Source organism: Prunus persica, chromosome G1 (genome assembly GCF_000346465.2).
Source record: "Prunus persica cultivar Lovell chromosome G1, Prunus_persica_NCBIv2, whole genome shotgun sequence".
Taxonomy (NCBI): Eukaryota; Viridiplantae; Streptophyta; class Magnoliopsida; order Rosales; family Rosaceae; genus Prunus; species Prunus persica.
In genome coordinates, this window is record NC_034009.1 from 22463319 (window position 1) to 22532374 (window position 69056).

The 69056-nt window shown below is 40.3% G+C and overlaps 10 protein-coding genes across 10 annotated transcripts; 3 read left to right on the top strand and 7 right to left on the bottom strand.

The window, feature by feature from the left end:
* Positions 7028-8237, top strand: LOC18792350. The gene has a single exon (XM_007222127.2). It carries the CDS (start codon positions 7252-7254, stop codon positions 8050-8052), a length of 801 nt encoding a protein of 266 aa, XP_007222189.1. The 5' UTR covers positions 7028-7251; the 3' UTR covers positions 8053-8237.
* LOC18788699 (pentatricopeptide repeat-containing protein DOT4, chloroplastic) lies at positions 11068-13337 on the top strand. Its single transcript, XM_007227115.2, has one exon. It carries the CDS (start codon positions 11293-11295, stop codon positions 13255-13257), a length of 1965 nt encoding a protein of 654 aa, XP_007227177.1. The 5' UTR covers positions 11068-11292; the 3' UTR covers positions 13258-13337.
* Positions 13369-16242, bottom strand: LOC18793519 (calnexin homolog). The gene is made up of 6 exons (XM_007222176.2): positions 15952-16242; positions 15764-15833; positions 14329-15458; positions 14158-14229; positions 13871-13987; positions 13369-13758 (listed from the first exon to the last, which is right to left on the bottom strand). The coding sequence occupies exons 1-6, from the start codon at positions 16060-16062 to the stop codon at positions 13618-13620; spliced, it is 1641 nt and encodes a 546-aa protein (XP_007222238.1). The 5' UTR covers positions 16063-16242; the 3' UTR covers positions 13369-13617.
* LOC18788747 (DNA replication licensing factor MCM2) lies at positions 17262-23132 on the bottom strand. Its single transcript, XM_007225281.2, has 17 exons — positions 22657-23132; positions 22360-22538; positions 21687-21856; positions 21399-21582; positions 21022-21241; positions 20721-20928; positions 20288-20422; positions 19998-20189; positions 19744-19916; positions 19470-19658; positions 19238-19354; positions 19011-19095; positions 18782-18928; positions 18549-18674; positions 18281-18463; positions 17685-17846; positions 17262-17581 (listed from the first exon to the last, which is right to left on the bottom strand). The coding sequence occupies exons 1-17, from the start codon at positions 22881-22883 to the stop codon at positions 17465-17467; spliced, it is 2814 nt and encodes a 937-aa protein (XP_007225343.1). The 5' UTR covers positions 22884-23132; the 3' UTR covers positions 17262-17464.
* Positions 23938-25108, bottom strand: LOC18791736. Its single transcript, XM_007226591.2, has one exon. It carries the CDS (start codon positions 24803-24805, stop codon positions 24215-24217), a length of 591 nt encoding a protein of 196 aa, XP_007226653.1. The 5' UTR covers positions 24806-25108; the 3' UTR covers positions 23938-24214.
* Positions 29796-31577, bottom strand: LOC18793000. The gene has a single exon (XM_007227080.2). The coding sequence runs from the start codon at positions 31071-31073 to the stop codon at positions 30078-30080; it is 996 nt and encodes a 331-aa protein (XP_007227142.2). The 5' UTR covers positions 31074-31577; the 3' UTR covers positions 29796-30077.
* Positions 31694-33608, bottom strand: LOC18793484 (probable 3-beta-hydroxysteroid-Delta(8),Delta(7)-isomerase). The gene is made up of 4 exons (XM_007223861.2): positions 33355-33608; positions 32524-32670; positions 32311-32419; positions 31694-32150 (listed from the first exon to the last, which is right to left on the bottom strand). Exons 1-4 carry the CDS (start codon positions 33512-33514, stop codon positions 31886-31888), a joined length of 681 nt encoding a protein of 226 aa, XP_007223923.1. The 5' UTR covers positions 33515-33608; the 3' UTR covers positions 31694-31885.
* Positions 33898-35195, bottom strand: LOC109946534. Its single transcript, XM_020554738.1, has 4 exons — positions 34982-35195; positions 34810-34885; positions 34616-34708; positions 33898-34351 (listed from the first exon to the last, which is right to left on the bottom strand). Exons 1-4 carry the CDS (start codon positions 35098-35100, stop codon positions 34085-34087), a joined length of 555 nt encoding a protein of 184 aa, XP_020410327.1. The 5' UTR covers positions 35101-35195; the 3' UTR covers positions 33898-34084.
* Positions 39629-43542, top strand: LOC18790333 (probable protein S-acyltransferase 6). Its single transcript, XM_020554843.1, has 6 exons — positions 39629-40365; positions 40471-40777; positions 41010-41192; positions 41624-41932; positions 42346-42579; positions 42663-43542. Exons 2-6 carry the CDS (start codon positions 40637-40639, stop codon positions 43113-43115), a joined length of 1320 nt encoding a protein of 439 aa, XP_020410432.1. The 5' UTR covers positions 39629-40365; positions 40471-40636; the 3' UTR covers positions 43116-43542.
* LOC18794036 (potassium transporter 5) lies at positions 50967-55255 on the bottom strand. The gene is made up of 9 exons (XM_020559701.1): positions 55084-55255; positions 54662-54884; positions 54211-54459; positions 53528-53566; positions 53101-53361; positions 52953-53005; positions 52746-52860; positions 52396-52650; positions 50967-52310 (listed from the first exon to the last, which is right to left on the bottom strand). The coding sequence occupies exons 1-9, from the start codon at positions 55237-55239 to the stop codon at positions 51283-51285; spliced, it is 2379 nt and encodes a 792-aa protein (XP_020415290.1). The 5' UTR covers positions 55240-55255; the 3' UTR covers positions 50967-51282.

Below are 69056 nucleotides of genomic sequence, written 5' to 3' on the forward strand. Positions count from 1 at the left end.
CACAATTTACGTTATTTTTTTCCTTCACGTACTTATTGTCCTTATTAAATTTGTACGTAAAGTAAACTTAACCAACCTAATTTTGAAATTATGAGACCATGAATCACATGAAAACACTGTTTGGGCAAATTGGAACCGACAGATGTGGACTTAACCAATCGCCCACCTCCTTACCAGTCATTTTCATTTCAATACCTGAACACGTGCGTTTCTGTCCACGATCTTGGTCAAAGATGGAATGATCAAAATTGATATTTCAACACATGCTTGGTTTTGTTGTACTACGTACGTTCTACTGTTTTCTTTTCCAAATTTTTATTTCTTCCTAAAAAAAAATTAAAGAAAAAGAAACTAAGAACACCCCCAGTCAGTTTCTCGTCTCTTATCATTTCTAATGCTTTGTTTTTGTTGGATACTCATTGTTTGACCAAAACTTGGTGGATATAATTTCTATAAGAAATGGAACAAAAATGTTTCTTCTGTAGGGTCTGAGGCACTAAGGCTTTGCTGTATGATAATGTATCTGTTGTTGGCGTGACTTGTGGATATTGACTTACTTTCCTTACACACCAAGAATTCCTATTATAATGGTAATTGATTTACTTTAATTCCTGATTTCCTACTGTAAATAGATTTATGAATTTATTATTTACTTGCCCATTCAGGTTTCGTTGTATTATAAATATGACCTCCTACAAGGAGAAGAATACACAGAAAATTCCCACAAACAAATATTCTCTCATAATTTTCATATTTTAGCATGGTATCAGAGCGGCGATCTTGGAATTGCTGACTCTAGTTTCAAAACCCCGCCGCCGCTATGAGGGTTGATGATTTTTTCAACCTTCATGGAGGTAGCACCACCGACTCCTTCTCTCATTCTCAACCAACCATCGTTGAGTTGAGTGCCCAGATGGCTCTGCCCCTACAGATGCAGACTTTGACCCCGAACCCCATCCAGAATCAGGATCCTCTTTTGACGACCCCGACCCCGACCCCGACTATGACGACGACGACCCCGACTCCGAAGACGACCTCGACCCGCACTCCGATGATGACCCCAACCCCGAATTTGTCTATGATTCAGACCCCGATCCAGAATCAGGATCCTCTTTTGACGACCTCGACCCCGACCCCGACTATGACGACGACGACCCTGACCCCGATTCCGAAGACGACCCCGACCCCCACTCCGATGATGACCTCAACCTCGAATTTGTCTATGATTCAGACCCCGATCCCGATTTCGACTCCGACTTCGGCCCCGACTCAGGCTCAGATTCCGATCCAAATTCCTACTCAACCTGTATCCTATGCTTCTTCCGCTGCACAGATTGTGACTTCTAGACTAACGACCCCGACACATGTACCAAATTGCGCATATTGTGGTGATCCGAGACACACTTGTGAGACTTGTTTTAAATCGCATGGCTACCCCGATTGGTGGGCTACTCTTACAGATCGAGGACAATGCAATATGACCAGTAATGGTACTGGTTATGGATTCCATACTTCCGATAAGATTGATTCCAAGAGCTGGATAATTGATTCTGGTGCAACTGATCATATGACGTTTGATCCTGATGATTTTCTGAATACTACACAACCTCGACGAACCTGTATTGCAAATGCCAATGGTGTTACTTATCCTGTGACAGGGGCTGGCACTGTTGCACTCTCATCCTCTCTCACACTGTTTAATACTTTACTTGTTCCATCTTTATCCACTAAATTGTTGTCAGTTAGTCAGCTTACTGAACAATTGAATTGTTGTGTACTCATTTACCCGAGTTTTTGTTTGCTTCAGGATATTCACACTAAGGAGATTCTTGGTCGTGGTACTAAGAGAGGGGGGCTATATTATGTTGATAACTTCAGTCCCGGCGTGGCTAACAGTGTGACACATCCCTTTGATAGCAAACAAAAGCAAATCTGGTTGTGGCATCGTCGATTGGGACATCCGTCTTTTAGTTATATGAAGCATCTTATACCAGATTTATTCTCAGGTTTTAAAGACTCCGACTTCACATGTGATACTTGTATTTTGGCCAAGAGTCACCGTGTGCCCTACCCGTTGAGTACGAACAAGTGTACTACTCCATTTACATTAATTCACTCTGATGTCTGGGGACCTTCGCCTATCACTGCTCCTTCTGGTGTTCGATGGTTTGTCACATTCATCGATGATTGTACACGGATGACATGGCTTTATTTGCTGAAGAATAAAAACGAAGTGTTTTCCCGTTTTCAGTCCTTCCACAAACAGATGAAAACTCAGTTTAATGCTCAAATCCAGATTCTTCGCTCAGACAATGGTGGAGAATTTGTCAATCATGACTTTCAGACATACTTCCAACAACATGGAATTATCCATGAGACGACTTGTCCTCAGACACCGCAACAAAATGGTGTTGCTGAACGAAAGAATCGACATCTTCTTGAAACCGCCCGAGCACTTCTGATTGGCGCTCATGTTCCTCGCCATCACTGGGATGATGCTATTGTCACTGCAGTTCACCTGATCAACCGCATGCCTTCTGGTGTCTTGACCTTTAAAACTCCTTTACAGGTGCTTGCGCAACACAGACCTCTGCCCTCTGTTTTGGTACTCACACCCCGAATCTTTGGATGTGTGGCTTTCGTTCATCTCCACAAAAATCAACGTAGCAAACTTGATCCCTGTGCGCTTCGTTGTGTTTTTGTGGGTTATGCCACTCATCAGAATGGTTACCGCTGTTATCACCCTCCTACCCAACGAACCTATGTCACTTTGGATGTGACTTTTCTGGAATCTGAGCTGTTCTTCCATGACCCATCATCCAATTCTGCGCTTCAGGGGGAGATACGAAGTGAAGAACAGAATTGGAGCAACTTGGAAAACAAAGAAATTCTCCTATGTACAGAAATGATTGATCATCCCGAGTCTGGAGCACGAGATTACTCTCTGTTGAAAAGTGACCAATCGCCCATTCATAGCGATCAATTGCCTGACCCACCTGATCCATGCGAAGATATTTCTGATCCGAGTCCCACACCTACAGACAATACAGAACAACAAGATGAAGACCCCCCTTCTAACTCAACAGTACCAACAGACCAATCTCCTGAGAATATCCTTGAGGTAACTACTCCTACTAGACTTGTGCATTTAAATGATAAAACTATTGGATATCAATTACCTTTCAGGCAAAATCGTGGGAAGCCACCAAACCGTTATTCACCGGATATTGGCAAGACATCCAAGTATCCAATTGCAAATCATGTATCCACTGAGAAGCTGTCTGAACCACTCAAGGCTTTTGTGCATCAGTTGTCTGCTATCCATATTCCAACCAAGGTCTCTGAAGCATTGAAAGATCCTAAGTGGGTCCAAGCTATAAAAGAGGAGATGAAAGCTCTTGAGAAAAATCAGACTTGGACATTGGAGACTATACCACGAGGAAAAAAGACTATCGGATGTAGATGGGTGTTTACTATAAAACACAATGCAGATGGATCTATTGAGCGATACAAGGCAAGACTTGTGGCAAAAGGGTACACACAGACCTATGGTATAGACTATGAAGAAACTTTTGCACCAGTTGCAAAGTTAAACACCGTCAGAGTTTTATTGTCCCTTGCAGCTAATTTGGATTGGCCATTACACCAGTTTGATGTAAAGAATGCTTTTCTACATGGCGAACTCACGGAGGAGGTGTACATGGACATTCCTCCTGGATATAATACTACTCAGACTGGAACAGTTTGCAGGTTACGAAAAGCATTGTATGGATTGAAACAGTCACCACGTGCATGGTTTGGACGGTTCACCATGGCAATGAAGAACAATGGTTTCAAACAGTGCAACTCAGATCATACTCTGTTCTTGAAACATCAAAAAGGGAAGGTAACAGCATTAATAATCTATGTTGATGATATGATTATTACTGGGAATGATAAACAGGAAATATCACAGCTACAAGACTATCTGGCTACGGAGTTTGAGATGAAGGATCTAGGTGGACTCAAGTATTTCTTGGGAATTGAGGTGGCTCGATCGCAGCAAGGCATATTTCTCTCTCAAAGGAAATATGTCTTAGACTTGTTGACAGACACAGGAATGCTAGATTGTAAACCTGCGGACACTCCTATTGTTCAGAATCATCATCTTGGAGAATATCCGGATCAAGTTCCAACTAACAAAGAAAGATACCAAAGGTTAGTGGGAAGATTGATCTATTTTGTCACATACTCGACCAGACATTGCTTATGCGGTGAGCGTTGTCAGTCAATTTATGCACTCTCCAAGTGAAGACCACATGAATGCAGTTCTTCGGATACTTAGATATTTGAAGTCTGCACCTGGAAAAGGACTTATGTTCTCAAAGCATGGTCATCTAAATATTGATGGTTATTCAGATGCAGATTGGGCAGGTAATGTAACAGATAGAAAATCCACATCGGGTTACTTCACATTCGTGGGAGGTAATTTGGTGACATGGAGGAGCAAGAAACAGAATGTAGTAGCTTTATCCAGTGCAGAAGCCGAGTTCAGAGGCATGACTAAAGGGATTTGTGAACTTCTTTGGTTGAGAAAGTTGCTTATTGAACTCGGGTATAAACCTACATCCACAATGAATCTCTTTTGTGACAACAAGGCTGCTATAGCCATTGCACAGAATCCGGTTCAACATGATCGTACTAAACATGTTGAGGTGGATCGACACTTCATCAAACAGAAGCTTGAGGCTAAAGTGTTTCAGTTTCCTTTTGTGAAATCCGAGGATCAATTGGCGGATATTTTGACAAAGGCGATTTCCAGTAAAGCATTCCACAATTCACTGGATCAGTTGGGCATTGGCGACATCTATGCACCAACGTGAGGGGGAGTGTTGGCGTGACTTGTGGATATTGACTTACTTTCCTTACACACCAAGAATTCCTATTATAATGGTAATTGATTTACTTTAATTCCTGATTTCCTACTGTAAATAGATTTAGGAATTTATTATTTACTTACCCATTCAGGTTTCGTTGTATTATAAATATGACCTCCTACAAGGAGAAGAATACACAGAAAATTCCCACAAACAAATATTCTCTCATAATTTTCATATTTTAGCATCTGTATCTGTATCTGTATGGGGCATATTCTAGAAATGCAGATGGGCACTTAGGCTTTGCCAACTTTTCTTTGACTTACAAGTTTTTGGAGGTAATGCTGGGTCCAGGAGGCACCATCACAAATGAAAGGTGATCAAAATGACCTAAAAGATATTCAAAATCCACATTCTGATTGATGATCAGATGTGACAGATAACCCACCAAAAGAAAAGAATCACTAAAAATTGTCCATGGCTTAATTCCACTGGAACTCAAACACTAGCAGTCAAACTCTCTCTATCTCTGCAAGTGCTTTCAGTTTGGAAATTAGTCAGCTATAGCCTAGGGTTGGAGGAAAATAATTACAGACTAACTTGGACGGGTTAGAAGATTCAATACCACTAGAAGAAAAAAAGTCTTTTAACGATGCGCAATGTGCGTTGTTAAAGGGTTTCGAACATGTTTGTTTGTATTATATATGGAAAAACAAATTTTCAGCAGTTGATTGATGAGATAACTTTTTGTCTTTGGACTAGAAATATGCACGACGGGATCAAATTAAACAGAAAAGATTATTTTTATCTTCAAGCTTTCAGAGCTAAGTGCATGCCAAGTCCCAACAAAGAGACACAAATCCTTGTCGTACGCAATCTTAATTCTGAATTCTGATTTGTATATGAAGGGCAGCTGAAACCGAAGGAATCAATGTGTTGGTTAAAGTGAAGCTTACTGGGAAACTAGTTTGAATACCAAGTTACACAAACACAGCCGTGCACATATTGGTACTACCATTTGCTTTTTAATTACTACTGCGGGTACTTTTTTCGATTCATTGTCAGCTTCAGATTTTGTTTCTCATAAATCTGCTAAGAATTAAAAAAAAATTACTAAAATAATATGCTAGCTAGCTGACTTATATCGAAAATAACACCGTAACGTTATTTCAAGCCATGACACATATAATCTCGTTACATGAAAGTTTTGTTTATGCACGATGCTTAGCATTGCGATCATATTTAAAATTATGTAGTTTTAAAGTAGTTTATTGAAGTTGGGAATGGTGTGTGCGTCACGTATGGGTAGTGTTACTGTTACGCATATTGGGAAACGTAATATGTTGTCACCCTTTCCTTTCCTTAGACCATGCAACACATAAAGGACCAAACGCACACAAAAAAGAGATATTCTTTTGTTTCTTTTCTACGCAACCAAATGAATCCCCCTTCAATTAATTACCCTTAATTATATACTCATTTTGTATTTGTATTTGCATCTAGATAAGATCATAGGATGGATAAAGCCTGGACTCGGGACTCTGAACTCTGGACTCTGGACTCTGGACTGGATATGCATATTTGATGCTCTCTCTCTCTCTCCCCATTATAATTTATGGTCTTTCTTCTGACCCTTCTGTCTGACTGCAAATAAACTCGCTGTTCCCTCATGCATATCGTGTCAAATATATGCATAAAAGAAAAAGAAAAAGAAAAAGAAAGAGAAATAGTATAAAGCACATCCACAATTTGTGCATCTATCTCCAGCCAATTTACTATTACACCAATCTTTTTCTTTGTTTTGTTTTTCAAAGGGCATTTATGGGTTTTCCACAGGGAGTTTAAAAAGGGTTTTGGACCACACATCATAATTCATGAATGAAAGGCGGGATCTGAGATTTAAAATTCCAGCCTAGCTTTGGCCTCAATTGGCGTTCCAGAAGAAATTGCAGTCAAACCAACCCCAAACTGTCAAACTTTCAAAATTAATAAACAAAAAGTGGATGCAAACTACTATGTATGTGATGTGCCACAAAAGAAAGCAAAGCTTTACCCGGGTCTCTCGCCCCTCTCTCTCTCTCTCTCTCTCTTCAGTCTTCAGTCTTCTACTCCTAAAAAATATATATTATTCCTTTGCATTCGCCAAATGAGATATATATATATATATATATATATATATATAAACCCTAAGAAACCCACCTCAAATCTTGTTAGCTTGTAATCAATTATCTCAACCCCACACCACCTGCACAAAAGACACAGCCCTTTTTGCTCTCCCCTCCCTCTCTCTCAATAATTTAATCAAACACCTTATCATCAATTATCTTTCTGCCCTTCATATATATGCGGAAAGTTCACAGTCGATTATACCTCTCTTAATCTCACACATTGACAAATGAGGTTGCGATTTTTCACTCTCCAGATGATCCCATGGTGTTTCCAGTTGATGGGCAACCACCATCTCTCTCGCGTGCAGCTTCGTCACACCGATCAACAGCGCCAGGTTGTGGGTACCATCAAGCTCGTCAAATCCGACGGCCTGGTTTTGATCTACCACAGCCCAATCTACGTCTCCGAGCTCATGATGGAGTTTCCGAAACACCTTGTGTGCCGGTCCGATTCGTTCTATATCGGACAGAAGATCCCGGCTCTCTCTGAAGACGACCAGCTTCAGCTCGGCCACAAGTACTTTCTGCTACCTCAACACTTGTTCCAGTCGGTGCTTTCTTTCGTGACCATTGCTTCGTTCAATACCAAAGACTCGTCAAAAACCGCGTTTCTAAGGAAGGCTGCGAATTGCGAGCCGTTTGATATTCAGAAAACGCCATCTGGGTGCTTGAGGATACGCGTTTCCGACGAGTTTATATCCCAGATGTTGGAGGAAGGGAAGCTCAACGAGGAAGCGGCGAATAACAATGATGAGGCAAATGATTTTGCCAAAGCCAAGAGCAGGGTTTGCACGACGGCACAGTTGCAGAAAGACTACACGCAGCTTGTTGGGTCGCGGCAATGGAAGCCGAGGCTTGAGCCCATCAGAGAGACGAGGGAGAAGAGCAGAAGGCTGTCTTCGTTTGGGATGAGAAGATCTTCCAAGAAGAAATCTCAACCCAACTCATTAAAGGCGTCCCAGAACCAAAAGAGTTCTAGTACTGCTACTTCCAAAGCCAAGATCAAGATCAAACCATCAAGGAAATGATCCGTGCCGTGGATTGTTAATTAGTTAGGAGTTAAGTAGGAGGGTCCTCTCTTTAGATTTTGATTGATATGAAGTGAATATATGTTCTGCAGTTCATACTGATTTCTCACATCACACAGCTATGTAAATACATGACTCTGTTTTCATGCTCTTTTTCAATACAAATTACTCTCTTTCTCATTGCACTTTTTGCCTAATGATCACCATTGCTAAAGCTATCAATATTATATTCTTGGGTTCTTCTGCCATGTTAATTAATTAATTCCCATTATCTATAATCATCCAGATTCCAAGTGCTTGATGCGAATCTGATTGTGTGCATGTAAAAAATCAACCTAACTAACAAGAGATTCGTAACTTAGATGATTAAGAGCAGTGATTTTGTACCGCATGTTTTGTGTGTATGTCGGAGAAATATAGCTGGTTTTCTGCAAATGTCCAGAGTGGAATGTGGTGGTGTTATTGGTAGGTAGGGTAGAGAAGCCAGGTGGGTTTGGCATAGTTGGACTGTCTGGCCTAGATAGATGACGAACTGGCAGTGCCACTCATAACTTGCTGTGGATTGAGATTTGAGAGACGATGGGGGGAAATGGACAAAATAACAGTCAAAAGGGTCAGCTAGCTTTCAATCTACACATTTCTGCAAACTCCCATTATCTACAATTGCGTTACGTGAATGAGAATGAATTAATTTGCACACCAATCCTTGACTTGCACGTGTACTCTCATTCTCAGCTGACCCCACGAGTAGGCACCAGCAACAGTAGTTACCAGCTCAGCCGTGCCAATACCCATCGTCCAATTCCAAGTATTAACAGAGCATGAAATTTTGGTCAAAGTTGGGCTGGTTCTTTCCTTAGATCCATTTCCTGTTGCTTTAGTGGACCCTACAGTCCCTTTTGGCCTTTTTCTATATACTCTTCTCATTCAAAATTTTTGACTGGTGGTGAATTTTTGTGCGTCTTTCTTTTCTTTGTTTTTCTAGAGCCCCGTGGGATTCCTGCGGCTATAAATTTAATGCCGGTTTACTTGGAAGACTGTATTGACGTTCAATGTTTTGAAACATGGTATTATATGCAGAGTACCTTGGTTAAAAGATTGTATAGGGTGGTATTGGGTTTTGCTAATTCAACATTTGAATCATGTTTTTAAATTCCATTTCATCTTCTAGTATGCTTGAACATGGAATCATGTGTAGCTAAGAAAATTTTCTCACGTTAGCGGCTAACATACATGCTTCTAGGCGTTTAATCTACGGTATGAGCAAGTCTTGAGTGTGGCTACCTTATGCGACAACACAATCACACGAAAGTAAGACTCTCTAAATTGAGGTTCACTTAGATCCGACCGTGTGTGAGCATTATGCAGCCACATCCAAGACAAGACTCTTCCAGAAACGATGTTCGAATTTAATCAATCTATTGCAATTAAGACAAAAAGCATTAGAAAAATTGGTTGTTGTTGGATTGGATTCAACGAAAGAAAGCATTCACAATTTTTTTCCTTATTGTTAGGCCAAAAGTCATTTTTGATCCCTGTAATTTGGCAGTTCAACCACTTTTGTCCTTGTAGTTTCAATTGCGTCACTTTTGACCATGTGGTTTCATATTTGGAACAATTCAAGGACAATATAAATTTTTTGTCAATTTCTTTAACATAGCAACCATGTGCCCTCATATGGATGGGCAATATTGTCAAACCAAAACCCCACGCTAAAAGCTAGGGCTGACAATAGATCGTGTCGTGTCGGCTTTAGTTGCTATTGCCTGGTAGTTCTATTTTGTATTTATACAGGATCGTTTATTCATGTCTTGCTTCCTCCTTTGGCCTTTCCGGAGCTTTTCTAATGAAGTATCTTTATATAAAATAAAAATAATAAAAAAACCAAGAATTTAGGATCTTTCTATTATGATTGTTAAATCTAATTGTTGTTTCACAATGAACATTTGAGTGTATTTTTTAGTCAAATCTGATTGCATTATACCCAAAACAAAGGTCTTGCATTTGCAGCAAAAAAGGCATGTCTGATAACAAAAAATGAATTCAAGGTCCGTTACAGTTATAGCAAAAGAAGAAAGTTCACAAAAGCATTCTGAGTGGTGGTGGGTGTGAGGTGGAGAATGGTGGAGGGAGTTGAGAAAGGAGGAAGAGAAATTGATTATTTGGAAGATTGAATCTGTAGGGAGAGAGAAGGGATGGTGGAGGTAGAGATTGGTTAGGTAGGTGCTAGGAATCTGGGATAGTGAAGGAGGGAGGATTTTGAGATTTTGATTGCCCATTTGGTGCCCTGGGAAAGAGGTAGAGACCAAGCTTTTAGTGTGGGGTTTTGGTATGACAATATTGCCTTTTAATGTGAGAGGCACGTGGTTGCTTTGTTAAAAAAATTAACATAAATTTAATTACTTCAAATATGAAACTACAAGGTCAAAGGTGAAGAAATTGAAACTACATGATCAAAAGTGGTTGAAGTGCCAAACTACAAGGACCAAAAGTGACTTTTGACTTTATTATTACTAGCCTCTTTGCACGCGCCTGCAAGAGGCTTTTTTTTAAAAAAAAATTAAAATTTATTTTAAAATTAAAAAAGATATTGGATAGTTATGTTCCACAAAAATAGGATCAATTATCTAATTTTTTTTTTAATTTTAATTTTTTTAAATATAAAAAAGTGTAAATTTATCATATTATTCTTATTTAATTAATAATTTTAATTCTTAATATTTATATTAATTTTTTAGTATTTCGAATGTTTCACTCTGCCTTTTGTTTTATGTATATAGATAGATAGTCCCGATCTCTTGTACCACAGGAGTCCAAGAGATTGTGGTCACTCACCGTTGGATATTAATCCAATGATTCAAAAAAGTTTTCTAAAAGGAGTGCAAGAGTGAGTGTACCGTTGAATTTATATCCAACAGTGAGTGATCACAAATCTCTTGGACCCTTGTAATCCAAGAGATCATGACTATATAAATGGATTATTACTTTTGGGTCAAAACTTTTTTTCGTTAATAGGTGAGCGCTTCTACCAAAGGTGTCGTTATTCCATTGGGAGAAGAATCCTGATAACGAGCACGACATGTCGTTCTTCAACTAAACTTCAACTGCGCATCTCCCGAAAAAGAAACTTGTCCCTCGATAACATCGTAGTAATCAGTGTATATTCCCACCAACAACAACACCAGGGCTCTCCAAGTTCCCAACAGGCAATGCGGAATTGGGTTTGATTCAATCATCGCCATGGAAGTCCTTGCATCAGCTCAAATTCAGCGTTTGATCGTCACCGAGAAACCAATCGACACTGCCCAGTACAAGCATCCTCGAAATTCCAAGACCAGCACGAGGGTGGCTGTGACCCGCAAGCTGCTCGAAAAAATGCCCCACTCAGACACCTTTGCATGGAACAAGCTTATCCAAACCCATATCGCCAATGCCCATTTCGACAACGCCCTCTCCACATACCACCAAATGCTGCTCCGCGGTGTTCGTCCAGATAGACACACTCTCCCCCGGATCTTATCCGCCTCCCGCCTTTCCGTTGATCTTCCTCTCGGCAAACAGCTCCATGGCCACGCTCTCAAGCTGGGCTGCTCCGATGACCGTTACGTGGTTGCTGCTCTCATCGAACTGTACGGCCGTCTCCACAGCGTTGACGCCGCAAAAGGGCTCTTCGACAAGTCCCCTGTCAAGGACTCTGTTTCTTGGACTATGCTGGCTAGGTTGTACATCATGGAAGGTAAGCCCGGCATGGCGCTTCACGTGTTTGATGGAATGGTTGAATCTGGAGCTCAGATAGATCCTGTGGCTCTGGCAACAGCTGCTGGTGCCTGTGGCATGTTAAAATCGGTGATTGATGGGAAAAAGGTCCACCGGGTTGCCAAGGAACGTGGATTGGAGTTTGATGTGTTGGTGAGCAATACCCTCTTGAAAATGTACATGGATTGTGGCTGTGTTGATGATGCTTGGTCAGTTTTCGATCAAATGCCTTCGAAAGATGTCATTTCCTGGACAGGAATGATTCATGCCAATGTGAAGAGAGGAGGCTTCAATGAGGGTCTTAAATTGTTTAGGCAGATGATTGCGGATGGAGCGAAGCCGGATTCTCTCTCAGTATCTAGCGTTCTCCCAGCATGTGCAAGAATGTCTGCAAGTAAACAAGGAAAAGAAATTCACGGATACTTGATTCGAAATGGTATCCGTATGAATCTCACTGTCTTGAATGCTCTAATGGACATGTATGTCAAGTCAGGATTTATCGAATCTGCTTCGAAAATTTTTGCCGGGTTGAAGGACAAAGATGTTGTTTCATGGACCGTGATGATATTGGGCTACAGCTTACATGGACAAGGGCAGCTCGGAGTCAATTTATTCCGCCAAATGGAGGACTCAAGTATACAGATAGATGAATTCACGTATGCTGCTGTCCTTCGTGCTTGTGTTGCTGCGCTCATGGTTGAGGAAGGGAAGTTTTACTTCAACTGCATCAAGACGCCTGCAGTTGCACACTCTGTTTTGTTGGTAACTCTTCTATCTCGTTATGGGTTGTTTGACGACGCAAAGAACTTCATTGCTGACAAAAAGATTGAAGGAGATGCCGAGGTGCTGAGAGCACTGCTAGATGGCTGTAGGATTCACCAGCAATCGAAATTGGGCAAGCGGGTCATTGAGCAGCTCTGTGATTTGGAGCCTCTTAATGCTGATAATTATGTTTTACTCTCCAACTGGTATGCTCACTATGCAAAATGGGACATGGTGGAGGGACTAAGAGGAACGATTATAGATATGGGTTTGAAAACTAAAAAAGCTTATACTTGGATGGAATTGAGAAACAAAGTTCATGTGTTTGGGACGGGGGATGTTTCTCACCCAAGATCACAGGGAATATACTGGGAGTTGCAGGGTTTGATGCAGAAAATGGAAGATGAAGGACATAGACGTGATTCGGATTTTAGCTTCCATGATGTGGATGAAGAGCGTGAGTGCATTCCAATTGGGCACAGTGAAATGTTGGCCATTTCTTTTGGTCTCATCAGCACACAAGCCGGATCGACGATACGCGTAACAAAGAATCTGCGGGTGTGCCGCAACTGCCATGATTCTGCAAAAATTATATCCCAGATGGTAGGACGAGAAATCATACTTAAGGACCCAAATTGTTTCCACCATTTTAAGGATGGCTATTGTTCATGTGGTGATTTTTGGTGATTTAGTTATCAATATGTTGCTGTTATCACATGGGCTCTTAAAGGCTATATGGTCCCAAAACACGAATTTCATAATGACAAGTTGACAACCTATAGCAGAAATGAGACATCAGAAACACAAAGCATTCCATAACTTATAACGAAGAATAAAACTGTCATATAGTGGAACAACATCTACCTCCAACAGAACACATTAGAAAAAGTAAAATAACGATCAGCACATGCGAGTATAGCGAATCCATACTCATGCAAGTGTTCTGATAAGAAGTAGAAAAGAAAATTCTCTGGAAACGTACTAGTAACAGATCCAGCCATTTAGGTTCTATCTCAAAATTTTGCAAACATAACAAGCACATGCTACTTAAGTTTCCCTTCTGGTAGACCGCCTGCGGGGAGGAGCAGCAGCATCTTCCTTCTCACTCTCATCTTCCTTCTCCTCACTGCTTCCTTGAGTGTTGGAAGCCTCTGCAGCTGCAGGCCTATCTGTTTCAGGAACAGTGACCTGCAAAGTCCGGGACAAAAGAGTTTACAAGTGCAATCATGTAATTACTGCAATATCAGAAGTCACAACCATTACAGAAAAATGCAAACATATGCAGGGTGTAATAGCATACCTTGGGTTTTTTGCCACCAAAAAGGATTTTAAAGACAACTGTCAAAAGAACAACCACGATGGATACAATGATACCAATTGTAATATTCGGCTGTTTTTCTCCCTTCTCAATTAGGTCCTGCATGAACATCGCATAAACATGCTCAATTAAGCATAATCTACAAGCTCAATTGTAATAGCATACAATGTTAACATCATTTACAACCTCACTAGCAGAGAAATGACAAAGGCTGTTAGATGCTGCAATAGCTCTCAATTAAAAAAAACAATGACAAGGCAAAGACTTACAATGATCTTGGGTTTGTACACATCCAAGAAAGGAACGTCTGCTATTTTATTGAGAACGTCGAATATTTTTTTCTGCAAGTATTATTTTATAAAGTTTGTTAGTTAGATTACGAAGTACCAAAAGTCAATAGAAATGAAGGAAACTCAAATATAAAGTTAAAAGTTGATTACCTGGAAGCCTGAGAGTCCGTCTGAAAGACCAGCAGCTTCTTCCTCAGCCTTCTGCTTCTCTTTCTCATTTTCAAACTTCGGCTTCCATGTTGTTAGCCGATAAGATTCAGCAACCTTCTCATCATCAGCTATGAGAATATTGTCAAACAATATGCCATCCTGCATTGTCCAGATCTCAATGCCAATAGCAGTGATGGCCTCAAAGTCAGGCTTCTCAGTCTCAAAGTAGCTAGGGTTTGGAATTTCTTGAGGTTTCCAAATACCCTTGTAACTGGGGTTGTCAATAAGAGGAGGGCTCCATTTTCCTTTATAAGCAGGATTTATCTTCATTGGCTTCTTCCATTCTCCACAACCTGGTGCCAACGAACACTTGGGGTTATCCATTTTTGTTGGTTCCCATACACCATCCTCTTCATCGTCCCAATCTTCTGGCTTTGTAGCTTCAGGGTCATCAATCTCTTCAGGCTCATCATCCAACCACCCTTCAGGTTTTACAGCATCCTCATCTTCGATTTCCATTGGTGCATCCTCATCCCAATCATCTGGCTTCACAGCATGTGGATCTGGAATCTTTGCCCGCTCATCCCAGTCCTCTGGCTTCTTATCATCTGGGTCAGGAATTGTCTTGGCCGGAATTAAGGCAGGCTCGAAATCATTAGCTGAAAGGAAATTTGCCTTCTTCTTCTCCTCCCCATCTATTATAATTCTAACTTCATTGTTAGGTTTCAGTATTGCAGTGTAGACATGAGAGAGTTTGTCAGAGGGCACAGATGGAGGGTCCTTGAGATGGTGCTCAACATACTCTCCACTCTTGGGGTTCTTGTGCTTAAAGATGAAATGAACCTTGTTTGTGGAGCCACATTTGTCAGGTCCAAACATAATGGAGTAGGGAGAATCGTTGTCAAATTCCTTTGGTTTCCATCCAGCCTCCTGGGGCCGGAGGTATTTCAAGTAAGCACCGCCACATTCAAGCCCATTCTGGAACCTAACCTCAAACTGCAGGACAATGGTTCCATACTTAAGGCTCACAGCCTTACCCAGGTCTTTCACTACAGCATACTTCCTCGCCTTCTCACTGACCAAAAGACCATAATCATCATGTCCCTCACTCTTGGACAGTTTCCAGACACCTAAATTATATAAACATATCAGTACACAAAATTCACTGCCAAAGCAACACATTCAGAGAGAGCTCAAGTGTGGCCTACATGCATGAGGAAGTTGCCGAAAATATACAGCAATTAATCACAGTAGCATCAATTGATATGAGTTCAAAATGACTTGAATTACCAAATGAACAAGTTTCTTGTTCACATCACAGAAAACCATTTAAACCATAAGAACAAGTTTCGACTATTTATTTCTTCAACAACGTAAGATTGTTACATAATAAACAAAGCAAAACAAAAAGACAGTAAATGGTGAAAGGGAATACCTTTGTACTCATCCTTGGAAGAAACGATCCAGCGACCTTCAAATGACTCAGAAAATGGCTCGTAGAAGATCTGTCAATCATCAACTGTTTGTCAAAAGTCTTTAAGGATAAAGAAAAGGAGGCAGTGGATTTTGATAATTTTGAGAAATTATGAATAATAATAATAATAAGGAAAGAGAATATGGTACCGCATCGGGTTCGTTTTCAGAAGAAGCTTGGATCTGAGAAGCAGAGCAACCAATCAGCAGCAGCAGCAGCATAAGCTCAGTGATCTTACGCCTCCCTTCCATCAGGACCATCGGCTTAACCCTAAACCCGCCTTCGATTTTGCATAAACCACTACAAATGCAACAGTCGATTTGAAAGGGGCTTGTTTTTCTATGAAACAGACAAAAGAATAATATATACTAGAAGTGGAAGATAGGAGAGAGATGGATAGGTGGCTGCACGGTCTCACCGTTAAATCAAAGGTCGCCGGTGTATTGTAGTGTTGGGGTCATTTTAGACATTTTAAAGGTTATAGTTTAGCTGATGGGAGCTTCTTTATACACCCATTAAATTACTAAACAAACCCAGCTTCCAAACTTTTAAGAACAAAGCCCCTCATTTCTTTTTGTTTTCACCTTTCCCTCTCCCTCCTCTGACCATGGTTGACGAGAAGAGGAGGAGGAGGAGGAGGAGGAGGAGGAGGAGTAGGTGGGGTGGGGTGGGGAAGGGACTAAACTTGAATTTTATAGTTGTAATGTTTAGCAAATTCGAAGAGTAAAATGCGCATTATAAGAATTTCATAAAAAGATATTTAGTTATATACTCATTCTTAGCACTAAAACTATAAATAAACCTTATACCATTTAATTTATATAAACAAACCAAAAAAATACCCAAAAAATAACAGCTGGTCCTATTGAATTTAATTTTGATAACTAAATTACTTTGATACCCTATAAAGTGTTTTGGGATTTTTTATGAGATTTTGGGATTGAGTTTGTTTTAAGAAATCGATGACAGTTTTGTAATTTAAAAGAAGTTAAATACATTTTTGTTAAATTGTAAATGAGTTTGAGTGTGTTTCTAAAATCAATTTCATATAAATTTTTTTAAAAAATAATTTGGACTCCTATATTGAGTATAATAGTGAATCTTCTTTTTATAAAATTGTTTTGAGCAAAAGAGATTAAAAAAAAATGAAAAAGATTATTTGGGAACAAGAAAAAATAGTTGGGACTTAGAAGGGCTGAGTAATTGTTTGATTATAAATAAGTCATCCATGAATTCTATTTAAGAGGGGTTATTTTAAAAAGGCTTTTTATTTAAATTATGTTGAAAAAAAGGCTGCTTCAAATGGTTACTCACACTTTCGAACAGTGTCTTTTATATGCGTATATTAATCAATGCCATAAGTTGTATGACATGAAGCAATATATGAAGATTCACCATAAGCTAGGTTATATGCGAGCAAAGTTCTGACAGACGAATTCTACCAAGCAAAGCACGTGCATATTGGGTAGACAGGAATGCAGTACTAGGCAGAATGTTTGTAAAGAACATGAGACTAGGTAGCAGCATTCAAAACAAATGGAAATTGTGAGATTTGTCCATAATCTATCTCTAATTGCTAAATTATGTGGTTCATAGTTACTAATAGTCTCCGTCTAACATGAAAAACTCTTTCAACCAATTCAAAATCGATACTTTGTTGCATTATCTTGGAAGGTGATGCCTAATCAATCCCTGCTGTTCATCCAACACAAAGCCGGCTGATGAAAAAAGGGCACTCGTAAAGAAGGGTTTTAGATCAAAGATCTCATGCTCCTGTGCCTGCACAAGATAAATCCAATGCAAAAAGCTCGATGGTTAACTGCCTATTTTGTTTATGCAAGTAAAGTAAATTTCCAATATCAGCCGTTCATGATTGCATTACCATTCTCTGCAAATCTCCAACTCTGACATCAATATGGGTGAGCGCTGAACTAGAGCCAGAAACAATTTCTTCAAAGTGAATTGCGTCCTTCACAAGCTGACGGAGTAAATGGAGGAGCACATTGTTGTAATCCTTCTTGAAAGTCATGTACTTTCTGAAGCTCTGCAAATACAAAACAAATTCTTCAGGAATCGACCACTAAAGAGCTTCAAAGATTTTACCAACTAATCTTCTACACATTCTAATTCAAGCATGCATAAGAAAATTATCAGATTATAATGTTAGACTAGGAACAAGATCAGGTATAGTTTAGTGATGCTTGATCATGAAAACGCACACACATAGTTCTAGTCTTCAAAAATTAAGGGCGTCCATATTCGGCCAAGACCTACAGCTACAGATGATTCTCATGAGAACTTATTTTCTTTAACTATAATGTAGAGTTCTATTGCTATGAGAAATAATAGCAAAAATCAGAACCATTCAATGTGGAAACTAGACTTGCCATTTTGTCAACAATATTAGAAGCTTTGGAAGAATATCAGAACACCATAAGTACGGGGGAAAAGTTAAGGGAAGATGGCACTCTTTGATACCTTTTGAAGAGCTTTCTGCACTCCAAATTTTTGGGTAGAGATAAACGAATCTAGTAACACACGAATTGCCATATCCACATCTTCTTGTATTACATGCTGTCTAAGGTGCATTCTTGCATGTGCTTCAGACATTCGAATCATTGATTCTATGTGCCTTACAGCTATGGGTACTCCTTGTCCATGCTAAACAAAAAATGAAAGAGTAAGTTTCCTATAAGACAACCCAAAACACAAACCTTCACGTAAAAAGACAAGAAGAGAAACTAACTGAAGATTCTCTCCGCAATTCAGCATAAACAAGTGTGAGCTTTTCCAGATCAGCGTCATGCAACCTTGGGAATACATTTAACTTGGCATAAGTTAAGTATTTCTTTAGCATATCTTGAGAAAGTATCTGAAAGTTCAGGCAAAAAACTCTATGAGATTCAAAAAGAAAGGAACTCAATTCCAGACAAACCAGGAAGGTACAAGTGGATAAACTGGGTAGATATGAAGTATAACCTCTGGATCCACTGGGCTGTCGGAGGTATCTTCTTCGGAATTGCTTAAGGGCATATTATCCATGTTAGCTCCCTTAGCTTGCGACTTGAAATGGCTATCAACAACAAACTTTGCAAGCATTTCATCAGTGACGGGGTCAACCACATCCTGCATGTCATCAATTTCCTTCCCTGTGAGAATGAACGGAAACAAAATTGTGGAGAAGAAGACGAGTTTGTAGGATTCTAACCTTAACAACACAGAGGATGTCAAAACGAGAGACGATGGGATCTGTTAACTCGACATTTTGTGAAAATGTCTTAGAGGAATCATATCTGGAATACAGACATGCAGGTTAGATTTGTTCCTAGAAATACAAGTGAATGGCTCAATGGAGAATAGAAGATAGTGCCAGCTTTACAAATGCAACAAAGTATGTCCAGTTGGCTACTCTTCATCATTTATCCTCTATCATACCTTCCACCAACAGGGTTTGCAGCTGCAATGACCGAGCAGCGTGCTTGGAGAGAAGTGACAATCCCAGCTTTTGATATGCTAATACTCTGTTGCTCCATTGCTTCATGAATACTCACCCTAATTGAGATGAAAATGTAAATGCTCAAATACTCAAAATAAGCTGGAAAGGGACGAGGGTGGGTGTCAGTTTTACATAATTGGAAGATTTACATATATACTAGCATTGTCATACCTATCCTGATCATTCATTTTGTCAAATTCATCAATAAGGCATATTCCCTTGTCAGCAAGAACAAGAGCTCCTCCTTCAAGGGTCCACTCCCTTGTAACAGGATCCTTGTGCACAGCAGCTGTGAGTCCCACAGCAGATGCTCCTTTACCAGTAGTATACACAGCTCTCTGCCCAGTCTTTTCAACATACCTTGTGGGACAGAAATTGATAAATTAATTAGATCTTTAGAGCCAAGAAATTGATTCACTTTTAAACTGATGGTAGTAGCTCTTACTTAAGAAACTGTGATTTTGCCGTGCCAGGATCACCTAGGAGAAGTACATTTATATCCCCTCGGAGTCGATGTTTTCCCTCAACATTTTTCTCTTGGCCTCCAAACATGGCAAGAGCTATTGCAGTCTTTATGTCCTCGTGGCCATAGATTGATGGTGCAATGGACTTGACAATCTGTGTTCATAGAACATATAGTTATTTCATGATAATACAAGAGATACTTAGTTGAGAAAGATACAAGGGTTTGGTAGCAACCCTTTCTCCTATTCTTGGGTCTTTAGACAACTTTTCGATCTCATCTTTATCTTCCTGGGTAAGTTTGTAAGCAGAAAAGAGGTCTTGCTTCTTTGTGATATAATTTGCTTCAACCACAGTGGCAAATACAGGAAACCCGTTCTTTGTATTCAAAGATAAGTCAAAATTATTTGAATAAATGCCAGTGACCTCCTGAAATAAATCAAACAGAACGGAAAACAGAATATTAGTAAGAATTCACTAAAACAAGTAACAAGAAAAAATGAGGAAGACCAGGATGAGGATCCTACAATCTCTTCCCCTGGACGAGCACAATCAATTAGATCATTCAACAGTATCACTTCCTTGTATCTTGGAAGCCGACCTGCAGGCACAATTCCTGGGCTCTCTTGGAGTGTAAGCTTTTGATAGTTCCTGTATATGGTCTGAAGCAAGAAATAGATGGACATGTATGAGGTTCAATTTGTGTTTAACTTATATACTTGTCTGAGAAAATGCATGGAAACCCAAAACAAAAAAAAGTAACTAATTTTACAGAGATACTGGACCCGAAACAAAAAACCTAACCTCTTACAGCTGTTTAGCATAATTGAGGTGCAATATTAATTATACGTTCCCATAACAGCCTCCACAACATTCAATGTTAATTCCCTTTCTTCTCTTCAGATTTTTCCAGCCAAAAAGAAAACTTAAGGCAAATGTATGTAAATTTGGAAAACTCACCTGCTCAATATTGACACTGAACGGCCCTTTTGATTGGCATTCAGGGCAAGAACCAACTTTAACTTCTGAATAAGAGTTCTGAAAGAATGGCCCCAAGATTGCCCCACATTTATTGCAATCGTACTTTACTTGTTGCAATTGGGGAAAGACCCCAGAGCGTCGGGTCACAACGCCTCCAATACGAATCATGGTATTCAAATGGATCTGCCTGCACACCATAAGAGCAGGATGACATTTACACCTCAAAGGAAAAAGGTAGCAAAGATGTAGCAAAAAAAGAAAAAAAAAATCTCCACAATACCGAATGTTGCGAATCTGATCGTAAACAGGTAAGTTGGTTATCCTAACGTAGATCTTTTGATGGATACGTTTGTAATTGGGATGTAAACTAAACACCACATTCTTGGCAACATCTTCCATGACTTCCAGGACAGACTGGGGAGCATCAGCCAACCAAATGGCAATATTGGGATGAGTACCAATGAATTGCTTGTAATCAATCTCCAGACTACACTTATTGGCTACAAAATGCAACAGTGAGTTGATTCAAAATTCAAATTAAAGATCCAAGGCATTATGTAGCTTGCTGCTTGCACAACACATTGAGAAAAAAAGTACAAATGGCCAATGTACAGTTAACAGAGCATAAGAGCCGGTTAAACAAAGCTAAGCCCTCACCTAATACCATCTCATTAATGAGGCGCACATATTCAATGTCAGAAGAACCCTTCTTCACAAAGGTGAGCAGAAATTCTTTGAACTTCTTGGCTATAAATCTTCGCACTTCATCTCTAGTAACCCACTCCCTGAGTGTTCCCTGAACACGATACATCTCAAACTCGGCTTCTTGGTCATCATCATCCTGCACATGAAATTCATTTAAAATGAGAAAAGCTTGAAGAAATTTACTCAAGAAATTCATGTAAAAGGTCATCCAAGTCAGAAGCATGATTTGTATAACTAAACCTCATAGCCATCATCATCAGTCTGGTCAGTCATTGGGACATCCTCTCTGGAGTTTCCGCACTGTGATCTTCCTGGTGAACTCTGCATTCCATCATTATCGTCGTAGCTTCTTGGAGGCCTGAAATCAGCCCTCGCCCTCTTTGAAGGCCTGTAGCTGTCATCATCAGTATCTGCAACCAAAATGCCAACAGAATCAACATTAAACTAACATAATCAACATCATCATCATACAATCTAATACAGCTATCTTTGGTTCCCAATTGTACGGAGACATTAAAGGCCCGTTCGGTAACATTTTAAGGGGTTGTTTTCATTTTCAGAGAACAAAAATGAGGCAGAAGCATTCGGTGGCCCAAAAACAGAAAACACTTAGAATGTTTTCATAAAATGTTTATGAAAACAAGTTCATGTGTACTTGTAGAAAACAGAAAAAAGTTGTTTTCATTCTCATGGGAAACGTTTTCATAAACACATATTATTATTTCAAATTGTACTATCAGACACTTTTCATTGTTTTTGTTTCTGAAGATGTTTTCTAATTAATCTACCAGACGCATTTTCAGGTTCGTTTTCTTGTTTTCATTCTCTGAAAATGTTCTAAGAAAACATTCTCCGAAAACGTTACCGAAGGGCCCTAAATTTTGACGGAAATAAAGTTTGGATGAGAGCTTACCTTGGTCATGGAGAAGATGAGGGAGCTTGCGAGTTGTTTGTACGCCATCGCGGGTATCGAGCTCAATTTCAGCGGCTCTGCGGTCGGCCATGATCTGATCCAAATCCCTCTCGTCCTCAACCGAGTCATCAAGCCCCAACGACTCGTACTGGTCGTGCTCATCCATTCTCCGATAATCACTAATTTCACATTCACAATAACCATTTCGTGAACACTAAATCACGAAAGTTTACTTGAAAAAACCGATTTCAAAAGCATCATTATTAAACAAAAATTGATAGATTTTGAAGTACTGACTCCAGGAAATTGTCGTGGAAGAGATCCTCTCCCTCCTCCTCTTCAAGGAGGACGTCTTCTTCGGGCTCATCCCTGACTATTTCCGGGTCGACGGCGGCCTCGTCGTCGTCGGACGATGATGAGAAGTTCTCGGATGTGCGGCTCGTGTGCGGCAGCTGATCCGTGTTGAACCCCACTGACGTCGGCGAGTCGGGCGTTGACGGCGGGTTCTCGGCATTTCCGGCCATTTCTTGAAATTAAATTTCTTTCGTCCTCTCAACTTCTCTGAACTTGTCCGTTTCTCTTTCTCTCTGCGGCTGAAAAACCGATTTTAGGGCTACTCTACTTCAGGCTTCTAACTTTTGGCGGGAAATTTTCCCTCCATTTTGGCTCACGTGGGCTGCCTGCCACGTCGCCTGATCACTCAACTTCTTGGCACGCTGAGATTGTGATGATACCCAATTAGAGCCCACGAATTGTAGCCTCTATTGGGCGGAGTTTCATCTCTCGTCGTCGAGAAATTTGAGATCCACCAATTATAAACCCACGGATGATTAGACGACTTGTCGTCTCGTCTATTATTGAGCCACTTTTTTTTTAATAAAAAAATTTATTACCGTTTCTGCTCCACCTCCAAAGATTAAAGGAAGATCCTTATGAGGCTTTCCAACACATACTTTCAATTTCTTTTTGGACATCTGTAAACCGTCCAATCTCATAAAATTGTGCAAATTGTGCAAGTCATGTGCTATAGCGCGGGCCTTTAGAACTCCTCTTGTAAATAATAAAGCAACCCTTTCTAAATTAACCTAATTTAAGAGGAGGGTGGGTCACTGTTTTGATCAATGGAAATATTTTTGTTCACCATTTTAATTAAAGGTGTATATTTACGACTCTTTTTAATATTTGATATTTGTCTATAGGCATGACTAAGATTAACTTTTTATTTTGATTTATGTAGCTATGGTTATATTTATGGACACGTGTTAAGATGTTGAGCATATACCTTGAGTTAAAGTGGTAAGCAAAAATACTTCCCGTGATCAACTAACCTAACCTGTATGTACTATAAATATAATTAATTAATATGTAACAATGATCACCTCTTTAACATGCGTGGGTTCCCCTTTATTACACATATATATGATGCAACCCACCAACCTTGGCCATTAGTGCAAGAATCGACTTCTGATTGAGAAAGTGAAAAAAAAGTTGTGTTAACAAATCGAACTACTAAGCACCAACTTGACATGCAGAAGGCTATTAGGCTTTAGAAAACAAGACACATATCTGGCTAGCAGATGATTGGAACTTGGAAGGTTACTCCAATATTTTATTCCATTTCGAAAGTATACATTACAAATAGCTTTACAGCCATTTATGCATGTAAAAATTACAAAAGCCCTAAAGTTCTTTTCAGCCATGCTCAATATTCTCTGAAAAAGCCGGGCCAATAATGGATGCATGAGGCAACAAAACACACCACATACATACCTATTTATATAGGGGGATTGATTCGATCCATCGATCCCTTCCCTAATGTAATTAACTAATGTAAACAAATCCACTTAGAAATTAATTAGAGGCTTCTCTCTAGCATTTCTTGATATCTCTTGAACGAGAGAAGCTTTTGCAAGCGTATCTGTTTATGAAACCTGTTAATGAACAAATCCGCAACCTGATCAATCTCATCTTCCAGCTTGAAATCCTCCCCTTCCTCCTTGGAATTCCTCACGATATCAATCACCGACCCGCCATCCTTCACGTCGTCAAAGTTCTCGTCCTCGTCGAACATCGAGTGCCTCAGATCAGGGTACTTATTGTCTTCGTCCTCGTCCTCCTCGGCCATGGCATTGTAGCTCGAACAAGCACCAGCCGAACGCGAGTACTCGTTGGCGATGGTGTTGTTGAGAACGAGGGCCTTGCTTCTGTCCGATCCCTCGTCGTCCTCTTCGTCGCTTTGTTTGTGGCGGTGGTCGTGGCCGAGGAGGCTGTGGATCTTGTGAGACACCGTGTCCATCAAAACCTTCTTGTTCTTCATCAAAGAGAACATTATGAGGCGGGCTTTCACCGCGCTGGTTTTGCTCTTGATGGCCAAGGACTTGGATTTGGCTATGGTGCTCAACAAGGTCATTATCTGTTTCAAGAAAACAGAAGCCTTGTTCTTCATGATTTTCTAGCTCGATTGAGTACGTACACTCACAAAACACAGAAACAAACCTTTGAATATTAATTAGAAGGAAATTAAGAAAGATATAGTATGACTAGTGGTTTTGTATGAGATTGAAGCTCAATTTGCATGAAGGAATTCAAGAGGCTTTGGTGGGTTTATATAGAAAGCAAAAGGCTTCTGCTTTCTGGTCATGGGGTGGGGCGAAAGTGAGTGAAAGCAAAGAAGAAAGTGGAAAAAAATTAGAAACACAAGTTCATTATTATTCTTATGGAACCATCCTCGCCGTACATGACTAGTAGACAAACAGTGGGTACGATTGTCTTTGGAAACAAAAGCTTGGTGACGAGGGCTATTTATATTACTTTATATTAATTCATTAATGATCGAAGACGATTATACCCCTGAGCTTAGCCCTGCTGGTGGGATAAAGTGACTGCGAGATCTCTCAAGTTGGGGGTAAATATTTCACTTTATTATGGTGCTAAGGAATTAAAGGTGTTGAAAAGGACTTTGGACGGTGAAAGTTAAATTAAAGCCAGTGAAAAAAATGATATTTAATAGGCAAGAAAAAAGCAAACTATTCGTTGCCTCTAGCACTAAGTTTTCGAGTTCCTGCAGCAAAATGCAATGCTGAATGTGAATCATATTAATCATATAAATATGCATAGAATAGAAGAAAATATGTGCCTTTTATTGCTATGTACCCTGTTTGGAAATTTGCAAGCGATCCTAGGGAGATCGCATTTTATATACCAATTTGTGTACGATAAATTTTTGTATGGTGTACCATTTAATTACACGAGATATATAAAAATATTTTATTTTTATGTTATATGTGTAGGTATTGGATAATATTTTCACATGTTTTATGTTTATTGGGTAGTATATCAGCTAGTCGGAACATACAAAAATTACTTTGTATGTACCACTTCTCTAATAGAGGTGGAACCCACCAATACAATGGGTCTCACTTCTATTAGAGCAAAAAAACTTTTATGAAACGGGAATAACATTGTTTTGCTATTCCTGACCAATCACAAATTGTCACGTGAAAAAATTATCACACATAACATATTGTGATTGACTTAAAATAAAAAAAATAATATTATCCATATTTCATATAGGTGTAATAGAAGATGCCGTGTATAAGGTGGTATAAAATGTGGTCGCCTAACTTTTTCCATTTGCAAAATATTTCGTATATAAGATGCCTCATTTGCTTTTACAGATACGTACCATACTGTACGTCAGTGCATATGCATGCTTGTTTATTCTATATATTTTTGTTTGTTTTTGTTGTTCTAAATTAATACGCAATATATAATTTTAATTTATGCCTACAGTATTTGATGCTTAAGTGGATTCTTTTGTAGAGTCACTGTCATCGTGCTGGTTTTCTTATTTGTAAACAAATAAATAAGTTTTGATAACTTGAGATATAATTTAACAAGAATTGATAGATTTGACAGCAGAACCAGTTTTGTCGCAGATTCTGACCTGTGGGGTTCTGGCGTGCTTGCATTATCCCTCTAAATTCTTCACCATACAAAGTATATGTGGTCAAAATGGAAGTGGGAGATTTGTTAATGCCTATATAAATAAATCATTTTGTTATAGCCTTTGTTGACAGTCAAATCAGTGATTATGATATGAGTGATGGCGTTTTGAAAGTGAAGTCAATATTATTTAGACAACATGCAAACGCTATGTATTTTTTATTATCGTTTTTTAATTTTCTTTCTGTAAAATATACGAATATTCGAAGAAAAGAATAATATATATAATAAATATGGTCAGATTATTATATCTAAGCTTTTGATTATATTGAAATCAATAACGAGAGTCTTTCGCATTGGATGACTTTCATGGGTAAGTTAAACATCATAGTCACTCTTTTCACACACTCAAGTTATTTCATTATGCCCCGTTTGGTTTATGGGAAATGAGGCTTAGAAATGAGAATTCAATTGTTTTCCCATATTTAGTAAGTCCAGGTATGGGAAATGGTTGCCTGGCACATGAGAAAGTAGGGGGGAAAGTGAAGTTCTCCTCTTAACTTGGGTTTTGTTTTCCCTTCTCATGGGAAAGTTTGAGAAAATGAGCCAACATTTAATGCACAATTTTCATGAATTTATAATTACAACGTATCATTAAATGCATTATTTTTTATTTGATTTAATATTTGTATAATTGAAAAATTATACAAACTTTGTTTTCCATTTCTACTCAAAACAAACATGGGAAAGGAAACAAAGTAAAATCTTCCAGTTACTTTCCCGACGTTACCAAACGTGGGAAATGAATCTTTCATTCCCATTCATTGGGAAATGATTTCCCCTCAAATTCATTCCGTGAACCAAACAGAGCCTTAGTGTGTGTGAGAAAACAAGAAATTGAAATATTTTTATAGAGAAGGGAATTTGAAGGTGGAATATATACTTATGATCTTCTTGTAAATTGATGGCGTATATCACGTATATGGTTTGAACTCCTTTCTTTAGACTTGAAACTTGATTTGTATATATGGGTTATGTAAGTTGAAGTTTGACTTCGTGTGTTGAAGTTTGAGTCCTCTTCTCTATAAATTAAATTAATTTTAGAATAATTTAGACTATCACTTATATCGAAAAAACAATAACAATTGAGATCTGACTAGTCATGCACATGAAATTTTATTTAAATTTTTCTATATTGAAAAGCATTGAGTAATGGCATTCTTGTGAATTTTTCTGGAGCTATCATTGTTTGTCTAAGAAATTATTGTGTGCCCTTTTGAGTCCTTTTTGGAAAGAACACTATTTGCCTCTTTACCTATAATGAGATACTCCTCTTTTACGAGAATCAGTTTGACACATATGCAAAATAATTCATCAAAAACACAAAAAGAAATTTATTTTACACACATGTCACACTGCTATTTAGTAAGAATGTAAAAATTCCAACTTACCTAATAAGGAGGGAATCTTGTAAAAATATGGTAGAGGTAATATCCAACCCAGAGACAGCTTTCTCTCTATTATATGCCAAGGAATAGAAAAGACTGAACCATGGAAGCTTTATAGTTGTCTTTGACAAAAGCAAACACCTTACTTTAATTATTCTTTAAAATAACACAAGTTGAAATTATTTGCTAACCCTAGATATTCCATAACTTTATGTTTAGGCACATGATGATGCATATAATTGAGATTAATTCTTGATAAATCTTTCTTCACAATCACTAACATATGGAACCCATCCTAATATAAAAATAATGCAAAAGTGGGTTAGGCCAGCTAGTTGGCCAGTGAGCCAAACCCCTTACATCCCCTTACACCAAGTTTCAAATTCTTTGGTAATTTAGACTAGAGTGCTGCTATTTCCACACACTTGTCTTATTTCCTCACCCACCTTTTTTTAAAATTTTAAAGACAAATTTACCCATGAGTAAAATGACTTCTAAGGTCACGCAACCCACTTGGACACTAATTTACTCTAAATTAACATTGTTAATTCAAAATAAAAATTTTAAAAAATTTAGAAAGAGAAAAAAAAAAAAACTCAACAAACAACCACAAGACTGCCCACTCGACCCCACGACAACCAACCTCCCCTCCTCACCTCCAGCCATCTCTCTCCCAATTGGGCAACTTGAGAAGGAAATGGCGAGCAGACTACCCACACGACCAATTGTGTATTAGATGACTATATTTCTAACAAATAAGCCATGCCATTCTTTTACCATTTGATGCACGCAGGTTGTGTTCTTCTAGCCTTGTGTGTCTAGTCAGCACATAGGCAACCATCACACTAGGAGGTTGATTTATCATTGAGGCTTAGGCAAAATGTTGAACTACTAAAACAGAAACTCAGAGAGAACCCCAGATACAAACCTTTTAAATCCTTGTTTATTTATTTGTGGGTTGATTGAAATAAAGAAAGGAGAAGAACGTTAGAATGGGATTTAGGTGGACTTAGTGGGTCATAACAAAGGTTTGACAGAGGGTTTGAAGTAGTTTCGAAGCTTTTGTTTAATACAACTGAGGAGGAGGCGGTGGCAGCTTGGCTGGCGGTGGAAGGTACGTGGTTCTTGTTAGGTTTGGTGGACTGTGTGGCGGGTGGCTGCTAAAACTTTTCATTTTCTAATTTTCTGTTTTCATTTATTTTTTAATTATTTGGACTCAACGGTGTTAAGTTAGGGTAAAAAGTGTTAAGTGAATGTCCAGGTGTCAAGGGTATTTTAGGAATAATAGTGGGTGGAAAGATAAGATTGTATTTTTTTTAAATTTAAATAGTGAGTGTGAAGATAAAGTGGATAGGAACATAAAACAGGAGGGTGGAAATAGCAGCATTCTTTAGACTATCACTTGTAAATTAATTTTTTTATTATATAAAATTAACGCCATGAAAATTAGAGCGTGAAAATACCTTCCTATTGTTGGTAGGTGGTCAAGTTCATTAGCTGAGAATCTTTTCAAAAATAAATTGAATGGGGAGGCATGGTCAAAAGTCATAGGAGTTGATCAAACTTATAAGTTAATTGCCTTGCCTCTTGGTGACTTGGTCCAACAGCAATGACCGAAGAAATAAATAACAGCCAAGTCCTTCGTCGTGCATGCTCCATCAACTTCTTCTAGTCCACCCTGTGCAAGAAGAGTGAGAATTCGGACGCGTCTTGACTTTGCACTAATTTTGATTAATTTCTTTAAATTAATGTTAGTCTAGAAGGTTTAATTAAAACCCAACTTTTTTAAAAAAAATGCACAAGTAAGCTAGATTCATAAATTAATAAAGCCATATGCAAACTACGATGAAGGAACACAATACCATGAATAAGATTGTCTAGGCGTGGCTTGTGCGTGCATGGTGCAAGCTCAATGCACATACATGTCGAGAATGACACCCTTAAAACCGGTGATGCGCATGAAAAGCTAAATTCACTTTTCTTGAAGCCATGGTTTTGGTTATTTCCCTAAATTAAGTATGCTTAGCAACTAATTTAAACATATTAATTGGAAGGCTTCTTTTTGTTTTGCGGAAACCTCAAGGGACACTTGGGGGAGGCGGCTCTCTCAGTAGCCTTAGAAAGAAGAAGACGCTAAAATTACAGCCTGACAATACACTATTTAGAAAAAGGTACTTCAAATGATCCAAAAGAAGAGGCTGTCCAGTGCCTTCACAAGCTCAAAATAATTGAACAAGGAAATAAAGTGCTTGGATAAAAATAAATTAGCATTAGAAACTAGGTCTATGCTAAGCTAGCACCAAATCTCAGCTGCAGCTGCCATTGCTAGTCCCCAAGTCTGGAACTGGAAGGGCCACTTTTAGTCCCTGGACTATTAATCCTCCATCCATCATGGCCTTTATTCTCCACCATCCCTAATTGTCCAAACCCAGCTGGGTTCCCACAGAAACTGTAATTACCATAATTTGCCAACTCTGCCGGATGCCAATATGACCCTGGAGACTGTAGAAACGGCAAGAGATGGCATGGATGGCAATGCACATTTGGTGCAGGCACAGCTGCAGCAGGAAGATTAAATGGCAGGGTTGATGGTAGACTCATAGGGTAAGATTCTGGTCTCCAATGGAAATTGAACTCTGGCGAAGGAACCGAGATTCTTGGCAGAGGAGAGGTAACTTCAGCTAGTGAAGGATAGGATATGTCCCGGGACTGGTTTTGTGCTTGAACTTCTAAGGTGGGATAAAGAGATCGGACTGTATTATCAGCAGGATCAGGAACACTGGTTACTGATTCAGAAGAAGAACCAGTCTCCTGGGAATCATGAACTCCAATGTTGCTTTTGTTCTTCTTCTTCCTAATCACTTTGGAAGAAAAATTCAAGACCCCATTAGGCTTACCATCCCAAGTCCGAACCTGATAGCTCAGAAACCTGACTGCCTCATTGACCTCATCAAGCAAATCCGTGAAGGGCACCAGGACTTTTCCCAGGCTTTTCTTGCCAAAAAGGATGCCTTCACAGCGCATGTCGAATTTGACGTAAAGATGATCCAACTTGTCAACCAGAGACATGTCTTTGGTGTCGAAGTGCACCGTGTGGTTCCATTCTGGGTTGCCTTCGCCTTCTCTGTCAACCGGTGTTTTCTGCCGCTGCAGATGTTGTTGCTGTTCATCTTTCTTCATTTCGTCGTTGAAGATGGAGACCACGGCGTAGACCGACAGCTTCTTTAAGAAGTTGAAGGCTTTGAGATCCTTACAGGAGATGAGCTTCAGTTCTATAGAGCTGCAATCTGTCAGGTTCTTGATTTTCTCAGCTGTGGCCATCCTGAAAACATAAGACAGGGGAAAGAGAGAGCTCTGTTTTGGGCTTACAGCCACCAGCAATAATAACTTGTACGGAGCAAGAGCATTTGGAAGGTGGGAACAAATCGCATAAATAATTCAGAAACGTAAACTCCAAAAATGGGACAGGCGGCATACAGAAATTAGGTGTGAGTTTGCATCATTGACCATTTACCGTTGATTATACGATAACGACCCCCAGCTTTGTATGTGAACACAGGGCTTTTTAGTGACACTAGTCTCTCGACTCTTTGCCCATTTCGACAAAGCTTTTAGTGACACTAGTTACAAAGCTTTTACCGTTGATTCGTAATGTCCATGAATAAAAAAAATGGTAAGGGTTGTTTACGGTCGGGTCCAATATTAACAAACAAGGAACGACCAACAACCAATGATATGAAGCTCCCAAAACAGTGTCACTTGCTAATGTCATTAGTAGTACGTGAAGATTTTAGAATGTATGGTCACACAGTCATAATAAAACATTTGACTTTCAATCTTCCAAGTACCAATCAATCCCATGAACATTGGACAAGAAAACTTATAAAAAGAAGGAATCTTCCCTTTCCAAAAATACAAGAAACAGCAGAGAATCCATTCCATAAAATTAATCTCAGTGCAAGAAACCATTCATTGATAAGCATATTTGTCTTTACAGATTGAAATGCTTAGATGACTGTTTCATGATCCCATGAGTAAACAAACTAATCAGATTATTACTATTATTGAAGAAATTATAACTAACAAAACTTGAAACTACAAGAATCTCAAAGCATAGGAATCTGAAGTCAACCTCAGCGGGTTTTGTTCTTTTTGTGGCCTTGAACTTGTACTGCTGCACAAATCTTTTTCCAACAGCGGATGGATATAAGCGTCGGTATTACAACCCAGGAGGCATTAGCAGCAACGTAGTATGCATAGTAGTAGAATGAACTTGCAGCAAAGTTGTCACCTTCCAAGTAGGATGTTATGAAGTATACTGCAGTTCCATAGAGCTGCCCCAACGAAATGGCAAACTGAAGTATGTAGCTATATGACTTGCCTTTAGCTATTGCATATCTGCCAAATCATCATAAAGATCATATTTAGCACTGCAAAGGACAAGAGGACTGCACATACGGTCTGGACTCTGGTGAACCAGAGATTGGAATTCGAAAATCAAAACTTTAGATTATGAATGCAAGCATAAACTTCATGATAACAAAATTCAAAGCCTTACACTGCAAGAAGGCAAGCTGGACCTTCTAAAACTGCAGTTAGTCCTTCAACAGCAACAACGCCTGCATCCCGAGCTGCATATCTTGAATCACCTTTGCTGTACTCTTTCCCTGCCAATTTTCATCTATGAGTATAACAACTATATACAACCCACCCAATTTGCAACAAATGCTAATTGTATAGAGATGGAGGGAAAATGAGAAACAGAACTTACAAACTTCAGCAAGGTAACAAGCAGTCTTATCCTTGTAAAACTCGGGCGAGAAGGCAAAATAGCCTTCAAGTATCATGTGGGTGAGGCCCGTGAAGGCCCACCAACACATTAGCCATCTATCAATTTTTGATTTTTTTGGAGACCGCCCTGTTATATACATAGCAGGAAGTAAAAAATAAAACATTAGATTGTTAATTAGACCATTAGATTGATTTGAACAAAAACAAAACATCTGTAGCTACAGAGCATTAGATTGCCTATAACAAATACACGGCAACCATCAAAATAACAGATACAGAGCATTAGATTGTCAATAACAAATAAGAGTGTGGGTTTGTTTGTGCAGGCAAGGGACTTCAAAAATGAGCCCATGAATCCAAAATGTGATTAGCAATGATATTGGGTCTTTCTAATGAGAGAATTGTCAAGTTTTTGATGAGAAATCTGGAATTGTGTGTTTGGATGCTGAGAAAGTTAGAAAAGTAAATCTGGAATTTTCCCCTGATTTCATTCACTTGAATAATGATAATTGCAGTAGTTTACTTTTTATACAAGATAGAAACTTAGCTATGAATAACAACCTGTAACTAACATCTAACAATCAGCAATTACCACATTCGAAAACCAAGATGATGAATTCTCACGCAGACACAAAAATTGTATAAAGTTCGAAACTTTTTGGATCTCAGACTCTCTAGAGTCTCATCTGATGCTCTGACTATGAGTCTATCGATGACCCACTTCAAGCATCAATTGCTTCAGTGAACTAAGAAATTCACAAAAGTAACTTGAAAAAATTGGATCTGATAAGAAAAGAAGTGAAGAGAGTACCGGAGAAGAGCCACGTAAGCAAAACGACGAGGAGGGAAGAGAGGCCATAGACCCCAAGAATGGTGGACTGTGAGAGAAACCCAGGTACGAATCCAGGTAGCTTTAGATCTCTGGGTACGTATGGATGATTCTCATAAATCCCAGAGCCAGACCCCTCCATTTTCGCTCGCTCGTTCGCGCACTCCGAAACAAGTCAAATCAAAGACTCCCAAAAACAGATACGATACGACACGACGACGACTCCCTTTCTTTCCATTTTAAACTTCTGTTGGATTGGATCTCAGATATTGTAATGGGCCAATTTGGAATAAGCCCATTATCACTCTATCTGAATAAGGAATTCAACTTGAATATATTGTCTTGATCGACTGGTCTAACTTACATTTGCGATAACGATTTAATTTAGTGATATTTAGTCTTCACTTTTTTCTGTCCAAGTTAACATGGTTGAGTTCTGTTGCACTCCCATTTTGCAAACATTCCCATTTTCATTGATTCAATTACCAAACTATCAAAATATGGGAAAAATGCAAATATCCAAACTAAAGAGTGGGAAAATTGTGACAGAGAAAAAACTAGTTTTCGCCTGAAAACACATGGATACATGTTACATGATGTGTATTATTCAACCACAGAATAATGCAAAGGGTTATCCAAAACAGATTACGATACATATACAACATTAAGAAGCTTATTTTGTGGTTTGTAGAGTTGGGGTTATATTTAATACTTAACCCTTCCTCCTAATTCCCAACTCAGAGGCAGACCTTGAGGCTTTGTCAAGAACATCAGAGAAGCGAGCAGCCCCGGTTGAAATGTAGTTATTGTTCATAATGGCAGTGCCCATGCGCCGCCCGGCTGCCTGCTCGACAACATAAATTGCTGATCTTGTTTGTCCCATGAGCACTCTGCTTTCTCCGACAGCTTCAACTTCTCTAGATCTTCCTTGTTTTTTTCTTAGCATATTAGCTTCTGGGATGACCCCTTGGCTTTTGGCCTGAATAGCACACACACAGATACTCATTACGCCATAATGCCATTGCTTTTAGGGCCAAAACAGTTGAAGCTTAAATATTTTGTCATGCAGTTGAAGCTTGGTTATTGCAATTCAAACAGATTTTGATGCCTTTGGGAGTGAAGTAATGCCATTTAGAGTGAAACTATTTCCTTCAAATGTGAACAAAATGTTTCAATTTGATAGAGCTGCGTGCTCAATCATTGGAACTAATCATAGAATTACTTAATAGAGAGAGAGATGAACCTGGGTGTGATCAATGTCTCCATCTGAAACTATAGGAATTTTTGTAGCGCATGCAGGTAATATGCAAATTGGTTGGCCTTCAAAGATAGCATTCTGCAAAGTGATCATTCCTTCCTTTCAGACACACTACTAAAGTAAAAGGCAATAAAAAAAACAAACCACACATACATAGTTTTGTTTTTTTCTCGGCTTACATTAAGGAGAAGAGCAGTTTGAAAAGCATAAGGCTGGCCAAAAGTCACCAAAGCATATGGTAATTGATCTTCAACTCTGCGATCGAAAAAAAGAAAAAAGAAAAACATGAAATTAATCAATAGAAAATATGAAGATATAGTAAATATATATAATAAGAGGTTGTTTAATTACCTCAAGAGCTGGATTTGACGAACAGTTCCACAATAAGAGAAGAAGGTGTTCAACTCTGCAAGAGTTGTTCTTGGAGAAAGGTTGAGAACCTGAACAGTCATCGAATCCCCTGCTCCCATTATTATTATGTTCACACTTCTGATTCATTGCGTTAAGTGACTGGCTGCTATTGCTATACAAACCCAGTGCCTACTATTTCATGAGCATCCAATCCAAACCTGATCAGGAATTTTGAAAAATCATACAACTTGGGAATAAAGTAAGGGAGAATCGAAAAAAGGGGTCCAAAAATATCTATATGGGGATTAAATTTAATCATTAATGGAAGAGGGATTGACAACAAACATATCTTTTTTTTTTTTTTTTTTTTGGGACAAGTGATAGCTAAATTACAAGGTGATGCAGAGCATAGTGGTGGATCAAGATATATATTTGTCGTTTAATTATTTATTTCATGATATATTGTTATTTTCTTATTTGGATAGTTTTAGGATATCTTTTATTATTTATGTGTGATTTTATAATTAATTAGTTTACTTTTGGACCAAGTAGCCTTAGTGCCCAAGTCTTGTCAAGCCTATAAATAAGGCTATTGTAATAGTTGTAGATAATATATGTTGATGATTAATAAAATAGTTTATCTGTGGCATGAATTTGCTACGATATATGTGAGTTTGCACTATCCCTAAATTTCGGTGCTTGTTATGTGGTTGGTGATCTGTGTCCAGACCCCGATCCCCATCGCAAGGGAGGAGATTTTTCACACACACAACTATGATGCCGTGGGAATTCGAACATGAGATCACTAGTCTGCAAGTCAAGCTCAAGACCCTTTTTTTATTGTTAGTTTAAAAAAAATATATTTTTTATACTAACTGTTGAGGTCCAAAAAAGTCACAGGAAACCCAAAGACATTCAAAGCCCAATATAACATGTAATATTGGTCATGCGTTAATTCAAGCTGTATTTTAGGAATTAATTTATTAAATAAATATATAAATAGTGTACATGCCATGCCAAATCATCAATAATACATTTTTCCTATGCCAATCACCTACCAAGCTCACATGAACCCAAGTCATATGGTTTACGGGGCTTGCATGAGGGATTGTGGTGTGGAAGGTTACAGATGTCTACAAGGCCCACTGAAGCTCTTGGATAATGGAGACTTTGGGCTAGCTACTTGGGAGCACTAAAGTCCAAGCTCATTACTTAGAGTTCTCTAATGTGGGTTAGTAAATGAGATATTTTTTCAAGCACTTCTTTTTACCCATAGGAAATAGTAATTTTTCAAATGCCTAGCTTTACTCGTTGGAAACAAGCCTTTTCTAGTACTTCATATTACCCACTGGAAACAAGCCACTTCCAACACTTCCTTTTACCCATAAGAAATAGTTATTTTTCAATGCCTAGCTTTACCTACTAGAAAATAGCATGCCCCAGTGCTTCCTTTTAACCATTGGAAATAGGCTGGTTCCAGCACCTCTTTTTACCTATTGGAAATAAATGAGAGCCTTCACCTTCTATAAATTGGGAGGCATTACTCAGCCAAAGCAACCCATCTTGTTGTTGCAAGCTTCTCAACAACCATGAAAACTCACATTTCTTCAGCTTTTCCTTCCTTCCAAGCTCTAAACATTATGGCCTTCAAACCTCAAGCTTTTCCTTCCATCCTCATTCTCTTGAAACTCTTAAATATATAAAGCATCACCTAGCTCCAAGCTTTTCCTTCATTCCAAACTTTATGACAGGACCCGCCCCGGAATTTCTCGGAAATCGGAGCGAATCCCGTCTCGTTACTGACATCTCCCCGATGCCGGGCCCACTTACTAAGGATCGAGACTTTCTACCAAAATTTTGGCAGAGTCTCCACTGTAAATTGAACATTTTCCCAAACATTCAACCTGCTCAAAATTCACAGTTTAAGGTACCCAACCAGCAGCGTGCTTTAAAGCGAATAAACAGTTTACAACAAAGGCCTCCGGCCTCATAAATCAAACCCTAGCAAGGGCGATAACAGAGCATATCTAAGGAATTCAATTACAACAAAAATGAATGAAGGAGTCCTACGAAGGCTCAAGGCTCGTAATCACACGATCCGGCTCAGCTGCGGAGCTCAGCCAACTACTGGCTGGGGGGCGCAAAATAGAAAAATGTGAGTGGACAAAAATAAAGTTCAGTTCAGTGTAAACCAACATAATATAACCCCCACTGTTTAATAAACCATGCAAGAAATCCAAATGCATCCCAAACCATCATAATCAAATAAATATTTATATACATGTCAAAACCAAACCAATACCGGATGCCAAGTCCGAAATCCAAACAGAACACTATACAAACCCACAAATTAAATATTATAAGTCCCAAACTAAACTCTCAAAAGCGTACCCATTGGCACGACCGGCAAGGAAGTATCCTCACCGAAAAACAAGAATGAATAAATAGTTATATATATATATATATGTAAATATATATAATATAAGAGAGATATATATATATAATATAATTATGACCAACACCTAGTTATATTGGGGAAATAATCCAATCGGGGGATTGTTTGACTAGTCACCATGGCAGAGTCCCCATGAAGAGTCCTCAATTCACCATGTAAATATGAAGATATAGTAAATATATGTAATAAGAGGTTGTTTAATTACCTCAAGAGTTGGATTTGACGAACAGTTCCACAATAAGAGAAGAAGGTGTTCAACTCTGCAAGAGTTGTTCTTAGAGAAAGGTTGAGAACCTGAACAGTCATCGAATCCCCTGCTCCCATTATTATTATGTTCACACTTCTGATTCATTGTGTTAAGTGACTGGCTGCTATTGCTATACAAACCCAGTGCCTACTATTTCATGAGCATCCAATCCAAACCTGATCAGGAATTTTGAAAAATCATACAACTTGGGAATAAAGTAAGGGAGAATCGAAAAAAGGGGTCCAAAAATATCTATATGGGGATTAAATTTAGAGAGATTCATTATTATACCCAATATGGGGCCCAAATTATAAAAATACCTCATATGAAATGGACTTTAGAAACACACCCAAAGCCCATTTACAACATAACAAAAGCTTTTAACTTCTTATAAATCACAACACTGCCATCAATCTCTTAAAACAAGCCCAACCCCAAAATCTCATAAAAATACCCAAAACACTTAATAGGGCATCAAAGTAATTTAATAATTAATATTAAATTCAATAAGGCCAGCTGTCATTTTTTGGATTTTTTTTGGGTTTGTTTATAGAAATTCAATTGTGTAGGGTTTATTTATAATATTAGTGCTAGAAATGAGTATATCACTAAATATCTCAAAGGTAATCATTAATGGAAGTAGGATTGAGAACAAACATATATATATATATATATATATATATATTTTTGGGACAAGTGATAGCTAAATTACAAGGAAGGAGATTTTTCACACACACAACTATGATGCTGTGGGAATTCGAATATGAGATCACTAGTCTGCAAGTCAAGCTAAATACTTTTTTTTTATTGTTAGTTTTTTATTTTTTTATTTTAATACTAACGATATTGAATGAAGAAGAATTGAATTTAGAACTTCGAATATAAAGATAAATGCTCATAACCACTTGAATTAAAAGCCCTTGCAATATAATAGGGTTAAGACAAGGAACTGTTAATGAACATTTTGCTTCTTGTTGTGGTCTCTAATTAAGGTCTTGCGTGAGCTTTGAGACCAAATAGAAAAATGTGTTTCGGAGGCAAATATTCTTGGAGGCACGTCGGAAATTGCAAATGCGTCGCAGTCATGGAATTGCTTTTGACTATTTGTTTTCTTCTCTCTGTTTTCAGGCCTTGAGCCACATGCCTTACTCCTTTCTTTCGCTTTCCCCTTTCACATCATCCAAAGTTACATATTAGTCGATAAATTTATTAAAGATATAAGCACTATTAAGGTAAATTAGATTAGACTTATCCAAAATTAGTATTCATCAGCCTATTCCCACACCCAACACACGTGCGAAAATTTTCTGGCAATTGACAAAATAGAAAATGTTTTCCTACTTTTTTGTCACTTATATTCTCTTTGTTGGAAATTGTTTTCCCATTCATATTTTGCTCACTTACTCTTCATTGTATGTTACAATAAAAAATATTAAAAAAAAAAATGTAAGTGGACAAAAGAGAAGTAGGAAAATCAACATCCTATCGTTTTTGTAACTAATTTAATTTTGTGGACAAATTCAAAGGTTTTTCTTTTTAGTTATTGAATCCAAATGGACCTTTAATATCGGAATGAAACGAGCACATCACATGAGTTTTCTTTCAGCTGGCAAATGGCTCAACTGGGTTCTTGTTGGACCACCTTAGACCCTAGCATTGAGTTAAGCATTCAACCATTTTTGTTTTCATGGTCAAGAGTTCAACCATTTCTCATTGGAACCGGCTCCAAAACATAATGAAAAGAAAAAGGTCACATTATTGACCCCCCAGAAAAAAAGGTCACATGACCCAAAAAAAGACCAAGAAACATTGAGAGCTTTAGGAAAGTGGTTGCCGGCTTGCCGCTGCAATTTATAGGCTCAAAATGGATCCATTGGGCAGCCTTTTCTCTTTCAATTCAATACGTGAAATCAAATCATGGAATTAAAGACAAAAGATAAAGACAAAAACAAAGCAAAAACTAAAGAGAAATGAGGGGCCAAAATTTCAATGCATGGGGAGGCAGGCCAGCCAGGTCCCAACTAAAACACTTTAATTAGCGATTTAATTGCAAATTAAATTTAATAAAACTTGGGGTTGTTTGTTTCATGTTAGTTGGTGCCTGCCTCGTGGCAAAGCAGCAAAACAAAGCCAAAGCAAATCCTCCTAAACTAAGCTCATCTCTCTCTCTCTCTCTCTCTCTCTCTCTCTCATATCAGCAGTCAGCTACAGCCTACAGCAAGAGAAAGCTCCGGCGAAGACCACGTTCCCCTTTGTTTCTCTCCTCCTCCTGTCCTCAGTCTAAGTGATATTATTAAAAAAAGAAACAAAATTTAATGTAAAAGGGTGCAAAAAATAAAATATTTGTATATTCGGAAAAATCGGCGATCCGAGTCGTTGGGAGGGAAATCGCCACAGGAGCAGAGCATTGTCCCTCTCGGACTTGCAATCACTACCCGCCTCTTCAAAGACCTCTTGGGTTTGGAGACACCGGAATTCCAAGTCTCGTCCCCCGATCCGTTTCAGTTTCGAAGAGAGCTTTAATGGCGTTTCAAATGCATTGGAAGGGAAAATATATGAACGCCTTAAAAAACTGAACCCGAACCCTTCGTTCCCCCTTTTACGGCGACAGAGCTCCGGATTCGGTTCTCTTCTTCCCATTTCAACAAAACCCAGAAAACGAAAAACACACATGATTAAAAGGTGCGTTAAAGATTTGATTTTTTATTCACCTGCTTCTTAAATTGGTATGAATTTGAGAATTTATTTGATTTATCTCTGCCATCATGTCATGTCTTCATTTTATAGATTGTAAATGTTGAGCTGAGTGTTCTTGATCCTGGTTGATGCCACGAGCATTGTCTTTACCGAGTTGGGACGTCGTTGAGGGTTGGGGTTGTGTGCGTTGCAGATCCTGCAGATGGTGGTGGCTCAGAATCAAATGTGTTGAGCTTCAGGAATTGTAGGGGGGGCCATGAGAAAAAACGACATGGTCAGAACGCAGGAAAGAATGTACACAACTGCTCTGCCTCCTCAGCATTCTGACTCCGACAGTCGAATTATCGACACCCCTGGCCCGTCCCTGCATCTCTATCAAGTTTGGAAAGGAAACAATGTAGGTCATGACGTCAATTGCTACTTACATTACATGTAAAAACAACAGAGAATGAATGCAAATCTGTATATTTATCAGTTGATTATGTTAAATGTCATATGTTGTAGATTGGGCTTTCTTTGGTTTGAATTTTGTGCATATGGTTTTAGAATCCTACTTGGTGGAATTTTTAAAAAAGGTGTATGTGTCTCATGGCCTTAAAATGAACTCAGTTTTGCTTGATGTTTTGCAGAGATTTTGCTTCAATGGCAGAATTATATTGGGTCCAGATTCGAGGTCATTATTCCTTACCGTGTCCCTAATCGTTGTTCCAGTGATCCTGTTCTGCGCTTTTGTTTCTCAAAGACTAGTTGAGCAATTCCCACGCCATATTGGCAATCTTATTGTGGTTCTCTGTCCCCTGTTTGCAGTATATGTGAGTTCTTCCTCTTTATATGACTGGTTTTTCAATTTCCCTTTAGCTCTCCTACCAGGTGAAAATTGCCAAAATTATAAGTAATCACATTACGCTTGGGGGAAAAATTGAGAGAAGGAGAAGAAACTTCTACTGATATACTAAGAACATGAAATTCTCTGTATCACTCTGCCAAGTAATTGCATAAGTTAACTATTATTTTAATGTTCGGAATCCAGAATGTCGCAATATAAGGTTTGAAACTCAGATGGAGCATAAGGACTTAAGAATTTTATTTCTGCTTTAAGGCAGAGAGAGACAAATGGGGTTGTAGCCCCAATATGGGATTTTCTGAAATAATAATATGTTGGACACATGTTGTTGATGTTTGCCGCACTGAACTTCTGTATACAAATGATAACTGAAGGTTTTTGGCTTATTGACTAGTGCAGGTTGTTATTCTTCTCTTGATTACATCTGCAAGAGATCCTGGCATTATTCCTCGTAGCCTGCATCCTCCAGAACCAGAAGATGACGGCTATGTCTCTAGTATCTCTTCTGATTGGCCAGGAAGTCAGAATGGACCTCCCGGTGTACCACCCACAAAAGATACTATGGTTAATGGCGTGATAGTCAAGATCAAATATTGTCAAACATGCATGCTATATCGTCCACCCAGATGCTCTCATTGCTCTATATGCAACAACTGTGTTGAGCGTTTTGATCACCATTGCCCATGGGTGGGGCAATGCATTGGGAAAGTATGCTTCATATCATTAAACCCGCATTTTAGCTTGAATTTACATAGTTTTTTCATATTTCTTTTGTAATGTGGTGTAAGGTAACCTTATAGCAGAAGAAGTTCTCACAGAAATTTAATACATTTATTTACATATTAAAATTTGAATTGTGATACATTGATCCACAAGAATGATGACAATGTTATCTCATTGCGCTATTATTCTATCAGACAAACTCTTAGTTCTGACATGTTGAGTTGAGTGTCTGTGTATCACTTCCTACTTGCACGCTGCATGCATCTAGGATTGTGGATTTTCAACCCTCACTTCATCCCTACAATCTATGGTTCTCTCCTCGTTTGAGTTGAAGGGGATAAGTTATATTAATTATAATCTTTTCATAATCTTTACACGGTTGAAATTATTTTTCACAGAGGAATTACAGATTCTTTTTCATGTTTGTGTCCTCCACGACCATGCTGTGCCTCTATGTCTTTGCCTTCTGCTGGGTAAACATAATGAAGATAATGGATGCTTACCATTGCAATCTCTGGAGAGCTTTATCAAGGTCACCTGTTTCAGGATTTCTAATTCTCTATACATTTGGAGCTGCTTGGTTTGTTGGAGGTCTCACTGGATTCCATCTCTATTTAATTTTCACCAATCAGGTTCCTTGCTCTTTACCTTTTGTTGCTTCTTGCTGTTCGCTCTCTATATATCTCTCTTAGAGTAAAATTTATCTTGTGTGCAGACAACCTATGAGAATTTTCGGTATCGGTACAATGTGAAGATGAACCCGTACAATCGTGGGTGTTTTCGCAATGTTGGGGAAGTCTTCTTCTCTAAAATTCCGAGATCTAAACATAACTTCAGGGAAATGGTTAAGGGTGATTCGTCTTCTGTCTTTGCCAGTTCAATGTCATTACGCCATCCCATGAGCCCAGAGATTCCCAAAACAAGTTCTGACATAGAGATGGGAAAACGACAAGCTGTTGCTGCTGAAGATCTGGAGGATATACAGAGTCAGATTGATAGTGTTGGTGGATTGGAGAGGTGTGGAACCCAGCCAAGACATACAAACTGGGATCACAAAACCAACTGGGAGAGCTCACCTGATATACAAATGTTGGCTGCTGAGTTTGGAATGGAGCATGGTTCAACAGGTAGACAGAAAATTGAAGGGGCTAATGACCTTAAGACCTAAATTGTTGGTGAGCAATTGTATGTTCTGATCTTACAGCCAAGATGATAGCTGCTAACCTGGATAATTGAAATTGGTTATTGACATAGTGCTGAACTCCCCCACTGTAAAGATGTTGTCACACTCCAGTTCTTTGTGGATACTTGGGGCCAAGTGTAGTGCTAAAAAGCCCTCAGCAAACCAAGGTCCGCATCTGATTTAGTCCTTATTCTTGATCGAATCACGGAAGAGCCTGCTCATTGCTGTAAGAGTTCCGGTGGTGGCTTTGATTCATGTGAGCATTTGAGATCAATAGACGTATATGTGAGTTGTTGTACCTTTTAAGTTGAAAAAACTGAACAGACAACTAATTTTCGGTCCAGAAATTAGACTTGTATAAACAATGTCCGATGAAAATTTGTGTAATATATAGACAGTTTATTTCTTAACACACCAAGACACTGAGGACTCTAGGGAGCAGAGAGGTAATAGAAGAACAAACTTGTAAACTAGTTTAAAATAGCTAAAAGGCCGCAAGAGGCAATGATGTAGGACGAAATATGGGTCAATTATGTTGTGAAAAATTAATTAAAATAAAATGGCTCAAAGTTGGAAGGAAATTGTGTAAGAGGAAAATTCCAATTAAATGCCAATTATGGCGTTAGAAAAAGAAGAAAGGGTTGGAATTTTCAGATCGATTAAGGAAGTTTGAAGCAAATATGATTATGTCAAGATTTGTATTTAATTTAATGTTTAATTTTGTATTTTTAACAATAAGTTATCTATTAGGATATTATTTTCCTAATATGATTTTAGCTAGGATTTTTATTATTTTCTTGTTGGCTACGTTTAGGAATATTCTAGAACCTAGGGTTTCCTACGACATTAGGGTTTCTTTGTTTTCTATTTAAGCCAACTCATGACGTTGTATTTGTTAGTTTATTCATCTTATTTTCAATCAATATATTTGAGGTTTACTCATTTTCTCTGGTGGATTCCAGTTTGTTGGTGAATTTTGACATTGTTACTTATAGGGTTATCGTTAGATCTCTCTATCCCTTAAATCTCGCTACATCAGGCAAGCTGAAGGTGAATGCTGATGGGGCTTTTCCCCTTGTTTGTTCTGCTGAAAATGCCAAAAGGTTTGCTGCTAGAGAGGGAGTTACGTGGGTGCTGGAGATGGCTTTTTGCAACCCATTTTTGAAGCCCCTGGTACCCTACAACTTCAAGTGATCCATGCAATTAATAGTGACAGAGTATTTTATGTCCCAAGTTTTCCACACGTTCATAATGGAGGCAAGGCTTGTTATGCTTTGTGCACTGCTGCCTCTTCTGTTTTTTGCAATCTATGAGAAGATTTCTGTAAATAAATTCCAACTTGTTAATGAATACGTTTCCCCAAAAAAGAAAATTAAAAAGGAGGCCCCAACTTTATGAATCAACTACACTTGGAGGCCCATGCAGTTCAACTTAAACTCAGGTGTGAGGTTTTTTTTTTAATGTTCCTTCCTCTGTCTCTACTAATTCATTCTTGGTCTTGCTAACCACTTTCTTTGCATGAACCCTTATGCTTTCTTGTTCTTGATCTTCATTAAAAGCTCATTGCCTCGGTAGGTGGGTTGAACCTATAAAATAACCCAATTACCAAAGCAACGAGCAAGCAAATCTAGATTGAAAGCACGCAAATCTAGAATGAAGTTCAAGAATAAGAAAAAGGGAATTCTGCAAAGAAATTGGTGGTGAGCAAGCAAATCTAGATTGAAAGCACGCAACACAGTGACGCCATGTGTGATTAAGTTGTAGACACTAATGCCATTGATGAAGGTGAACCACAACAAGATGATCGGAGCAAAGGCGAAGCCCACTTTATCTGTCCCAAATTGTTGAACATCAAACAAAATCACCAAGATTTGGCACGTGATAACGGGGGCTTAAGCTCTGTTCTTGTTATTTTTTGAGCAAATTTCCGCACGGGGAATATTCGCACGTAGATTCTTTGACCCTCAAACGTCTTTCTCTTTCTTCTCCATTGGTTCCTGTAAAACAAATCTAGGTCAATGGACCACACCTAGGGGTCTTAGCCAAAGGCCCTCCAATGCTTAAGTTCGATTGGATCTTGAGAAAGATATGACAATAACTAAAGTGGACGGAGTTTTCTCTCACGGGGAGAGCCGGGTGGCCGGAACCGTATGAGAGAGAGAAGAGAGATAGAAAGAGTGGTGGCGAGAGAGAGAGAGAGAGAGAGAGAGAGAGAGAGAGGAGTTTGTGTAGGGCCTCAGAGTTGAGTTTAGAATTTGTACAGGGTTTCAGAATTAGAGAAGAATTACCTTGAGTGTCTTATGTAGCCATGTATTTATAGTGCTCCTTGTATACTAGGGTTTGGGAGAATAATTCTTATTTGGTTATGATTATTCCTTCCCAAAAAGATGATAGGAATTAATAAGAGAGATTTGCTGGAAATTGGTTCCTTGATTTAGGGAGATATTCACATCTTAAATCAAAGATAATTTCCTAATTAAATAGGATTTAATTAGGGTAATTAGTTGACCTAAGGAATATTCTTTTTCCACGTGTCGTTTTTTTATTGGCCAGTGAAATATGTGTTCTCACAAATTCCCCTTAGCTTCTACATGGCGCTTGCGAGGCATAAAAGAGATGAGAAAATCCATCGGGCTTTCCAAATGTATCTGGGCTCCCTTCTTGGAGTTGGGCACATTTTGCAAGTTGGGCTCCTAATTGGAGTAGGCTTTTGACTTCTTCTTGGAGTTGGGCTCCTAATTGACCTAGGATGCCCAACCTTTATAAATACAAGGCTTCTCTTCGTTCTTCTTCACATTGCAAACTTGTTTCCTCTACTTTCTAGCTTGTGAGAGAGATTTTGGAGGATTGTACTGCTTGTTGAGGAGAGACGTTGCTGTGCACACCAAGGTGTGTCAAACTTTTTTTTTCTTTGATTTTTCTTTGCGGCAAGGACATGCTGGCTTGACTAGCCGATTGTCGTCATGATGCAACGGCTGGAGGTATGGCGGCAAAAGTGGCAGTCATTGGCAGCGGCTACTACCGTGGCCTTTTTTTTTCCTTCTACATTGCTGCAGCTGGAACTGCATCTTGGAGAAGTGGCAAGGAATGTTGGTGCTGGTCCAGGCTATGCTGGGGCTTGGGTTGGTGTTGGCGATTTTGGCCAATTGTGGTTGGTTGCTGACATTCCCTATCGAAGCTTGAGTCGTCTGCACCAGTCAAGGGATGAGGGTCGAACTGAGAGGATTGATCATCCATTTAGCCATCGAATCCATCTGTTAAGCCACGAGTAGTCAAGCATGGGGACTGATTCAGCTTGGTTGACTCCTTTGGAGGCCAGGATGGTTGTGGCTAAGAAGGTTAGAGAGTCATTTACTCGGGCGAAAGTCCTTTAGATGCGTGAACATCTTGTCCAAAGGTTGACAAGCATAGCTCCCCATAGGATGCCTGTTAGGGAGCTTTGACCAACATGTCATATACATGAACCTCTATAGTCTTGTTGATTTGCTCTTTCAAAATCTTGTTCACGAGCCTTTGGTATGTTGTTTGGTGCTTTTCAGCTCAAAGAGCATGACTTTGTAGTAGTATGTGCCTCTTTCGATTACGAAAGAAGTCTTCGCTTTGTCATCTTCATGCATCATGATTTGATTATAGCCGGAGTAGGCGTCCATGAAGCTAAGTCGCTGATTACTGGAAGTTAATCTACAAGCTGATCAATTTTGGGTAATAAAAAGTTGTCCTTTGGGCATGCCTTGTTGAGGTCGGTGTAATCGACGCAAACTCTCCACTTGTTTTGCCACCAAAATAACATTGGCCAGCCACTCTGAGTAGGAGACTTACTCAATGAATCCGACAGCTAGGAGCTCGGGAGCGAAGTTGCGTCTTTTCTGCGCTACTGGTCTGCTTGTTGGGTTGACATGGAGCCTGTGAGAGATGATCTGGGGGTCGATTCCTAGTATGTCAGATGGTGACCATGTGAACACGTCTTTGTTGTTTTAGAGGAATATGGTAAGCTCCACTTTTTCTTCTGGGTTTTGGTGTGAGCCGATCCGCTCTTTTCTTTCTAGCTTGTTAGGATTATGGGGTACTAACTTAACGTCTTCCTCGGGCTTTCATCAATCTTTAGGAGAGACCTCCGAACAGATTCCTTTGTCTTGGTCCTAGTTCTTTAATTGCTATTAGGGAATGACCATTCCTTTTGCCTTATGGCAGCTCGACTGTCAGGAATGAGACATGCTTCCTCCATTGCCTGTTCTGTCCAGCTCACCAGTATGAACTATACTTGCTTACTCTTCTTGAGCCCTTGAATTAAGCATCTTCTCGCCATTGCCTGATCACTGTTGATATGCCAGACACTGCCCCTAGGGATTAAGTAGTAGATTTTCTAGTATCTGATGGACGTGATGACGTTTATCTTGCCAATCCATGGTCTGTTTAGGATGCCATTGTAAGGGGAGACTTCATCAATGATCATGAAAGTTTGTGAGCTAATCACCGGGGAGAGTAGACGTTGAGGTTTATCGTGCCCCGGTAACCGAGGTCACATTATTGAAGCTAGTTAGCGATTGGCTGATTTGTTGATCTTGGTCTCCATGCCCATCTACTAGACAACCAATAGCTACAAGATGTTGGCTGCGCTGCCCTCGTCCACATGTTGTCAGTCGATCATAGCCTACGCAATATGGATGCTGATGAAGATGGCATCATTGTGCAACAGATTAAGCCCTATCAGGTCTTTTTTCTGGAAGCCAATTACATGATCGTCTTCTATTGCTGAGTAGCTGGTTAGGACTTTGGAGATCATAGTTGCCTGCCTAATCTTCCTCTTCTTTTCCTTGTTGGTCAGCCTGGACCCCTCCGAGTTGGCCAGGATTGTGTTAATCCTTATGACCTTCTAGGGAGGCCCCTTGGCAGCATCGCAGTCCTCGATCTACTGAATAGCCTTCTTCACCACAAATTCTGTGTAATGGCCTTCTCTGACCAGCTCCTCGAGATGCATTTTTCAAGCATAACACTCATTTGTAGGGGTGGCAATTTCGGACACGACCCGATACACGACTCAAAACCCGCACGATAGAAAAACAGGTCAATTTCGGGTCAACCCGTTCTGACCCGTTTAATAAACGGGTGGGTTTCGGGTCAACCCACTAACCCGCTATAATAGCTATCTAACCCGTTTATTAAACGGGTCGTGTCACGGGTTGTGTCAACCCGTGTATAACCCGCTAAAAAATAAAGACAAATGGAGACTTCAACACACACACAAGGGGTTTTGAACCCCTACCATCCTCATTTCTCTCAAACATCTTATCCACCATGCTATAAACAACTTTGTGATTTTATGGTATGACTTTTGATATTTATAATGTTTCTTTTTCTTTTGTGTTTTCCTTTCTTTTCCGTCTCTCTTTTCCTTTTTTTTTTCTCTCTTTTCCTTTCCTCTTCTCGCCTTTTTTTTTCTTTTTTTTTTCTTCTCTTTAGTTTTCTCTCATCTCTTTTTTTTTCTTTCTTTCTTTCCTTCAATATTCTCTCCTCTCTCTCTCTCTCTCTCTATTTTTTTTTTCTTTCTTTTCCTTCTCTCTTCTCTCCTCTCTCTATCTTTTTTTTCTTTTTTTTTCCTTATATTTTCTCTACTCTCTCTGTTTTTTTTAATTAAAATTTTTTTAGTTGTGAGTTTTGTAACATGCATGTTATTCTTTATGAACCCGTTACACGACTCCAAACCTGCACGATAAAAGACAACCCAAACCCGACACGACACATTTATTAAATGGGTTGGGTTCGGGTTGAGCATTTTTGACACGTTTATTATCACGACACGACACGAACCTGACACGACACGACACGACCCATTGCCAGCCCTACTCATTTGTATAATGCTTGTGTGCCCCATGGAAGGCGCATTACTAGTTGGTATTCCTCTTATTGGGATCTCCATTCATGGGTGACGGTCTCTTTAGCCTTGGCTTGTCATTTACTTGAGTTAGGATCTGATGTGGATCGTGAGGCTGGTCTCCCTAGGGGCCTAGCCACTTATGAATGCTTCTTTGCAGGCCTAGGCGCGCATGGACATTGGATCGCAGTCCCAACTTTTCGTGTACGTTGGTCCTTGGACCTAATCTTGCATGGAGGCTCTATCTACCTTGGATGGAGCTCGCAAATGCTTGTGACATGCTTGCTTGCTAAGCAAGACGCTCTTGTCCTTCTCATCGCCTGCTGGGTCTTGCTTGACTTATTTGTGTCCTCTCCAGCTGCCTGCCGGTGCGTTCGTTATTCCTTACCTCTTCACCTTGAGATCCGGGGCCAAGGTCTCGAACTAAGTTGATTTGTCTAAGGGTAAAGAATTGTGTGGAGCCTAATTGCACGCGAGCTAGGGTTTCATTGTAGGTATATGCGGGTGCATACGTCAAGTGTGGAGGCAAATGAGGGAATAAATGTAATTGTTCCACTACGGAGCCAAAGTTCGCGGTGACACTAAGTTGGCCGTGACTGGTGATTGGGTCGTGCATCGCGACGACGCTATGAAGGTGTGTATTGGATTCTATTGTGAAGTCGTCAGGGAGGTGGTTGCTGGAGACGATTGCTAACCCTTGCTGCAGTAAGGTGGTGCTGGCCGCAGAGCCGCGAGGAGGCCCGGTGGAAGATGGCGGCATAGCACTCTCGACCACGAGGCTGAGAGGAGGAGTAGCGCTGGTTGGAGCCGTGATGGAAGCCACAGTTGTGGTGTGTGGATCTGTAACTTTGGTGGTGGATTGTGGGAGTTGGTTTGATGCAGCCCCATCGTGATGGCTTGGACCCGTCTTGTGCGCTTGCTTCAAACCGTAGTTGTTTGGAAGGCTTCGTTTGAGGGATGAATAGGAGGAGATTCCTTTGAGTCAAGAACACGCGTCGAGTATAACTCGTGCTCTTAATAAAAGCACCAAATATGTTTGAGCAAATGTTTGCACGGGAATATTCACATGTAGATTCTTCGACCCTTGAATGTCCTTCTCTTTCTTCTCCCTTGGTTCTTGTAAAACAAATCTAGGTCAATGGACCACACCTGGGGGGATATTGGCTAAAGACCCTCTGATGCCTAAGTTAGTTCGATTGGATCTTGAGAAAGATACGACAATAGCTAAAGTGGACGGAGTTTTCTCTCACGGGGAGAGCCGGGTGGCCAGAGCTGTGTTTGGTGGCTGGAGCTGTGTGGGGGAGAGAGAGAGAGAGAGAGAGAGAGAGAGAGAGAGAGAGAGAGAGAGAGGAGTTTGTGTAGGGTTTTAGAATTATGTTTAGAATTTGTGTAGGGTTTCAGAATTAGAGAAGAATTACCTTGAGTGTCTTGTTTAGCCATGTATTTATAGTGCTCCTTGTATACTAGGGTTTGAGAGTATAATCCTTATTTGGTTAGGATTATTCCTTCCCAAAAAGATGATAGGAATAATAAGAGGGATTTACTGGAAATTGGTTCCTTGATTTAGGGAGATATTCCCATATTTAATTAAAGATAATTTCCCTAATTAAATTAGGTAATTAGTTGGCCTAAAGAATACCCCTTTTCCACGTATCGTCTTCTTATTGGCCGGTAAAATATGTGTTCCCACAATTATCATCTTGTGGTTCTTGTTCATCGGTGGCATTAGTCTTACAACTTAATCACACATGAAGTTCCTGTACACTGCTTTCAATCCAATATCGTTTGTACGTCTTTCATTACTTCTATGCATTGCTGGAGTATACCGTATATCTAATTTATCCAGTTTATATTTTTAACCATGTCTCTCTCTCCTTATGAATGTTCATCTAACTAGTCACACAAGCATCATGCTCAACTCCAAAACAGAAATTTACTTAGCATGATTCTACTTGGATATGGTGGCATTCAACAGGGTCTCTATACTGTAATTTGTTTGCAGTGCTGGACTTCTTTATACAATTTCATACTGAAGGCAAAGGCTCATCTTCATCAAGTGGAACAATTCACACGAAAGTATATACGTATATAAAATCAAATTGCTCACAACCACTTCCTAGCTAAGTTACAATGGCATGCCTCTGCCTTGTATGAGCTGAACACACACATATATATATATATATATATATTGCTTGTCAACTGGTGTTGGAGCCGCACACAAATTAGCACATTGAGAAGCACATTACACAAACCACTCCTTTTCTCACAAACACTGTCATCTCATATCTCATACGTCATTCCAACTTTGAGAAGCCTAGTCCTTGGGATTGCCATGACTTGTTCCCCTTGCCTGAAGTTTTTCCTCAAGAAATCGTAGGCATAGTTGACAACAAACTTCTTGAACAATGACGAGTTCTGTGCGGCCAACACTTCTGTCTCTCCCAGCAGATAAACTATGCCGTCCTTCATAGCTCCTTGCACAAACTGAATTTCCTCCTCAGCTCCTTTGATGGGTGCAGAGACAATTCTGCTGGATGAGTTCACCGACCTCGCAGCATTGAATGACTGAATGGACCCTGTTGAGACCCGAGGCGGGTTAACTTGTTGTGCTGATTCTTCACCATTGAATGACTCCCCATCTTTCCTTGCCTCCTCTGTCTTCTCTGTCACTCCTCCATCAAGTACGAAGTGTTCGTGAACTTCGTGGCGGATGAATTCTTTCAAGTTCTCAACCAGTTGGCGCTCGAACTCTTCAGGTTCCTCAACTCTGTCATTGTAACCATACCTTGCTACACAGCGGAACATTCTGTACTCTCTTGGCTCCAACTGTCGAAACAGAAACCTCTCCTCCAATGCAACTTTGCTGAATGGGATAGGCTTGATGGAGACAATCACTATAACAGAGTGGATGGAGGGTACATTGTTGACAAAGTGAGAAAATATAGGGGGAATTCCCTGCACAAGCTCAGAATATAGAAGTCCAATGCCTGGCACCCTATTTATGTTGGGGTTACAGGCCAATTGTTTCATGTATTCTGTGGAAACCTTGTTGTTGAGCTCAAACATGTATTTTTGTTTGTGCACATAATGCCAAATCCCCATGATTGCCATAAGGAGAGAAGCAAAGACCAGAGGAAGGAAACCGCCTTGCGCAAATTTGTACAGCACGGCGGATGAATAAACCACCTCGATGGAGATGAACACCACAAAGAACAGAGCAATCAACCATATGCTCGTCTTCCATATCACCAACATAATGAGAGTAAGCAAACATGTTGTGATGACCATAACACTAACCACAGCAATTCCTGCATCACAAACAGGTACACGTCATTTTGGAAATCTACAAATTTGGGCTGTACAAATTCAAAATGCGTTGTTGTGCTTAATTACCATATGCGTTGCCAATCTTTCCGGTGGTCTTGAATGCTGCAGTGACTATAACACAAGCAACCATAAGCAGGTAGTTGATCTCAGGTATGTACACCTGACCCTCATACTTGGCAGAGGTATGAACAACCTTAACTCTCGGGAAACAACCCAAACTTAGGGACTGGGAGATGATTGAAAATGCCCCAGATATCATAGCCTGACTGGCAATAATAGCAGCAGCTACGGCAATGACGAAAGTTGGCCAATACAAAGGGTCTGCACATTGCATCCCAGTGAAGATAGTTATTAACTTAGTAAAATTGTTCAAGCACAGTGGTAAAGTGCAATTACATTGAGAAGTGAAAACTCACCTGGTATTGAGTCATAGAATGTGTGCTCCACCTTCCCTGGGAACTTTCTGAGGAATGCTGCTTGCCCACTATATGCAGTTATTAATGCAGGAAATGTGATGCAAGAGAAACTGATCTGCAACACATTATGGTGCAACTTGTAAGAACCTTTTTGAGGAGACAACCAAAAGCACAAAAATATGCACAAGGTATTTGCTCTTTACTTACTTGGATTGCTTTGACATTGAAGTGACCCAAATCAGCAAACATGGCCTCAGTCCCTGGTTAATTTAAGCCACTAGTTAAATCCATATTCACAAGGAGTGAAGGAGATCAGATATGTTAAAACTATATATAACCGTGCGCGGTCACATACCAGTAATGCAGAGGAAAACTCCCCCAAGGGAAACCCATCCTTTTTTCCCATTTCTTTTGAAGAAATCTATGATGTATTTTGGGTTGAAAGCACGCAATACACCAACGTCATGTTTGAACAAGTTGTAGAGACCAATGCCGCTGATGAGCAAGAACCACAGCAGAATGATGGGTGCAAAGGTGTAGCCCACTTTATCAGTCCCAAATCGTTGAGCAGCAAAGAGAACGATCAAGATTACTATGGAAATCCCCACAACAGCATCTGTATCAATTCTCAGGCTCAGCCAATGTTAGGAAACCGCTAAAATGAATGTCTTTCTGATTTGCACATCCAAGTCTTCTCTGTTTTCTTCCCCTTTTGTTTTGGTCACAATATTTGGGGCAATACAAAACAATAATAAATAAAAAAACATGTATATATATGTTACCTGTGCCTAAAGACTTAATCCCGCTCACTGCAGAAAGGACTGCACGCAATATGTACATAGAATTTGTGTTAATATTCAACTCTTGCAAGATATTAGTACACAGAATATTTAAATAACAAGTTTTCAAATACACACTCTGTGTGACACAAACCACCTTTTAAGTCCACCCACAATGTTCCAATAAAAAAAAAAAGTCCACTCACTCACAATGTTGTATATTTTTTGGTCAGACCTACAATGTAGTTTTATGATCTGAATCGTTGTCAATTTTTTTTGGCCTTTATCAAGATCATCCATAATCGAAATGAGTCCAAATCGAAAATGAAGTATCATCTAATTGCAATCGAATAAATAGATGATACTTCATTTCTAATTTGACTAAAATGATTATGATGATAGACAAATGACCAATCAACTTTTGATTTTTATAATTATTTACAGGAATGATCTTTTTACGAGAATTAAAAAAATAGAAGTCTAGATTATGAAATCAGATACTGGGGTGTGTTTGAAAATTCATCGTAGGTAAAATACTTATTTTTTATTTATTAAAAAAGATACTTTATTAGAACACCATAAAACCATTAAATTATACAGCGGAAATAATGAAAACATCTAAAACCAAACATGAAAGCCAGAATTGTGTGCCTTATTTTATTTGCCAATTGAAGTGTACTAATTACCTGAAATGCATGGAGTAAGAACCCCATCTCCAATGACCATGGAAGTTCCCATAATGGTCACAAGGAAAAGAACGTATTGTGCCATCTTACTATTCTCCAACTTCTTCTTGATGGTTTGGGCTCGTTTTAACTCGTTGGATGGTGTTTCCAGTTTGTAGTTGGATAGCTCCCTATCTTCTGGCTGGTTATTCGGAATTAAGCTCACCTTCGCATACCGACACATCAATGAATACAGTGCAAACGTTCCCCCTACAAATTAATGTACACTTAATTAGTTTTTCGGGGTAATTAATGACAAATTAATTCATAAAGTTATTGGTTTATTTATAACAAGTAGTACTATGATGAGTCGGCCTCGACACATGTTAGTATATTTTTTGTTTAGTTGAACTTGAAAAAAATGAAACATTGTTACGTGAATTGAGATCGAACATATGTTTATCGATTTTACCATCGCCGTTATCGTTGGCCCAGAGGACGATGAAGACATACTTGAGCATGGGCACGAGAGCTATGGTATAGATGATGAGAGACAATACCCCTAGAATGTCATCGACGTTGTCAATACCATCTGTGAAAGTGCTCGAAAACACATAGAGTGGAGACGTCCCTATGTCCCCATACACAATCCCTATGCTCTGAAAGGCCAAACTCAACGTTCTTTGCCAACTTACCTGAAACAAAAGTATTATTAGTTGCTGCTATTTGTACCATCTTACCAGATCAAATACAGTGTCTTTAATAAATAGTAGAAATTAAGCGAGATTAAATTCGTGTTAATGAAATAATAGGTCATGGAAATGATTTTTTTCTTTTGACAGTGCGATATTCTAAACTACTCTAATGGACTATGAAATTTATAGTAGAACAGACCTGTGAGCCATGGCTCCGGGTCGTGGAAACTCTTCCAGCCTCTAAACTGAGAGAGTCCACGCGGCGCAACTTAGCCCATGACGCCTTTCTCTCCTTCAGGTGCTGGTTCGTTAACTCTGCCTCCCCTTCTCTCAGGCTCACCACTTTCTCTGCCATTTCTTCTTCTGGTACTTGTCTTAAAATTCAACACCATGCCTCATGTTTTTATAGGCGAAATCAAACACGCATTAGACTCTGAACACTTGTGACCTGTAAGCTTATTAATTTATTTTTCCATATCCATCTGCAAAAGAATATTCGTGTAGACGTGTCAGTTACTCGTATTGTTTATAAATGAGCAATAATATTTAGAAATTTGACACGGTAGGGGGTTTGTCGTTGGGGTCACAAAGTCGCATGTTCTCTCGTATTCCTTCTGACATTAGTACATATTTATCTGCAATTTTCAAATATGAACCTTCGTGCGCTTTGTTTTAGTAAATTATGGATTAGATTTTTCGTCTTTTAGTGGAAATCAGTTTATGGTATGCCGTCAATGACTTAATCATAGGATTAAGATAATCAGACGAAGATTTATGGATAAACAATTTTGGTAAAAGACAAAGAAGTTTATGGATATGCAATTTTGGTAATCATGCTGATTATATATAAGGACTATGAGACGGTACGGATCTAAAATTACCATAAAAATTCAAGACCCAATTGTTGTAGATGACAATTTGGGATCTAAAATGATCTTGAAAGCGAACTTCAGAAGTAAGAAATATTATTTTATGAAACATTATTGCAATGATTACCAATATTAAAACCCATATAATAATGGGTGAAAATTAGGGGTGGGCACTCAAACCGGCGAACCGGAAATCTGAGCCGAACCGTACCGAACCAAACCGGAAAAAAATCGAGTTGACCAAAAAGTCAAAAACCGAACCGGACCGGTTTGGACCGGTTCCGGATCCGGTTCCATGTCTTCAAAAATCGAACCGGGCCAAACCGAACCGGTGAAACTAAAAAAAAATATAATTTCAATATATATTTATATTTAATGCTATATTTTTAATTTCACTAAAAAAAAACTAATATTTATCCAAGTTCAATGTCAAAATATCTCTCTTTTCTCACTTTAATATTTATTTTTTATATGAAATTGAGTAATTTGTTAATTTTCAAGTAAAAAAATAATATTTCAGTTGAGAATTGTATTAAAAAATAATTTAAAAAAATAATTTTTATAATCCGGTTCAAAACCGAACCGGAATCGGAACCGGACCGAAATCGGTTCAAACCGAACCGGACAGTTTTTGAAATTTTTTTAATTAAAACCGAACCGAACCAAACCGGATGAATAGTACCGGATCGGTTCTAAACCGGTCCAAACCGAACCGTGCCCACCCTTAGTGAAAATGTAAACCAATAGCGTTTTGAAATAAGACATCCACATGTTGACGAAAAAAAGGGCCAAAAGCCACTTTTGGTCTTTATAATTTAGCACTTCAACCATTTTTGATTATATAGTTTTAATTTTGTCAATTTTACCATTGTGGTTTTGTATTTGTAGCAATTCAAGGATATATTAGTATTCTTGTCAATTTCTTTAATGATGTAAGGGGCAATTTCGTCAACCCAAAACCCTTGAGCGTAGAAGCTTGTCTGAAATTCTTCCCATTTCATATGAGGGCTCGAAATTCAACCACTAATCCAAATTTTTTAAGAACCTTAAACAAAAATAACCAATTTCAAGCCCTAATATGCAATTAGGGGAGTTTCAGATGAGCTTTTATACTCAAGGATTTTGAGTTGACGAAATTTCCCCTTGCACCGTCAAAGAAATTGACAGGAATACTAACTTGTCATTGAATTGCTATAAATATGAAACTACATGGTCAAAATTGACGGAATTGAAACTATAAACTCAAAAGTGGTTGAAGTGCCAAACTATAGGGACCAAAAGTGACTTTTAGCCTATAAAAAAATACGGTTAATTTCAATTTAGTACTCTGAATTTTTACCTTTAAGGCACGTTTGTTCTTGAACTCTCAATTTTAACGATTATATATCCTTAACTTTTCAATTTTGTGCAATATGGTTCCCTCATTAACTTCATCGTCAAAATTTTGGTTAATTGCTTGCGTGATAAGTCTGGGTCCCATCTATTCACTTACTTCAATGTGAATTGAAGGGTATTTTGTTAAAAAATGATTTGGTATTAATGCATGTAATGTGTTCTTCATGGGTAGGAAGACACTAATTACCCGAAAATACCCTTCAACTAACATCGAAATAAGCGAATAGGTGAGACCCATGTTTGCTATGCAAGCAATTAATGAAAATTTTGATGTCAAAGTTAACACCGGAACCAGATTGCAAAAAAAATGAAAAGCTTAAGGTATGTAATAGTTAAAATTAAGAATGTAGGAGCATACGTACTTTAAGGGTAAGAGTTCAGAGTAATAAATCAAAACTAACCCCAAAAAATATTGCGAACCAACCAAAAACCAGAGTTGAAAGAAATTTCAGTTAAGACCATGGAAGGTAACTGTTTGTGCAAATAATCTCACGGGAGAATATTCGCTTCTAGATCCTTCAACCTTCGATATTCCTTCTCTCTTTTCCTCGATTCCTGTAAAAAAGACTGAAGTAAATAGACCACACCCGGGGAGTGTTGGCTAAAGGCTCTCCGATGCCTAAGTTAGTTCGAGTGTTTGTAGGAAAACAATAGCTAAGCAAAGGGTACGGAGTTGTATGTATGGTGTAAACCGGGTGGTCAGAGCCGTGTGTGGTGGCCAGAGCCGTGTGGAGAAAATATGGAGAGTGGAGAGGGAGAGAGAGCTTCGGGTATTTTTCTCGGGTATTAGGAGTAGGTTTTCTGAAGTACCTTGAATGATGAATGAGGTCGTCTATTTATAGGAGCCTCGGGGCTAGGGTTTCGTAGGAATTGAGTCAGCTTTGATAATATCCGAATTAAATATATTATCTCTTAAGAAGATAATATCTGAATTAAATGATATTATCTTCTCCTTATTAGGATAATATCTTAATTAATGATATTATCTCTTTAAATAAAGATAATATCATATTAATTAAGATATTTATCCCAATTAATTAATTAGCCAGATAAACTGGTTTAATTAATTAATTTAAGAGATAATCTTCTTTTCCACGTGGCGTGCCCTGATTGGAGACGAAAATATATGCTCTCACAAATGCCCCCAGCTTCTGCATGGCGCTTGTGTGGCATGTAGGAGATGAAATTATTTTTTTGGGGCTCTCCAACTGTGTCTGGGCTTTATTATGTGAGTTGGACTCCTTCGCAGATCAGATTCTCAATTGCTGTAGGCTTCTGACTGTAGTTGGAGTTGGATTCCTAGTAGGAATGAGCTTGCGATTCCTTCTTGACCCGGGTTGTCCAACTTGTATAAATACAGGGCTTCTCTTCACTCTTTCTCACATTGCAAACTTAACTTCTCTACTTTCTAGCTTGAGAAAGATCTTGGAGAATTTTGTACTGCTTGTCGAAGAGAGGAGTTGCCGTGCATCCCAAAGTAAGTCGAGCACGTAAATTTTTTCTTCATCTTCCCTTTTTCGCGGCTAGGACCAGCTGGGTGGGACTAGGCTGGTTGTCGTCGTGACTGGCGGCCAAAGAAGATTGGAGCAGCGGTTGCAACTGGTGGCTGCCGAGCGACAATCAGGAAGAAGTTAGTGGACTGCCCCCTGCTGATCGAGAGATGGAAGCAGGATGATCCGAACCCTGATGATTTGCCTGCTGCATGAAAGGAGTGCTCTGCTGAACCCCCCTCAAAGAGGAAGGCTGATGTCAAGTCTTTGAGAACTCAAGCTACTTCTTTACGGGCGAGGAATGTGTCTCTATTGAGGAAGAAGCCAAGGCTCCCTTCTGTTGAGAAGACCCAAGTATGAGCTATTCCCGCATCATCTGCCAGGGTCAAACATCTTGTTGGTGCAAATAGCAAGAAGATTGGTGGTATGCGCAACATTAAGGATGTTCCCCTTAAGCCTCTTGCTGATGAGTATGGAGATCAAGATCTGCTCTGCGAAATAATTCGTGTGCGATCTAGCTCACCAGTTGAGAAGCAAAGAGGTGCAGATGCTCATCTCCGAAGTTCAGGTTATCTACATCAGTCGAAGAGTGGAAGTCGATCTGGGCGGTCTGCTCATCCATCCAACCATCATGTTTCAGCTATGGCGGCGGCCAAAAAGGCGAGAGAGTCATCTGCCCGAGCGAAAGGTTCTTCTGCAACATTAGCGGCTGATTCCAAGGTGGACAAGTCCAGCCCTGCAGGGGATGCAGGTGTGTCTGATATGCTGAAGACGAACTTCCTGTCAAGTCCATCCACGTGTGCTAAGCTGTTGATCAAATCCGTCAGGCTGGTGATCTTGGTACTTTCTCAAGTCTTTCCTTGGAAAAACAAAGAGAAGCAACATTTCATTTGCTTAAAAAAGGAGTGGTTTTTGCTGCGGAGACCATCCGGAACTCGTCGTCTGCTGTTGCCTCCTCTTCTGCTCAGCTTAGTGAGTTGAAGAAGAAGAATGCTGAGCTAGCTAGCAAGCTTTCTGCCGAGCAAACTCGTTACGAGAAGAAGACGTCTGATTTCCGGGCGATGACATCTGAGCTGAAGAGTTCCCTTACTGAGAAAGATTCCGAGCTCAGCTCTTTTGCTGTAGACTTGGCAAGTCGAAAAGATGCTTATTTCCGCCTTGAGCGCAAGAATGCCGACATCACTCATAGTTATGACAAGCTTTTGGCTAGATTTCACGCCTATCATAAGTCTGCTGAATAATCCAAGTCCGAAGCTGTCATGGATGCGTACAAGTTGGGCTACTTGGACTGCACAATTGGGTATGATCCCTTCTATGCCATTGGAGATGAAGATATCGAGATGCTCTATCCTGACTTGCCCCCTGTGCAAAGTGAGAAGGCTAATGCTATGAACACTGAAGGAGCTGAAGAGCAGGTGGCTGAAGAGGCAGTAGCTGAAGAGGATGGAGCAGAGGATGATGCAGCTGATGAGGCGGTGGCAGACGTCATAGATCATGCATGTGGAGCTGCTGAGAGCGTGGCTAATCAGGATGCTGAAGAGGCTGCAGATCAGGGGTCTCCTGCTGGCGTTTCGGAGTAGACGAAGACTTCTTTATTTCTTTTCAGTTTTTGTAGTCTGCTTTTTGTTTAGAATAATTGGTCTTGTTTTGACCATCTTCTTTTTGTTTGAACTTGGCCGGTTGGTCGCTTTGCTATGGAAATTTCAGTCTTTATTTTTTCAACTTCAATTTGCATATTGTCTTGTGAACTGCTTGAGTAACCGGTTAGTGTCTTGCTGTGTATTTCCCTTGGGATTTTGGCAAAAGTCAGGGTCCCCCTTGAGGGACTCCGGGCGTATTCTGCATTTTTTCAGAAAACGCTTTAAGACGCTTCTGGTCGTTGCCCTGCGTCTCTCTTAGGACGCTGCTTATGAACAACTGTATGACTATCCTGCCCCCTTTAGGAAACGGATAGGAACCTAGATATTTCCCTTAGGAAATTCCTGGCGCACCCTGCAACCCCCTTAGGATGCTGCTTTGTGGGCTGCGTCTCCCGAAGGACGCTTTTGGTCGTCGCCCTGTGTCTCCCTTAAGACGCTTTTTATGGACAACTTTTGTGACTATCCTGCCCCCCTTAGGAAACGGATAGGAACCTGGATATTTCCCGCAGGAAGCATGGTGACCCCCTTTTAAGAAACTCCTGGTGCACCCTGCGTCTCCCTTAGAACACTGTTTTGCAGCCTGCGTCTTCCGAAGGACGCTTCTGGTCGTCGCTCTACGTCTCCCTTAGGACGTTTTTTATGGGCAACTGTTTGGCTATCCTGCCCCCCTTAGGAAACAGATAGGAACCTGGATACTTCCCTTAGGAAATTCCTGGCGCACCCAGCGTCTCCCTTAGGACGCTTCTTTGCGGGCTGCGTCTCTCGAATGACGCTTTTGGTTGTCGCCCTGCGTCTCCCTTAGGATGCTTTTTATGGGCAACTGTTTGGCTATCCTGCCTCCCTTAGGAAACGGATAGGAACCTGGATACCTTCCTTAGGAAATTCCTGGCGCACCCTGCGTCTCCCTTAGGACGCTTCTTTACGGGCTGCGTCTCCCGAAGTTTGCTCCTAGTTGTCGCCCTGCGTCTCCCGAAGGACGCTACTTATGGGCAACTGTCTTTTGTTGTGGCACATTCTGGAATTTGCAGTAGTTGCTTCTCTTCTTCAGAAATGTGCATAACTCATTGTCTGCTGGGGACTGAGCAGGTAGGAGGAAGTGTCATGGATAGTATCTTTGGAGGTGGTAGGCCTTCCATTGTCGCGGAATCTCCTTTCCTTCCATGATGTCAAGCGTATAGCTTCCTCTGCCCCCGGACCGGCTGATTATGTAAGGGCCTTCCTAATTAGGTTTCATCTTTTTAGACCCTTGTCTTTGTGCAGTGATGAAGGCTTTTCTTAGCACAAGGTCGCCTGGTTGAAACTGTCTGATCTTAGCTCTTTTGTCGTAGTAAGACTTCAACCGCTGTTGATAGGAGGCGACTCGGACAATGGCCTTCTCGCACTCGCCTTCAAGTAAGTCAAGGTTGAGTCTCATCTGCTCGGAGTTCTGCTCAATACTGCCCACTTCGATGCTTATAGAGGGGACAGTGAAGTGATGAGGAATGATCGCTTCAGTTCCATAGGCGAGGAAAAACGGGGTTTCGCCAGTTGATCTTCGCATGGTGGTGCGATAAGCCCATAGTACGCCAGGGAGCTCATCTACCCATTTTCCTTTGGCGCCTTCTAATCTCTTCTTCAGACAATCCAATATTATTTTATTGGATGCCTCGGCCTGGCCGTTGCCTTGAGGATATCTTGGGGTAGATAGATGCTGCTTGATGCCATACTTTTTGAAGAAGGCAGTGATCTGCTTGCCGATGAATTGTGAGCCATTGTCGGTAACTAGTGATTGTGGGCAGCCAAACCGGCAGATAATGTTTCTCCAGATAAATCATTCCACATAATCTTCTTTAGTAGAGGATAGAGCTTCAGCCTCGATCCATTTAGTAAAGTAATCAATGGCGACGATCATCATTTCTTTCTTGGCCGGTGCCGTTGGCATGGGGCCTACTAAGTCGATGGCCCATTGCATGAAAGGCCACGGACTGTTCTACGGATGGTAGATTTCGGCAGGCAGATTAGGAAGTGGTTTGTACCGTTGGCAGCGATCACATCTTTTGACATATTCAGTGGAGTCATGGCGCATAGTAGGCCAGAAATAGCCTACGTTTAGAGCCTTCTGGGCGAGTGACCTGCCCCCAGAGTGGTTGCTACACTCACCGTCATGAATTTTACAGAGGACCTCAAGTGTTTGAGGGTACTTTATGCAAGTGAGATGAGGGCCGGAGTATGATCTGCGAATGAGCTTGTCGCCCTGCATGTAATATCTCGCGGCTTTCTGTTGGACCTTCCTAGTTTCGGACTTATCCGTTGGCAGATTTCCATTCACTAAGTAGTCGATGATGGGGTCTTGCCAGCTGGGGTCTTCATCGATCTGCATTGAGTCGATTGGCTCTATTTCTTCGATGCTTGGTCGGTCAAGGTGTTCGACTGGGATGAAGCGTCTGAACTGGGTGTCCAGTGCTGATCCTAGGCTTGCCAACTCATCTGCATGAGTGTTCTCTGCCCGTGGAACTTGTTGGATGGTGAAAGTAGGAAATTCTTTCAAAAGTCCTTGGACTTTGTCGAGGTACTGGATCATTCTTGGATGTTTTGCCATGTACTCGCCTGAGGCTTGATTCATGATCAGCTGGGAGTCTGAGTAGATGGCCAATCTCTTGATCGTCAGTTCTTTTGCTAGGCGCAGTCCTGCGAGCAATGCCTCATATTCTACCTCGTTGTTTGAAGCAGAAAAGCCTAGTGTGATGGCTTGTTCCAACAAGGTTCCGTCTGGGGTGATTATGACGACGCCTGCCCCTGATCCTTTATGATTTGGTGCTCCGTCTACATGCAATTGCCACATGTCGTTTGGTAGGTTTGAATCGGCAGGGGAGGTGTCGTCTGCTTTTTCCTTATTTTTCGTGACCATCTTCTCTTCTTCGGCTGTCGGAGTAAACTCTACAACAAAATTGCTAAAGCTTGGGCTTTTATAGCAGTCTTCGGCCGGTAGAGGAGGTCGTATTGACTGAGTTCGATAGCCCATTTCGTGAGTCACTGAGAAGCTTCGTGGCTGTGGAGGATCGATCTCAAAGGAAAGTCTGTTATGACAATTATCCGGTGTGCTTGGTAGTAGGGCCTTAGTTTTCTGGCAGAAACTACAAGCGAAAAAATGAGCTTCTCCATTTTCAGAATAGCGGGTCTCTGCACCGAGGAGAGCTTTTGAAGTGTAGAATACCAGATGTTGTGCCCCCAGCTCTTCTCGGATGAGAGCTGAGCTGACAGCTGAGTCGGACACCGCCAGGTAGATGTACAAATCTTCGCCTGGTATCGGTTTTGAGAGTAAGGGAGGTGAAGTGAGGTAGGTTTTCAAGTTTTGAAAAGCTACTTCGCACTCGTCATCCCACTTATCCCTGTGTCCCATCTTTAAGGCTTTGAAAAATGGCATGCACTTATCGGTAGATCTTGAGAGGAATCGGCTGAGAGCTGCCGCCCTACCCGTTAGACTTTGTATCTCCATTGTTGTGGCAGGTGACTTCATGTTGAGTATAGCCTTGATTTGATTTGGATGTGCCTCAATTCCTCTTTGGGTGACTAAGTATCCCAGGAATCGGCCGGACGAGACTCCAAACGTGCATTTGCTCGGGTTCAACTTCATGTTGTATTTTCGGAGTAGGCTGAATGCCTCGGCAAGGTTCTTGATGTGGTCTGCTCGCTCGGGAGCTTTGACTAGCATGTCGTCTACATAGACCTCCATAGTCTTGCCGATTTGCTCCTTGAAAATTTTGTTCACCAGCCTTTGGTAGGTTGCTCTGGCGTTCTTTAGCCCAAAGGGCATGACTTTGTAGCAGTATGTACCTCTTTCGATGATGAAATAGGTTTTAGACTTGTCATCTTTATGCATCATGATTTGGTTGTAGCCGGAGTAGGCGTCCATGAAGCTTAGCAGTTGGTTGCCGGAAGTTGAATCGACGAGCTGATCAATTCTATGCAGTGGAAAGTAGTCTTTAGGGCATGCCTTGTTGAGGTCAGTGTAGTCGACGCATACTCTCCACAAACCTTTGTCTTTCTTTGCCACTAGAACAACGTTCGCCAGCCATTCTGTGTAGGAGACTTCTTCAATGAATCCAGCAGCTAGAAGCTTATCGATCTCGGCTTCAATGATGGCAACCCGCTCGGGGGCGAAGTTACGTATCTTCTGCGCTACAGGTTTGATAGCTGGGTTGATGTGTAGGCGATGGCAGATGATCTGGGGATCGATGCCAGGCATGTCGGATGGTGACCATGCAAATACGTCTTTGTTGTTCCGGCGGAAGGCTGCAAGCTCTATCTTTTCCTCATGGCTTAGGCGCGAGCCGATCCGCGCTTTTCTCTCTGGCTTGTCAGGATCAAGGGGTACTAACTCAACGTCCTCTTCGGGCTTCCATCCTTCTTCAGGAGAGACCTTTGGATGGATTCCCTAGACTTGGTCCTGATTCTTTGATTGCTATTGGGGAGTAGCTATTCCCTTTCCTTTCTGGTCTACTCGGCTGTCAGGAACGGGATCTGCTTTCTCTTCTGCTTGTTCTACTCCCTTTAGATATGCCTGATTCACAGGGAGGAACTGTGTTTGCTTGCCTTTCTTCAGCCCTTGAGCTGAGCATTTTCTTGCCATTGCCTGATCGCTGTTGATCTGGCCGATATTGCCCACAGGGATTGGGTAGCGAATCTTCTGATGTGTGGCAGAGGTGATGGCGTTGATCTGGCCGATCCATGGTCTGCCTAGAATGCCATTGTAGGGTGAGATTTCATCAATAACCATGAACGTTTACGAGCTGATTACAGGGGGAGAGTAGACGTCGAGGTCTATCGTGCCCACAGTAACCGTCGTTGCGCCATTGAAACCAGTCAGTGACTTGGCTGATTTATTGATCTTTGCCTCTAAGCCCATCTGTTGGATGACTGTCAATTGTAGGATGTTGGCTGCACTGCCCTCATCTGCATGGACTCGGTCGACCATGGCCTGAGCGATTTGAATGCTGATGACAAGGGCGTCGTTGTGCGGTAGATCAAGGCCGATTAAGTCTTTCTTTTGAAAGCCGATCACAAGATTGTCTTCTGCCAGTGAGAAGCTAGTTGAGACTTGGGAGATCATAGTAGCCTGTTTGATCTTCCTCTTCTTTTCTTTGTTGGTCAATCCGGACTCCTTGGAGTCGGCTAGGATTGTGTTAATCCTTATGACCTTCTGGGGTGGCTCCTTGGCAGTATCGCGGTCTTCTATCTGCTGGATGGCCTGCTTCGCGATGAACTCCGTGCAATGACCTTCTCTCACGAGTTCTTCGAGATACGTTTTCCAAGCAAAGCAATTATTCATATTGTACCTATGTGTCGCATGGAAGGCACAATATTTTCTGGTATCCCTCTTGTCTGGGTCTCCTTTCAAGGGTGACGGTCTTTTTACCCAAGGTTTGTTCTTCACTTCGGCTAAAATTTGATGTATGAGGATAGAAAACTTGGTGTAGTTCTCTTTCGTCGTGGCCTCTCTTTGTAGGCGTGACCTGCCTTTGTCTCTGTCCCTACTGCCAAGCCTGTCGCCTCTTTGTTCTGTCCGTTTGGCCGGTCGATCTTCCTACTCAGTGGACTTCTTCGCGGTGATTCAATCGTCATCCCAGAGTGCGTAGCGTTCTGCAGTCGCGAAGACCTCTGCCAGAGTCTGGCTGGGAGTGATAGTCAGCTCGCGGTATAAGTCATGTTCTGCTGGAAGACCTTTCTTGAATGCAGAGGATGCGATTTGGTCATCGCACCCTACGATGTTGGCCTTTTCTGCTTTGAACCTCTTGATGTAATCTCGAAGGGATTCCTCGGGCTTCTTGCGCAGGTTGAACAGATGGTCAGGGTTCTTCTTGATCGTCCGATAAGAAGTGTATTCTTTAGTGAAGACGTAAGTAAGCTCCTTGAAGCTGTTGATCGACCCGTATGGCAGGGTATGGAACCATTCCTGAGCTGCTCCTCGCAAAGTCATTGCAAACACCTTGCACATTAGCGCGTCTTCGGCTTTGTAGAGGATCATAAGGCTCTTGAAATGCTTAAGATGACTTTCGGGGTCGGAATCGCCTTTGAAGCATGTGAAAGAGGGCGTTGAGAATCTTTTCGGGGGAGCAGCCTGCTTGATTTTGGCGGTAAAAGGTGAGGAGTTTGCTTGGTCTACCTCAATGCGTAGTGCATCTTTGAAATTTCCGCCAATCTTTAAGTCTCGAAGTCGGTTATTCACGAGCTTCTCAACGTCTTCTGCATGCATGGCTAGTCAGTCACGTTGATGACCTTCACGATTTAGATGATGCTGATTGACTTCCTCATTGGTTTGTGAGGGTTGACCTTCTCGGTTTCGCTGTCTAGGCGGCGTGTTGGTGGACTGCGCTTGTGAGGGATTTCCAGTAGTTTGGTGAGGAGAATTGGTTCTTTGAGAGCGAGTAGCGGAGCGCCTTTCTTCACGGTCCTCATTGTGATGATTGTCGAGTTAACCTCCCTGGGGGCCTATCCTTTTGTGAATATTTCTCTGTGAGCGAGCAGCAGAGCGCCTTTCTTCTTGATCCTCGTCTCGATGGCCGTCAAGTTGACCTCCCTGGGAGCCTAGCCTTTCATGAACGTCTTCTTGCTGGCCCAGGTGAGCGTGGATGTCAGGTCTTGGGCCTAGCCTATCGCGTACGTTGGTCCTTAAATTCAATCTGGATGGGAAACTTCGTCTGCTCTGAGTGTGGCTTGTGGATGCTTGCGACATGTCCGCGAGCTGATCTCGTTGTTGCGCATTTCCTTGTCTGCTTACTCCTGCTCGACCTGCTTGGTTCCCGGTGAACTACCTATCGGCGCGTTCGTTTATCCTTCTCTCTTCGTCCTGTTGTCCAAGGCCAAGGTTTTGAGCCAAGTTTATTTGGTTGAGGAGCTGCCTCATCAAATTGTTTTGGTCGTCCATTCTCTGAGTTAGCTGGTCAACTCTCAGATTAAGGTCTACTTGACTCCGTGGATCGGGAGGAGAGAAATGTGTAGAGCCCAATTGCGCACGGGCTAGGGTTTCATTGGACGTGTATGTGGGAGCATGTGTCGAGCGTGGAGGCAATGGAGGGAATGGTTGAAGTTGCTCCAAGATTGGGCCAAAGTCGGCGGTGGTAGTGAGCCCAACTAGATGTGAGGTTCCACCATGCTCAACGGTGGTGCTATGAAGGTGGCTAGGTCCGGCCATGGGGCCTTGAGATGGTACGACGGCGGCGGAGGCCGGTGCTGTGGTTCCAGTCACACGGGGTGGCTGTTGAAGGTTCATGGCGGCGAGAGGTGGTGGAGCCACCATGTCGATCGTGGGATCGTGGGAGGAGTAGCTTTGGGCCGTCACGGATTGAGCCATAACGGCGGTTTTGCTCCTCGTGCGCTTGCTTCCAACCATGGTTGTCTGGAAGGCTTCGGTGGATTGGAAAATAGGAGGAACAGATTCCTTGAGCACGCGTTGAGTATAACTCGTGCTCTCAATGAAAGCACCAAATGTTTGTGCAAATAATCTCACGGGAGAATATTCGCTTTTAGATCCTTCAACCTTCGATCTTCCTTCTCTCTGTTCCTCGATTCCTGTAAAAAAGACCGGAGTAAATAGACCACACCCGGGGGGTGTTGGCCAAAGGCCCTCCGATGCCTAAGTTAGTTCGAGTGTTTGTAGGAAAACAATAGCTAAGCAAAGGGTACGGAGTTGTATGTATGGTGTAAACCGGGTGGCCGGAGCCGTGTGTGGTGACCGGAGCCGTGTGGGGAAAATATGGAGAGTGGGGAGGGAGAGAGAGCTTCGGGTATTTTTCTCGGGTGTTAGGAGTAGGTTTTCTGAAGTACTTTGAATGATGAATGAGGTCGTCTATTTATAGGAGCCTCGGGGCTAGGGTTTCGTAGGGATTGAGCCGGCTTTGATAATATCCGAATTAAATATATTATCTCTTAAGAAGATAATATCTGAATTAAATGATATTATCTTCTCTTTATTAGGATAATATCTTAATTAATGATATTATCTCTTTAAATAAAGATAATGTCATATTAATTAAGATATTTATCCTAATTAATTAATTAGCCAGATAAACTGATTTAATTAATTAATTTAAGAGATAATCTTCTTTTCCACGTGGCGTGCCCTGATTGGAGACGAAAATATATGCTCCCGCAGTAACATTGTCCAAAGATTAAAAAAACAAAAGAAAGAAGAAACTTATGGGACACAACGCCTTAAGCTTTGTTTAACCTAATTACATGTACAAGTAATTTTACATAGGGAGAGGGCGGTGCCACCCTGGCGAGGTTTTGCAATAATTGCCAATATTAAGTACTTTATTAAAGGCGTCCCACAAATTCCAAAGAATGTGATTTGTTATCAAGTCAATTATGTTGTTTTAATTTTTATAAAATTTTTTAATTTTAATTTTAATACAAATAATATTAGAAGAGGAATATGAACCGACCTCGACCTCGATCTCGACCTCGAGTACAAGAGTACACCCTGCACGGTTGAAACTCTGGTTGTGAGGTATCAAAGTGATGGTAACATATATAAACATGACACTTCTTTTTTAAGTTATAAAAGAACAATCGCGGAATAAAAATAATAATTATTAACACAGCAGAAAAAAGAAAGGAAAATGAGCAAATAAATTTGGTTTTCAAATAGCAGCAGCCCAATCTAAAACAAAGGGTCAACTGGTGTAAAAACTCTCTGTCTTACGTTTACAAGCTTAGCTAGTTAGCTTTGCCGGGAAGCAAGCAACGAGCGTGCTTAATTTGAGCAACGAGCGTGCTAGTTAGCTTTATGAGTGCTTA

Bases quoted from the DNA above. Each gene is read 5' to 3' on its own strand.
- LOC18788699 (XM_007227115.2), top strand. From the start codon at position 11,293: ATGGAAGTCCTTGCATCAGCTCAAATTCAGCGTTTGATCGTCACCGAG.
- LOC18793484 (XM_007223861.2), bottom strand. From the start codon at position 33,514: ATGGAGGGGTCTGGCTCTGGGATTTATGAGAATCATCCATACGTACCC. The intron at 32,671-33,354 runs GTACTCTCTTCA...TGTATATAACAG, and splicing joins GCTTACGTGGCTCTTCTCCG to GGCGGTCTCCAAAAAAATCA. The intron at 32,420-32,523 runs GTAAGTTCTGTT...GAAAATTGGCAG, and splicing joins TTGTTACCTTGCTGAAGTTT to GGAAAGAGTACAGCAAAGGT.
- LOC18793000 (XM_007227080.2), bottom strand. From the start codon at position 31,073: ATGGCCACAGCTGAGAAAATCAAGAACCTGACAGATTGCAGCTCTATA.
- LOC18791736 (XM_007226591.2), bottom strand. From the start codon at position 24,805: ATGAAGAACAAGGCTTCTGTTTTCTTGAAACAGATAATGACCTTGTTG.
- LOC109946534 (XM_020554738.1), bottom strand. From the start codon at position 35,100: ATGGGAGCAGGGGATTCGATGACTGTTCAGGTTCTCAACCTTTCTCCA. The intron at 34,886-34,981 runs GTAATTAAACAA...TTTCGATCGCAG, and splicing joins CGTCAAATCCAGCTCTTGAG to AGTTGAAGATCAATTACCAT. The intron at 34,709-34,809 runs GTAAGCCGAGAA...ATCACTTTGCAG, and splicing joins AAACTGCTCTTCTCCTTAAT to AATGCTATCTTTGAAGGCCA.
- LOC18794036 (XM_020559701.1), bottom strand. From the start codon at position 55,239: ATGGCAGAGAAAGTGGTGAGCCTGAGAGAAGGGGAGGCAGAGTTAACG. The intron at 53,567-54,210 runs GTAATTAGTACA...TATTGCGTGCAG, and splicing joins TCTTACTCCATGCATTTCAG to TCCTTTCTGCAGTGAGCGGG. The intron at 53,006-53,100 runs GTATGTGACCGC...TAAATTAACCAG, and splicing joins AGTTTTCCTCTGCATTACTG to GGACTGAGGCCATGTTTGCT.
- LOC18793519 (XM_007222176.2), bottom strand. From the start codon at position 16,062: ATGGTCCTGATGGAAGGGAGGCGTAAGATCACTGAGCTTATGCTGCTG. The intron at 15,834-15,951 runs GTACCATATTCT...GATGATTGACAG, and splicing joins CTGAAAACGAACCCGATGCG to ATCTTCTACGAGCCATTTTC. The intron at 13,988-14,157 runs GTAAGTCTTTGC...ATGTTCATGCAG, and splicing joins TGTACAAACCCAAGATCATT to GACCTAATTGAGAAGGGAGA.
- LOC18792350 (XM_007222127.2), top strand. From the start codon at position 7,252: ATGAGGTTGCGATTTTTCACTCTCCAGATGATCCCATGGTGTTTCCAG.
- LOC18788747 (XM_007225281.2), bottom strand. From the start codon at position 22,883: ATGGCCGGAAATGCCGAGAACCCGCCGTCAACGCCCGACTCGCCGACG. The intron at 19,659-19,743 runs GTAAGAGCTACT...CTGTCCCACAAG, and splicing joins GCAAAATCACAGTTTCTTAA to GTATGTTGAAAAGACTGGGC. The intron at 19,355-19,469 runs GTATGACAATGC...CATCTCAATTAG, and splicing joins AAAATGAATGATCAGGATAG to GGTGAGTATTCATGAAGCAA.
- LOC18790333 (XM_020554843.1), top strand. From the start codon at position 40,637: ATGAGAAAAAACGACATGGTCAGAACGCAGGAAAGAATGTACACAACT. The intron at 41,933-42,345 runs GTATGCTTCATA...TATTTTTCACAG, and splicing joins TGGGGCAATGCATTGGGAAA to AGGAATTACAGATTCTTTTT. The intron at 42,580-42,662 runs GTTCCTTGCTCT...TCTTGTGTGCAG, and splicing joins ATTTAATTTTCACCAATCAG to ACAACCTATGAGAATTTTCG.